The sequence below is a fragment of the Canis lupus genome, chromosome 8 (genome assembly GCF_011100685.1).
Source record: "Canis lupus familiaris isolate Mischka breed German Shepherd chromosome 8, alternate assembly UU_Cfam_GSD_1.0, whole genome shotgun sequence".
Taxonomy (NCBI): Eukaryota; Metazoa; Chordata; class Mammalia; order Carnivora; family Canidae; genus Canis; species Canis lupus.
Window position 1 is genome coordinate 64,995,158 of NC_049229.1, and position 71,677 is coordinate 65,066,834.

Below are 71,677 nucleotides of genomic sequence, written 5' to 3' on the forward strand. Positions count from 1 at the left end.
TCATCACGAAAGACTCATCACTGCCTGCTGCTTTCTGCATGACCACTTACATCTCTCTTCTCCTGTAACTTCTCCGCCACTCACTTCTAAGGTGGCAGCAGTGTGATTGGGGAATGGGGACATCGTAATCCTTTGTACTGACTACACTTCCATCTACCTTTTCCATCCTACCCAAGCCAGCGGCAGGGCTTGCTCTATTCACCTAAGAGCTGCTAGGAACCGCAGTTAGAGTGCTCCTTGAGAGGACCTGAGAAGACCGAAGTGGGTTGGAAGCTAACGGAGAGGTACCCTCTGGACTTATATATTCCATGATCTCTAAAAACGTAATAGATTACAATGATGTTTTAACAAGACTGGTCCTGATACCTAAACCTTAATGGCTTAGAGAAAACAAACAGGAGGTAGAACATTTCTTCCTTTGTTCCAAAGTGTGAGCAGTGACTAGGTGTTTTGAGTGGGTAAAGTCTGAAAATAACGGTAGTTTAAAATAATGACTGTTTAGAAGGCAACAAGGTAAGTCTTTCAGCCATTGCTTGTTACTCTGAAAGGGGAGAAAAGCGGTTCTTGAAAGTTCTGCATTTATGGTCTCTGATGTGATAGGACACGATGCATTTTCTAAGTTATAGCCTCTGGCTGGTCAGATAGAAATATATTTCATGGCTACTCTTAAATTAATGACTTCTAATAGTTTCAAATACTCATCAGCTAAATTTAGATTTTTGGAGATGAAAAAGAGCCTTGGGGTTTTGGGGAATGCTGCTTCTTCATCTGTAAAATGGGGATAATGATAAGGACTTGCACTTTTTCTGTGAATTTTAGGTAGAATAACACACGTGAAAGTGCCTGGTACTGGGTAAGGTCCAATAAATGCTGGCAGGGTTGATGGTGATGACTATAATGAAGGCATTATCACAGAGACATGTATATCCTTATATCCCTATTTAAAGTTTTCTTAACTCAATGAAACATCTTTGGAATGCAACATCCACATTACCTTTTCATAAGCAACCCAAAGCTTCTCCCTCTTTATTCATGTATTCACTTAGAGGAATCAAGTGCAAGGAAACCAGCTTTCTCAATCCGGACTTGATTCTATACAGAGTCTCAGGAGGCACATCAGGCTGTGGCTGATTTGTTGGAACAAATGAAAGTCTTAGCAAGGTCCTTGTTTGGAAAGACAGGGTAGTGAAACTTTTGTCTTCTTTCCAGTCAAAAGCCTCCTTCCTGACACATGATTGAAGTGACATTGTGACAGTCTGTTTAGCATTAGCAGATGACATAGTCAACTGGCTGTGCGTGATGGGGGGCAGGTTCAAGAAACAGTCTCTGATCATAGATTGGTGCCATGGCATGTTATCTCTTAATTACTGTGGCTTCCCTGTCATTGGAGATTATTTGTCAGTTTTGAGAGCAATTGACATCATGGATAGTTGAAACTAAGGCAGAATGATTGACTTCCAAAGCCTCCACCATTTTAGTGATTTTAAGGAAATGTCTATTTTATGGGAAGATCTCCTTGGCAGCACTGAATTACTATCTTAATATTAATCCTTGGAATAAGGTAACATGTACTCGAATGTACACCGAGTGATTAATTTAACAATACTTTCCAAGATTTACCTTGGGAGCTGAAACCAAGCATGCTGACACCAGGTAATTATCACTAAGGTATCTAGGAATCATTTCATTTGTAATGACTGGGGACTGGGCTATTATTCTTTTGCGTGGTGAGTTGTTAAAACACCCCCACCCACCCACCCCCACACAAGAATTAACTCTCATTTAAGAATTCCACACTGTCCAAGCTATGGCTGAGACAGAGTATTTAAAACTATTAGAAGTCATTAATTTAAGAGTAGCCATGAAATATATTTCTATCTGACCAGCCAGAGAAAAAGTAACCCACAGAGAAGGATCAGGTGTTCTGTGGTCTGGAAGAGAGGCTTAAATAGGTGGTGTCATTACAGACATTAGAGGATCTGTATCACACAACACAAATGGGAAGGGAAAACCATGGAGTAACCAGTCACCAGCTTCGGGGATCCCTCTGAGGGCATGCATGGACCATTTAGGACATTTTGCATGATGCTGCTTCATCTCCCTGGCATTCTGTATGGTCTTCTTAAATTCTGCGTAAGCACAGAGCAACACCAAGATTTCCCCCTAGCTGGAGAGCTAGCATAACTTCGGTCAAAATAGGTTTTGAGCAAGATTAAGTGTCTGAGAACGGATGCGTCAGGGTCTGAATAATATCCGAACGCTTCTCAGGAGAAAAGCTCTTAGGGGTGCCTGTCAGCTGGGGAATCCTGCCAACAGCAACCTGCAACCAAATACCTTGATTATCTGTCACCTGGAAACAAAAGCAGCAGCAAGAAAAATAGGAAATGTAAAAATATAAAAAGAGCTTGTCGCTGCTGTCATTATCCTCTGATAGGGAAAAGGAAGACAGACTCAAAGCAATGATGGCTTTAGGGAAAGCAGTGCCTGGAATCACCATGGTGTGAGCTGGGCCAGGCCACTTAGGATCAGGGATGCAGCCCTCTGTGCAGGTAGCAGCAAAGCATTTAATCGATTTGGCCTTGCTGGTGCTGTTCATAACGGGACATTCTCATTTTCTGGCTGGAAAATCTCTGCAAAAACGCTGTAGATTACTGCATGGGAAAATTTCACTTTGTTTCCATCAGGGTGTTTGCAAGACAATCTGGGCTGGGCTGGGGAAACTAAAACTGTTTGCATCCAGCCTGGCTGAGAAAAGAAGATTGGAGAAATGGCCACCGACTTTCATTTTTCTTTGAAGAAACCATTTTCCTTTTCCTTGCAATCCCTCTTGGAAAAAAAGCAAATTTCTGTTAATAGCGTTGAGCTGCAATGTTGCTCTGCTGGATAAATGCACCTGGCTGAGTCTCTCCCTGCCTTTGGGATCTACCAGATTCTCATCACATTCCGGCCAAGCTAGCTGGGGCTTAGGTGACTAGCTCTTCAAGGGCAGGTGCTCTGCCCGGTTCAAGGTCTGGCACTGAGTTTGCTGAATGACATCCCCAGAGACCCCAACAGAAGGCGAATGCAGCTAAGTTAGCTTATATGGTAGCTAACCCCTCCTAAACACGTGGTAATGTGTGAGCCTCGTGGCATATTGGTGGCCTGGAAACGATCCTCACAGTTATTCATCAATGAATTGCCACGTGAGTGCATCTTTCCCAGTGGGAGAAGCTTGGGTGTAAAAAGATCTCCAGCAGGTGTTCCCCCTTGGGATCGCCTGAATTTGCACGTCATCTGTCTCAGATGAAACAGGCAGAGAAAGCTATTGCTCTCTCATCATCAGTCCGGTGATGAAAACCTTACCCTGTGTGGTCCTACTGAGGCTGCCTGATAGATGGATGACTCATCCAAGGTTGCAACTATTGGGATTGGCAGGTAACAAATAAGTCTGAATAATTAATTGAGTCATTTGAGTCATTAACTGCTGGACTCTTACCATCACAAAGGGACTTTAAAGGTCACTTGGGCACATCACTCTTAATAGGACTTCAGCTTTTGCTTGAAGGCTACAAGAGATGGGGAGCTCACCACCTAATGAGGCAGCCCATTGGGTATTGTAGTTGCTCTCACATAGGGGTTGGCAAATTGTTCTGCACTAAACCCGTTTGGCTTACTTAGTAGGCCATATAGTCTCTGTAGTAAATACTCGACTCGGTTCTTCTAGCACGAGAGCACCATAGACAACACATGAGGGAACGGGCAGGAAATGTTCTGGCAAAACTTTGTTCACAGAAGTAGTGAGAGAGGCTGGATTTCACCCATCATTGCCCTGCTGTCATTCTCCTTCATCCCGAAAAAAAGCCACCTGTCTCCAAGGTGGTCTAGATCGACCCTCTGGAGCCTAAAACTGACTTTCATGAGGGATGCCCTCAGCTTCTGGAAGTTGACGATGCCCTCTTTCCAAGTTGTCTGTTTCCTTGTCTCCAGATGTTTCCTCTATTCTCAACTATCCTGGTCAAGTCTCTCACACTCTCTTGAGCTTGGTTGCTTAGATGATCTCAGTTTGATAACCACTTTAGTATGGGTGTCGCAAAGGGAGATTTCAGACCCCAAAACCTCCTTTCCTGCACAAAAACGGTGCTGGATCCTCCTCTGGTTCTTCTTACTTGTTCTTTCTGCCCCCTCCCAGGACCCTGTCCCTCACCCAGACCATCCTGTGAGCAGAATGCAGAGGGTTCACCCTACTGCTCAGCCCAGGGTCCACAGCCTCACTGCATGAGCCCTGCAAGCCGCCCTTTAGGCCCCTTCCTGACCAGGAAGGCTGGAGATGCTAACACCGTCAGGTGACATGGACTGTGGGAGGCAGGTGTGTTGGATGAACCCTAGGAAGTCAGAATTATTAGGGGTTATCAGGACCGGACCACACAGGGAGGAAGCCCCAGGTTCAAGTCGTGGGGTCAGCCAGGTATCAGTGCTGAGGCTGAGGGACCATCTTGACACAATTCCCTTGTACATGATGAGGGCCAGTGAAACAGGGGATGTGGAAGGTTCTGGAAAACCACAAAGCACTGTAAATAACCAAGATGTCATTAACAAGCAGAGGTATCCATTTTTATTTTTATTTATTTTATTTTATTTTTAAAGATATTTATTTCTTTGGGAGAGAGAGAGCATGGGCAGCAGGGACCATCAGAGTGAGAAGAAGCAGACTCCTCGCTGAGCAGGGACCCCACCCCACCCCCACGCCGCAACGTGGGTCTAGATCCCAGGACCCTGAGATCATGACCTGAGCTGAAGGAAGACGCCTAATCCCCTGAGCTCCCCAGACGCCCTGATACTCATTTTAAAAGAGGAGTTATGCTTCGGACTTTTCCTGAACCTTTTTTTTTTTTTTTTTTTTCCTGAACCATTTCTAAGGAATTCCTTCCTTCTTCCCTCCCAGACCCTGGTTCCCGCGCTCCCACATCGAATGTTCATCTGGCTGGACTACACATGGTTGCTCTCTACGAGTTACGGCTAGATTTGACATTTCTCAGCAGGCCTTAGTTTTTAGTATTTGGAGTGCCCCACAATTGCCCTGCAGGTCCCTGCCAGGTTCCCATCCCTGTGCATGGAACATTCCCTGCTTTCTCAGTTCTCTCTCCCCTACCCACTCCGTTTCACTCAGCTGACTCCCTCCCATCTTAGAAAATTCTCCACCAGGAAGTCCTCCCCAACCCCCGAAATCCAGGGAAGGGCGCCTCTTACAACCACGCAGTCTGAAGGCCCCACAGCACTGACCCTAGGTCCTGCCACACATCCTGCTGATGGGTCTCTGTCAGGTCTAACAGGAGGGCAGGGGCCTCAGTGTGTTCCTGGCTGAAGCCTGGAGGCTGCAGAGGGCGGGCCACATAGTAAGTGCTCAATATGCGTTTATCAAATGAATGAATGCACAAAGGAATGAATGAGTGGTAGGAAAAAACCTGAGTATGGGTGAACCAATCAGGCCTCCCACGTGTGCCATGTACCCAGTACAGGGGGCCAAGCACTGTCTCACACACAGTGACCCTCGTGGTAGACTCTGGCCCTACAATGGCCCTGCAAAGTGCTGAGGCTGGCAGGGATCACGACCCAATTGTCCCTAGGAGTGAGAGGACACCAAGCATAGCTGGTTGTCTGGCGGCCTGCAGGCTGGGATCTGTCCTCTGGCTCCTTGTCTGCTGTGTCTCCCCACTTGCCACCCCAGAGATCCAGCCCAGTGGGTGGCCTTGCCTGCAGCTCCCCGGCACTCACAGAGGCCATGGCCTCCTCTAGTTCCTGTCCAACCTCTTGTGTTCCTGTCCTGGGTCTCTCTCAGCCCCAGCCCAAGTGGGCTGCTGTTTACAACGCTGTGCTTCTCCCACCTACAAGCCTCCTGATCCTGCTCTCTCCTCTACCCAACACCTACTCATGCCTAGAGACCTCCCCCACCCCATTCAGAGGCCACCAGCTTGTGTGTAGCCAGCTGAGTCCCTGCAGATAGATATAGTCACTTTTGTCTATGCCTCCAAATGTAGCACTCTGTCATACTCATGTGACCACGCTTCTCAGGGCGCCTGGGTGCTTCAGGCAGTTAAGCATCTGCCTTCAGCTCAGTTCAGGATCTCAGGGTCCTGGGATCGAGCCCCCCGCCCCACATTGTGGCCCCTGCTCCCCAGGGAGTCTGCTTCTCCCTCTGCCCCACCTCCACTCGTGTTTTTTCTCACTATCTCTTTCTATCTCAAATAAATAAAATCTTTTTTTTAAAAAAAAAAGATGGAGCTTATCACTTCAAAGCAGAATTGAGGGTCTAATGACAACGACAGTTATCTTTTGTTGAGAGCTTAGTCTGTTCTAGGAACTACCCTGGGGGCTTGACACACACATCTCATTTGTAATCCTAAATGTCAGGTAGCCACTTTCTATATTTTTATTGTCCCCATTTTCCTTTAGCCTGGCAGATAAAATAAGGTAATGGCTAGGGATGTTGGCTTTGGGGTCAGGGAGACCAAGCTGCAACTCCCAAGTCCATTGTTTGCCATCCGTGTAACTCTAGGGAATCTATGTAAGCCTTTAAAGCTTCCCTCAAAGAAGGGAGAATGGACCTACCTGATATGCTTCAGTGAGGTTAAAATGAGCTTTTGTCAATAAAGCCGTTGGTGCCTGGAGCATCTGTATGGGTTCAGCCCTCCATAAATGCCCCGGGGAGGACCCAGGGGACAGAGGGCTCATTTGGCTCATCTTAGCATCCCTAGTGCCTAGCACTGTGGCACTGTGCTGACTTCAGTGGATGCTGCTTACAAATCTGGGGAGATGTTCCTCCACTGCATTGCTGATGGACATCTCGGAAAGATGTGGCCCTAGGGATTTGTGGGCCTCCTTAAAATCAGCCTCTATGGAGAAAAGCATGCACCACAACGAAGCAATGTTGCCCCTCCCCCACACCCCATACACAGACCACAGAGAACCGAACATGTTCACTTTGGCTACACCATCAGCTGGCGTTTCTCAAATCTTTGTGTCCTGTGCATGAGATGCTCATGCCATCAAATCCCATTCCCCACAGGCTGTCTGCTTTCCGGAATAGTGGAGGCCCAGATACTGGTTGCACGTGGAATACAAGCTCTGAGGTCTCATTTGGCATTGGAAGCACTAGGTTCTGTGACCCATTAGGTATCAGTTACACTGGCACGTTGGGAAGTGTGTGTGAGGAAGGAACCTGGTGCCACCATGGCACTGGGACACCGTCCTTCTAGAGTCCAGTGGGCCAGCTATCTGGCTGTCGTCAACCATAATAAAAATCTAATCGGGGATTTAGAGGTGTTGCTTCCAACTTCACTAGAAAATGTTGACACTCACTCCTAACTCTGGGAAATGAACAAGGGGTGGTGGAAAGGGAGGTGGGTGACTGGGTGACGGGCACTGAGGGGGGCACTTGATGGGATGAGCACTGGGTGTTATGCTATATGTTGGCAAATTGAACTACAATAAAACATTAAAAAAAAGAAGAAGAAAAAAAAAGAAAATGTTGAATCTCAACCATTGTACACGGCTCAGCTGCAAAGTGGTTTTCCCAGGAGAGCGTTGCCTTTGACCCTGGTTTCTTAAGATACAGGTTTCTGTTTGGATGGGGTTGCAGGGTTTTTCAACATGAGTTACGGCATCTCAATGATGATGATCATGATGATGATGATGATGATGATCGGAGGAAGTATCCTGTCACTGGGCCATCAAAACCCACTCAGGCCTGATATTACCCGAAACCCCTAAGGGAGGGATCTGCCCTGTGGAGATTCACAGCTGGGGTATGGGTTGTTCTTGGGTAGGTAGGATCCCCCTCATCCTCTGTAGGGTCCATCTTCTGCTCCTTTACCCCCACATCCATATCAGACAGGAAGAAAGGATAGCAGGGTGGGGAATGGGCATGAGCTTGGTCCTGTGGATGAGGTGGCAAGTGGTTCCTATTCTGTAGCAGGAATAGGAGGAATTCTGAGGAGCAGAGAAGTGAGTCTCCCTGCACCCAACTGTTGAAGAGGGGGCAGTGGTAGGGTATGAGAGTCTGGAAACCAGGAGGCCTACGTTTGGGCCCAGCTCTACTTGGAAGCATCCAGTGGACTTGGGCAAGTTACCTTGTAAAAGCAGCAGTCCCCGCCTGCTACGTCACAGCACCATATCCTGGGTGCTGGGGTGTGCTTTCATGAGGTCCCAGAAGACCAAGAGATGGGCTGTACGTGCCTTACAGCAGACACATGTTCACATTCTTGGAGCACCTTAGATGCTAATACTTAGGTAGGAGTTTTGGAGACAAGCACTCCCAGTTTATTTATTTATTTTTGGTTTTTAAATTTTTATTTAAATTCAGTATTTTTATTTTAATTCAGTATTAATGGTTTCAGAAATAATTCAAGGATTCATCAATTGTATATAACACCCTTTGCTCATTCCGTCACGTGTCCTCCTTAATGTGCATCACTCAGTTACCCCCTCCCTGCACTCCCTCCCCCTCCAGCAACCCTCAGTTTGTTTCCTATGATTAAGGGTCTCTTATGCTTTGTCTCCCTCTCTGATTTTGTCTTGTTTAATTTTCCCTCCCTTCCCCTATGCTCCTCTGTTTTGTTTCTTAAATTCCACCTATGAGTGAGATCATATGATGGTTGTCTTTCTCTGATTAACTTAATACGCTTAGCATAATACCCTCTAGTTTCCTCCATGTCGTTGCAGATGGCAAGATTTCATGTTTTGATGACTAATATTCCACTGTGTGTGTATATATATATATATATATATATATATATATATATATATACCACATCTTCTTTATCCATTTATCTGTTGACGGGCACCTGGACTCTTCCCATAGTTTGGCTCTTGTGGACATTGCTATAATAAATATTGGGGTGCAGGTGCTCCTTCAAATTGCATTTGTATCTTTGGGGTATGTAATGCAATTGCTAGGTCTAGGGTGGCTCTATTTTTAACTTTTTGAGGAAACCCCATACTGTTTTCCAGAGTGACTGCACCAGCTTGCATCCCCACCAACAGTGTAAGAGGAGGGTTCCCGTTTCTCGGCATCCTCTCCAATGTCAGTCCTTTCCTGACTTGTCAATTTTAGGCATTCTGAGGCGGGGTGTGAGGCAGTATCTCAGTGCAGTTTTGTAGCTCACTGACAAGCACTCCAGGTGAGTGAAGATGTTAAATAACTTAAGGAGCATCCTACACACTGCAGACAATTCAAAGAGCCCATATGCAAACCCCAGTCTGGAAGGCCCCAAATGCAGACCCGGAAAGGTACCGCAAAGCAGGTTACAGGGTCTCCAAGGCGGACAAGGGCACACGGGAGGTGGGGTGGGGAAGCATCACCAAGGGCCCGGGAGGGGAGGTGGTGGTGGCGGTTTGATCGCCATGCAGATGCCCAACCTCCTGTTCTCGGAAGGTAGGAGGAGCTCAGGGCAGGGAGCTGAGCGACCTGTGCTTCCATGATAAAGGGACAGTCATCCGAGGAGCAAATGTCCAGGAAGGAGGGAGGGAGACCAAGGAAGAAGGAGGCTCCTCCTTCACTCGCGTCCTCAGCTCCCCATGCACGCCACGTGGGTGGGAGCGTGTCACACACACCCACGCGCCCACAGCCACGCTCGCCGCTCTCCCGCCCCGGCCGGGCCCATCTCCGCGCGCCTCGGGGCGCTGGGCCTCAGCCGGCCACGCCGCCACCTGCTGCTGCTGCGTCCCCAGGGAAGGCGAAGGAGCATCTCCGCGCCTCCCGGGTGCGCGCCTGCCCCCTCCGCCCTGCGGCCCGGCTGAGGCCGCGTCTTCCCGGGGGCCCCCTCCCCAGCGCCGGTGGGGAGGCGGAGGGAGGAGCTCCGGCCGCAGCCGCCCGCCCTCCTCTCCCCCTCCCCTCCCCTCCCCTCCCCTCCCCTCCCCTCGGCTGCCGCAGCCCGGCTCGTCGCGCGCGTCAGCGTGGGCTCCCCGGAGCGAGTCGCTAGGTAACGGGGCTGGCTCCGCAGACCCGCGGCCGGGGAAGCCCGCGCGCCGTCAGCAGCCGCGCCGCGGGGCGCGGGAGGGGCGCACGGACCGCCTCCCCGCGGGGCTGCAGACCCCGACCCGCGCGCCGGCCCTCCAGGGGCGCCCCCCCCAGCCGCGCGGGGCGCCGCCGCCCAGGTGTCCCTCCCAGGCGGGGACCCCGCCGCCGCCGGCGCCCCGCTCCTCCCCAGCCGGGGCGCACCGGGTGGGCGCCCCCCCGCCGCGGTCCCCGGGCGCCGTGGCCGCCGGTAAGCCGGGCTGGGGGCCGCGGCGGGGAGGGAGGGGGGCGCGCGCGGAGCCGGGCACCTGCAGGCCATGTGCTAAAGTTTCTGGGGCTCGGCGCCCCGCCGGCGCGCAGCGGGGCGGTGGGTGGGGCGCGCGGTCCTGCGGGGCGCCCGCCGCCCCCGGCCCCCGGGTGCAGCCCTGCGCGCTCTCACGCTCTCTTTCTCTCTTCCCCTCGGCGCTGCCCCCCCAGGTCCTCGCGCCGAGCCCCTGCGCGGGGCATGAGGAGCCCCGGGGCGCCGCCCGGAGACGGAGAGGACCCGGCTGCGCGCACACCTCGCCAGCGGCGGACGGGGACATGAGCGGCGCGCGCGGGCTCCGGGGCCCGGCGGCCAGCCCCAGCCCGCGGCGGCCAGCGGGTCGGCGCTGCCCGGGAGAATGAGGCAGGAGCCCGCGGCAGCCTCCTCCTCCTCCTCCTCCTCCTCCTCCTCCTCCTCCTGCTGCTGCTCTTCGCCTTCCTCCGGCTCCGGCGCCCCGGGCCCCGGCCGGGCTGTGGCTCTGCTGCGTGCCCCGCGCGCCCCCCGCCCGCCTCCGGATGCGCTGCTCGGTAAGCCAGGCCCTCCGCCTCGGGAACAAAGCCCCTCAGCCCGCCCGGAGGCCTCCCCTGAGCCCCCTGTCCGGCCCCCACCGAGAGCCTGGGAGCCTGCGGGGCTTCCCCTTGAACCCCCTCCATTTCTTCTATCCCCAAAACCCTGCCTGGGAGGCTGAACCTCCAGGGCGCCCTCGGACCCCGGGCTCTCCTGTGCCATCGGGGAGGCCGATGCGGGCTTGACACGCAGGCAGGAGACCTGTTTGGTCCAGAGAAGGATATATGCATCTTGGTTCAGACTCCTCTGGGGGGCGGGGTGGGGTGGGGGGGACACCTCATTTGTGGGGGAGACGACTCGTGTATAGTGACTACGTAATGGGTGTCCGAGTTGTGCTGGGTAGCGTGCCTCCGAAACACCCAGGGAAGTCGGCTCCCCTTGTTCCGTGGCTCAGATTTGGAAACTGAGGCCCGGAGAGGTTGAATGACTCAATCAAGGTCACAAGGCCAGGATGCGAGAGGCCAGGATTGAAAATGAGGGAACTCTTTCTGCCAGCCTGACCCCTTTGTAGCAAGCACACTTGTCCCAGTTCTACTAACTGCCTCCTTCTGGAGTCGTTGCATGTGTGTGGAAGCACTTGTGCCCGTCAGTATCTGCTTGGGGGGAAATAAACTGCCCATAGCATATATTTTTTTTGTCCATTGCTCGGTGGCGTGGCTAACCCTTCGTGTGAACTATAAGCATAAGATTACTTATCTTAGTTAAGGGGGGGTGGATAACATGTTCCCTGGGTGCTCTCTTTCCTGTGATCCTGTTTCTCTCCGGCCTCTTCAAGGAGGCCAAGGGCAGGCTTTGGTTCCTCTCCCGAGCCCCTTCTAGGCTGTGCCTGCCGGCACATGCTCAGCCTCAGAAGCATGTCCTAAACCTTTCTGTGGGGTGAGGGCTAATCAAGGCTGCCTGCCCCTGATTGTGTAAGTCTTAGAGATGGTTACTTAACAAGCACTGGGGCTAATCCCAGATGGCCACCGTTCCAGAGCCGACCCCAGCCGAAATTCTCTCTCGGCTCACACTTGCCAACCCTCTGTGGCAGCAGAACTTCACACTGGCCAGCCCAGAAGAAACGGGGAGGGGACTTGATGTAGACATGGGGCTTTCTGCCTGTACCCAGTTCTCCAGCTTGGAGCTTTTCAGATTGCTTAAGTGCCTTTGGGCCGACACTGAAGGGGGAAAACCACCCAGAATTGTTTGGTCCAGGTCCGAACGACTTGTTTAATTGATCACATGTCCAAGTGTTAGGCTTGGTGGTGGTGGTCTCCACGACAGGTACAGTGTTGGTATCAGTGCAGGGAAAGCCTGTAGCAGACCGGGGGCTCAGTTTCCCCATTCTCCAGAGTCGGACTGGATGACCTCTCAGTTCTTTTCCAACTAAACAGTCCTGCAAGCCGAGAGTGGGTTACTGGCCTGAACTGAGATGTGTGAGCTCATGAGACATATACATTTGGATGCATAGCTCTGCACTGAATAAGCTGTTGATTTCCAAGAAGAGGACATGGTCAAAGGGGGGAGCTGCAAGATTCAGGTTCCACTCGGAGGGAAGGAAGGCTGAGCGGTGCTCTGGTGGATTATTAGTCTAAAGCATGGTGGCTATAAAATGTCCCAAGGTGCCAGATTAGGGTTATGGGATAGGTTAGGCTTTTCATTGGGAGTAATGACATTGGCCTCTAGGAACTGATAAAATACAATAAAATCAATTAGAAGTCCAGCTGGCTAGAAAGTGGCAAGCTGGTGAGCCTGCCTGTCCCTTCCAGCAAGAATCCATCTTAGTTAAATAGGTAAGGCCTTCTCAGCCTAAACAATTAGCCACGTAAATGAATTGATTTTTAGAATCCCCCCACTCCATTGATTGCTGGTTATATTAGTGACAGGTGCAGCCCACCTCAGCAGGGACACAGTGGGACTGTGACAGAAAAGGTGGCCATAAGGATGTTTAGACTCTGCCTTGCTCTGTGCCTGTTGCAGCTACATCCATCAACTTGACCTATGGGCCCTTGATAGGGTTGTCATAGGTCTTTTAAAGATGTGGATTAATGAGCCTTTTAAAGTGTTACTGAATCCCAAGTGAAATGGGCATGTCTCACCTTTTTCTCAGAAACTAAGCTCCCAGTGGGTTTTGTGACTGCTTCAGATTCACAAAACCAGAGCAAAGCTTTTATTTTGACAAGCTCATAGGGTCTGCAAACAGCAAGTAATGCATCTCATATTGGGCTTAATCTCCCAGCATGGTGGGTGTTGTGTGTTTCAGCTCAGAGTAGCTAGCTGGGCAGGTTTGTATAAACACGAATGCAGAGAAACAATCTTTGTTGAGTTACTTTTAGAAATGATTGTGTCATTATGAAAGAACAATTTTTATGTCGTAATTCACACTACTGACACCCAAAGCCAGGTTACACAGTAAAACGTTACTCCTGTTCCTGATAATTTTATTTTTAATTCATCACTTCTTTCCCATTTTTTTCCCATTTTTTTTTCCCCAGCATGAAAATGTACCATCAAGAATAAATTCTCCCTTTTCAATTTTGGGTTTGCCTTAAACCCATCTCTTTTTTGGAAGATCTTTAAGGCTGAGCTCGTGCACAGCATACATACAGAGGCTTCATGTGCAAATATATTTTGGGTGCCTCAGTTTCTTTTGGGATGACAGGATGGGTTTGTATCACAAAGGCATAACAATGAGGCATTCTCTTGTTGGCATCCCATCCCTGAATCGGGAGTCTAGGCCATGACGTCTTGCTCAGAGCTGACATACCCAGCATCCTGAGAACCCAGAGGGTGCTGGGGGTTTGTGCAACGTTAAGGATGTATGAAGGTACCTATGGGACGTGCAGGTGAAAGGAACATCGCCAGAGGCCGGGGAACGTGGGATTTGTTCCTGGCTCTGTGACTTTGAACAAATGTTTCAGGTTCTCAGGACATCGTTTTACATACCTGCAGTGAGCGTGTACGTTTGCATGTGTCCATGTGCAAGTGTCTGTGTGTGTGTGTGTGTGCACGTTAGTAAAAGGTGATCTCTCCAACTCTGAGCTTGAACAATCCTCGGATTGGGATGCAGCTGGTTATTAATAGCTCCAGAATGCTCCGTACTTTAAGGTTATGTAACGATTCCAATTAGACTTCCATACACACAGTAAGGAGAACTAGTCATGATAAAACATGCTCTTTATTACCCTAAGTGGGGACTCTACCTTGAATGTGTGATGATGGGGCTTTCATCCTCAAGGCAATTATGCCAGTGTCCCCAGCACCGTGGAGTCTGACACCCATCCGAGAGGGCTCAAGTGAGCTGTGACCCTCTCTAGGGTCCATGTGGCCGGAGCCGCAGGAGCCTGTATGTAATTTGGGTCATTGGGGTAGGAGGAACATGACGTTCTGTGTGTGTAACTTGAGGTCCTGGAGACTCTGAGACTCTGCCTCCATCTCAGGCTGTTCCTGGAAGGTAAGGAGGGGAAGTATGTAATTACTGTTTGCAGTTGTTTTGAAAATGGAAAGTACTTTAATTAGAGCCTTGAAGTCAGCCGAAGCTGAAAGATGGTGAGAAGTTCATAGATTTGGCAGGGGTGTTTTTGCCGGGTTCTCTGTGCGGGCTTCCTGGTAACACTTGAAGTAGTCTGGTGTCTGAGGTCGGGCTCCTTAGCAGAGCCGCAGTCACCAGCAGGTACAGAGGGTAGGGAAGGAGATGACGGGGAAGGGAACCAGCAGTCCTCAAACACCCCATCTTCTCTGCAGAGGAGACGTCACCAACCTCCCGTTCTAGATGAGGAGCCCGGGGCTCGAGAGATGGTCCCCTGGAGTGTGTCGCTCAGACCCTGCACAGTTAGTGAATTCCAGAACCACACAGGATTTCAAATTAAGCCACCCGCACCACCCCTTGTTTGCCACCATCACTGCAATGTGCCTGGCAACCACATTGTGTCCTTTCATCCCAAATTTCTAAACAACACCATGGCACTGAGAAAGCATGCAAGAATTTGACGCGGGTGACCTCTGGGGGTGATTTGACTATTCAGAGAATTTTGAATTTGCTGGGATTTTTGTTTGGATTTTTGCTGGGATTTTAACTCCGTGCCAGATGTGTTAGATTGCGGAGGTGTTTAGAGATAAGCCAAGTGTTACCCAAAAAAGGGTTAGCGTTGGTAGTTCTTTGGGGGAAGCTAAAATAACTCCCCTAGGTCTTGTGTCACCCTGGGGTTCTGTGGGAAGTGATCACACGCTGGCACGTAGGACATTTCGGAAGGCGTTGCTAGCCTGCACCTCTTAAAAGGGCCCCAGAATCAAAGTTATGTAAGAGAAGCTTTTCAAAGGAGTGTGACTGCTCCTCCAAGATGCCACACAGGTTAATCCTCCCTAAACAATGAGCCAGAAGGAAATAGGAGGAACATATACCAGAATTTCAAGGTTCGGCTGCAGCTTTTAAGAATTTCCAGGACTTGGAGGAAATGCAGGTTTTGAAGAACTTTTCAAGCCAGCAAATAGAGATGCCTTTGTCACAGGCTTTTCCAGCGGCCAGAAGTCCACACAGGTTTGTAGGGCTGCTGCTGGCCTTTGCCGATCGGCCTGCAGATCTGGATGAGTGGCATCTATACCCAAACAGGAGGCACCAGACACAGGATTTCCAGGTCGTAAGGGAGTCACCGAAGTCACCTGTCCCTACATTCTAGTAACGATACTCAGGCTGGTTCTCTTTGTCCTCAGCTTAAAATCCTGCCAGCCCTGACGCAGGCCTTGCCCACGTCATGTGAGTGACGTCTTGACAAACAAGACCCTCCCTCTGTCTCTCCTGGATTACGGAACTGCTTATCTGCCAAGAGCTTCCAAGTTTCCTGATAGTTGATTAACGAGATAAAGCAGACAGAATGTGTTGGAAGACTCCATTGTGATTCATCTGTCGTCTGTAAGATACCAAAGCATCTTTGTGGCCAGCACAATTTTTTGATTCGATGAATTAGAAATAACATTGCATGGCCCCCAGGAGACCCATAGAGTCTGTACCTTTTGCCCCCAAACCTTGAGAGAACAGATGCCCAGGATTTTCAGCTCCGGGCCAGACTTCTAGTACATATATATGGCCGCTAAGTGGCAAAAAATGCCAAAGTAGCCATACAGAGGCATCAGGGTAGGGCGAGAGAGAGGCCACCAAAGTCTGTGAGTCGCGATCTGTGGTTACAATGAACAGTATTTAGGACGTGGTCATAGGAATGATTTAACGTCCATTTGCAGCTCCAAGAATCCAAGAATAAAATCACTAAAGAGTTTTAGATTTTTCTATGCCGTCTGTGCTGGTGGCTTATGATGAGCGCCAGTGACCAGGGCACTTTCCGTGGGGTTAAAGCCTACACTTTCACAGGCCCCTCCTGGTAGGCGCAGAGCAGCGTGGCTCAGAATTTGCGAGGCTACCTGCTACTGCGATCGAGCATTATTGAAGCCTGAACCGTGGGGTCCGTGGTGGTGTTTGGGGGTGGTCAGTGCTTTCCCACTTGGTTCAGGCTCTTGATAATCTGTGATGAGTTAAGTATGTGCCTCCCTTAGCATCCTGAAGCAGAAAAGCAAACAGGGCACATCCAGGGCCTTGGTCACCCCAATTTCTCAGCCTGTGTCTGCTAATGTGGTCTGAGATCCTGGCCAACACCCTGGCTTCATTCTGCCACAGGTCGACTCTTCTAGCTCATTATGGCCTCGATGTGACACCCCCCCCCCACCCCCGAAGGAGGCTCGATTTCCTTTTAATTCAGAAAGTAGATGATAACAGCCATCGGCATCTTCTTAACGATCAATATTGACAAGTCTTATATTTCTAAGTAAAATGAATGGGGCTTCAGAGCACAGTGCCCAAGCTGAAGATGATTTATGAGTGTGCACAGCTCCGTTCACTTGCTGAGAGGGCGTTATCGAGTACTTCTAAAAATGTAAGCCTGGCTTTGAGATGTGAAGCCTAAGGGTAGGCATGGAAGTCTGCGCCCCGTATTCTCCACCCAGAAAGCTGGAGTGGCACCGTCCCCTCAGCTTCTAAAACAGAATGCTGAGGCCGTCCTCAGCCAGTTTTACTGACAGTGTTGACATTGCCTCGGTCCTGAAATTCCCTGGAGATGCCTGTGCTGCTTCTGCATCAGGGCTGCGTGTCCACGGGCCTGCCCCAGGACATCCCTGTGGACTCAGAAAGCTGCTCTGTCCATCTGCCCAGGCCTGGCACCGTCTCCTCTGGTCCAGTGTGCCTGCCTCTGCTTCTGCCTCAGCCCTGGGACCAGCCCCGACATTCTGCCGCCTGACAGGTGTTGTCAACAGTTGATCACAAGTGTACTAAGTGCCAGCTCTAGGCCCTGCGGGGATGGGGGCTGCCGTGGGAGACAAGACAGCCGCAGTGTGTCCGTATGTCCGTACACGGCTCCTATTCTCTGAGGCCTGGGATGCCACCGCCTGCCCTTCAGAAGTTTGCTCAAAATCTGGAATTCCTGGCTAGTGGGCTGGTGGGAAGAGCCTGGGGGGTAGTCAGGCGCCTATGGGTCAGGCCTGCCTTCTCTCTGTCCCACCTGGGTTCCTAACGACAAGCCTCTGCCGCACTCTGTTCGTGCCCTGGCTTCCCGGGCTGTCAGGTGCAAGGACTGGGCCTTGCAGGGTTTTTCCCAAGTGTGGTTTGCAGGACCAGTTCCATGAACACACCCAGGAGCTTAACTAAAGCACAGACGCCTGAGCCCTGTTGCAGACCCGTTAAATCAGACCCAGAGTCTGTATTTTTAACACCTTCCATGTAATTCTTATCTCAGGCACAATGAAATTCCAGATCCGCTGGTTCTCACGGCTGGTTGATCACTAATGGCCCCTCCTGCTGTAAAATCTTCAGAATGTGACACTCCTCCCGTGCTGGCCACTCTCATCAGGTCCACCCAGAACACCCTCCCCTCTCTAGCCACTCTTCCTGCTTCCCTCCTGCCCTCTATAGTTTGTTTTCCAGTGGGTCCCCAGCTCACAACCCTCCTCTGTTCAGAGCTCCCCAATGTTGCTGTCTCCCCGAGAGTGGTGGCTGAGGACTTTGGGAAGGCCCCATGCACTGCCCGAGGTGGTCTTGAGTCTGCCTGTTTCTCCCACCTCCAGCCCCTTGCTTCTGCCCTTCTAGCCACACTGGCTTCTGTGCCGTCCCTGAAACCACACAGCTGGCAGGCACTCACTCTGCGAGAGCCCGTGAGAACTGGGAACTGATGAGGCTGGGTGCTCAGAGGGCAGGGAACACCCCTGAGGAGCAACTACTTTCTGACCCACCATTACTGTGAAAACCCATGCAGATGGATACGCTTAAGTGCACTGGGGCAGATCTCAAGTTTCCAGGCCTTCTACCAGAGTACAAGTTGTTTTAGGAGCAGCCCTTTAACTGGGCTCCATATTTTGGGGGTACCTCTTTACTGGATGGGATTATCAAAATGGATATAGAAATCTCTTTCAGAAGAAGTTTCTAGAAATAGGCTGGATCTCTCCCTACCTTGGGCTGGACAGTTCCTTTAGCTGCCATTAATCTTAGTAGTCCTTCCATCCTGCCCCCCTTAACTCTGCAAATGCTCAGGGAGCACCACCTCTGTTCAGGCACTGTTCTAGGCTCCATGATGCTCCAGAGAAATGGCAGCTCTAGAGGAGCAGAATGCTTGGTTTTCTACTCTGACTCCTGCTTTGGCTTTCCTACAGATGGGAGCAGTGAGGCCTAGACATTATTCCTTGGGCCCTTATCTTCTCCCACTAGGGAGGAGGAGCTCCGGGCTATTCATCAGGAGTGGCTGTCCTGGGTTAAGCACAGCAAACCGCACTCAGAAATATTGATCGCATGGTGAGTGGGAGTGAGAGATGGACCATTTTGGAAGATTTGCCTCCAAGGCAAGCTGAGGGAATAACTGGGTAGAGATATAAAAGATATAAGGAGTCTTGTAGATGGGATATGTGGTCACTACAGGGCACTGGTTTGGGTCCCCTTGAAACCAGCCCACCCAGGAGTATAGCAACACAGAAAAGGCTGTGAAAACTTCAGATCCTTCTTTCTGGGCCCTGCCCGGTGCAGATGCTTCTCCTTGAATCTTACAGAAGGAGACACTTTCACTCTGAGCTTTGGTACTTTTTCAAATTCCTGCTGTGTTAGCATTGACCAAGCCTCCACTGAGAGTCCATCAGGCAGGGTAGTGTCGGGGATGACGGTGGACAAAGTGTTCCTTGTCTTTAACTGACTCTCGAGATAGCCGGGAGATGTGTTATGTAACTACCTGTAGCTCATTACAGTGGTTGGTATGAGCTAACAGGCAGAGGTGGGAAAGGTGTGTTTGGATGCGGGACGTTGGGGCCATCTGACAATCAGCCTTGAGAGACGAGTAGCAACTTGTCCAGCGGAGATGAGGGGGAAGGGCATTCCAGAAGGGAAGGTATGAGCACATGTGCAGAGGCTGGGCTGCCAGGGATGGATGAGCAAGGAGGTGGCGTGGGGCTATAGTGTCAGGCTATGGCAGCAAGTGCATCAGACTTGGCCTGTTGGGAGTGGGTCTTGAATGCTAGGAGGAGGAGTGTTCCATGTCCTCTAAGTGATGAGGAGCCATGGGAGGTGTTTGAGTGAGGATGTGGGTTTTGAAAAGCTAGCTGGTGATCCTGTTTCATGCTCCCTCTGTAACTTCTGTATTATAGTGAACGTGTATGAAATGTTCAGGGAGACACACTGTGTGGATGTAAGCATGATTGTCGGTGGGGGGGGGGTGGGGGGAGGACCTCCAGGCCATTTAATTGTGCTCCACTTGTCTCTAGTTATTGAGCGATCCTCTGGGCTTTGCTGCCCAGACCCCAGCTCCACCGGCCCTGCTGGGGTTGGGAGGCAAGGTGAGGGAGCCGCTGGCTCAGGCACTTGCTGCCCAGCCGTGGTGGACTCTGGCCAACAGGAAATGGAGTGGGCAGTGTCCCAGCCTGATGCACCGAGCTGTGGGTCTCCCTGCGCCTCTGTGAACACATTCAGGCTGCTCCTGGCCTCCAAACAATGCTCCCAGGCCTACATCCACGGCTGAGAGATTCCAGGGAATGCATTTGCCGGCCAGCGTCCCTGAGCTTCCCCCTGCAGTGGGCTGAATGGGTGGGAAACAGAGTCAGTGTCAGGAGCCAAAGTGTGTGCCACTCAGCGCCCGTTTGCTTTGAGATCATCATGCTCAGCAGGGTGTTGACTTCTGCACACCTGGCGGGGCAGATGACACACAAAGAAGGTTCCAGGGGTCACTGGTGTTTATCTCACCTCGGTCCTCCACCTCCACCTTCTCATTGTTAAGGGGGGAGGAGAGAGAGAAGAAAAAGAAGCATGTTCCACAGGCCAGTGGGTAAATTCTTAGCCGATTCTGGGGAGTTGGCCCTGGCAAAGAGCCTTTCCTTGGGACAGGCCGACTGCCAAATCATGCCAAGGGCAAAGCATTCTGGGGCAGTGTGAAGAGCTGCCGTGGGCCTGAGAGTGCACTGCCCCAGAATGTGGGCCCAGGAAGGGAAGGCAGCTCCACCCTGTCATTGGCCCCATTTATAGGTCAGCAGACGAGGCCCAGAGAGGTGAGGCTGCTGGCCCAAGGTTGCACAGTGGGCTTGTAGCCGAGCAGGGCACCAAATCATTCCGGAGTCAGTCATGATCTTTGAGGCTGGCCAATGCCCAGCGTTGGCAGGTGTCCACGTGGCAGCGGACAGTTTGTACTCACACTGCCTTGCCACCAACCAGGCAGGGAGGACGTGGCTTTCTCCTTGTTCCTCTGCCTTTCCTCTTGGAAGCCAGGGCCAGAGCCAGGGTCCTGGATGACCTGTGTTGGAGGGGACTGGGCATGACACCTACATCTCTGGTCCCTTCTTCACGCCTTTGGATTCTGAAGCCTGTGTGGATATTTAATGCAAGAAAAGAGCAATAAGGGAGGAAATTAGGACGGTTCTCAGGGTCTGGGCAGGGAAAGAAATGAGGCTGAGGTCTCTGGAGCTCTGGGTATCATGAAAAGCCCTGTCAAATGTCCCAGGAAAGCCTGTGACACTGGCTCTCAAAGCTCCTTGGACGTTGCCAGATGTGGCACAAACTGCCCTGTGGCATCACCATCCGTGCCTCTTGTCTCCTTACAATCGTGTGTCCCCTGGATCCCCAGCATCAGGGACAGAGCTGGCCCAGTCCTGGCTGCTCCAGGCACCTTAGTGGCTAGTGAGGGGTGCTGTGTGGGGAGGGGCTTGTTCGACCCTGACCCAGCCGAGCATCGGGAGCACCCTGGCTCTCCTGTGCCTGGGGTTGGAATCTTCTGGCCTTATCAGGCTGGTTCTCCCGGTGGTGATGGCAGTCCTGCAGGCTGCCTCCAACACAGTAAAACTTTCAAGGCTTTATTAGGTAGATCTGTAAGCGTAGTTCCCTTTCATAAACTGTCACAGCCCAGCCTGCCGAATGTGGAGGCATAGTTTGCAAACCTCCCCAGGTTTATCACCCCCAGACTTAGTAAACACGTGCATTAGGTGAATAATCTCTGGAGCTCCACACGGTGCTGCAACTTGGGACAAAGGTAACCTGCCCGCTGGCACGTGTTGTAGGTGTCACCACTTTAATGACTTTTGATAAAAGGGGGGAGCAGAGCCATACATGGTGGCAGGTGTGTGGCCGCCTCGCGGGTAGGCAGGGGCTGCCACTGCTGAGGACACTCTGAGTACCTGACCTCAGTGTCTCCTGTTTTTCTGGTCAAGGACCTGGCGCCTCCCAGGCTGGAGTGACTGTTCTTCAGTGACATTGTGATTACGGTCACAGCCACTTCCAGGAGCATGCACTTTTTATTTGAAGCTGTTCTCAGGGTCAGACCGTGGAGCATCTAAGTCACCGTGTGATTCTTGGGCGGTTTGCAATTGTCCATTTCCGCTGGTCTTTCTGAGCCCCGTTCTCTCCTAACGGACGATGGCCATGATGATGAGTGAGTGATAGTCGGAGCTTTAATGTACCAGTGCTTCCTCTGGGTGGAGACTCTGTGCGAAATGAGGGCTTTCCCGGGACAGCTTCATGTGATCTGAGCAACAGCTGGATAAAGCAGGTGCTTTTATTGTTTCCATTTTACAGACAAGCAAACTGAGGTTTAGGGAGTATTTTTTGCTGCCTATAAAATATTCCAGAGAGTGGCCTCAAACACTAGTCATTCATCATTTATTATGCTTGTTACTAGGCTTATTATTAAGTCCAGGGGCTGCCTGGGCTTGGGTAGGGAGTTCTTGTGGAAGTCGTCACGTGACATTGCATTCAGACTGTGCCTGGGGTTGGAATCTTCTGGAAGGCTTCCTCGCTCACATATCTGCCTCACCCCCATCCCAGACTGGGGGCATGGGGAGGCTCCTCCAACCCTGTGTGGCCTCTCTGTGGGGTTTTTCCAGCACAGCTGGCCAGGCCAGCCTGACTTCCAGTACACCTGCTCCAGGAAAGAGCGAGCTGGGCGTCTGTCTGTACCTCCTTCTCCAGCCCTGCCTCAGGAACCACACACCATCCCTTCTGGCATATGCTGCTCCTTAGAAGCAAGTTCTGGAGGCCCTCACTTTGGGGGGATGGGTAGTTGGACTCCTTCTTTTGATGGGGGAGGGCCGGGGTATTTGCAGCACATGCTCAGCCCGCACAGAGCGCGTTGGTGGCTTGCACAGCATAGGCGACAGCTGTAGAGTGGGCTGTGGCTCTGGCGGTCGGTGCACATCCTGTCACCTTCAGACATTTATAAACAGCTTGAGCACCTTGCTCCCCCCCCACACACACACCTTTCCTGTTCACCTGCCAGGCATCCCCCCCGAAGAAGCGAGTAAAGCCGTGTAAGAGCACAGGCTCTGCTCCTTTGGCTCAAAGAGGCACTGGTGGTACAGACCCCTTGTAGCCAGCTCCCCACCTCCCCCCTTCTCTCCCCCCCTTTTCTCCCCTCCCCTCCCCTCCCCTCCGCTTCCTTTTCCTTCACCAGGGCCATGACCTCACTTTCTGGGGCCTTAGGCACTCTCGTCTCCATGGGCCCCTTCTTCCTTAAGAAAGTATTAAAAATCATGTGACGATTAAGCTGATATAAAGATGAATATTTTAATGGTATATGTTAAAGTATTTCCTTATAACTAAAATTACTTTTCTTTTTCTGATTTTAAAAGAAATGGAAGCATCTTCTTCATGGGCCCTGGGTGCTGTGCTTATGACCCCTCGCGGATATGGCGGGGCTGCTCCCACCTCCTCTCCCTACCCCCTCTCTCTCCCCTGCCCCCACCCCCCTCGCCCTCCTTCCTCCTCCTGCCCTGTGTCCTCCCCTCCTCTCCTTGCCTGCCCTCCCCACCTTGCACTACAATCTTTATTTTGGTCCCCATGTCACAGGCCACCCCCCTCTCCTGGACTGTGAACCCCAGACTCTTTTCTGTGTCCCTTGGGCTGATCTCCAGACTGGGCACAGGGTGTCCCCACTGCCCCTGGGCCTCTTCTTGCCTGGCCCTGCCCTGGGGGTGGGGGGGTGGACCCTCTTTATGGGAAGGGACTTCAGCAGAGGCCTCCCTGCTGTAAGCCCATGAGCGGTCACCACTGTCTGGTTTCTGGCTTGTCTCTGAAAGCTGAGCCTGGGGAGCTCCTCACTCTTTTCCCTGCAAGCTCAAGAGAGAAGGCTTCCCCCCTGGGGCTGCTGCCGGCACGTGGAGGGGGGGCAAGAATCAGAACGCCGCTGTCCAGCTTGCACATCATCCTCTCATCCATCTAGAAGCTTCGTTGAGCACCTATGCTAGCAAGACTTACCAGGTCTCTGTCCTCGTGGAACTAGAGGTGTACGAAGACAGAACAATCAACACATGAATTTTATAAGCAATGGGAGATTTTTGAGCAGTGAAGTCTGGCTTGGCCAAGGAGAGATGGTCACAGGAGCATCTGCAGCAGCTGCCAGGACACCTTCCTTCTCATCCACCTGCAGGGTCCCATCTCACCACCTGGCCCTGGCCACGCTACCTTCACCCTCAATGCTGGCCATCTCTTCCTGCACTTCTGAGCATATAGCCAACTAACGCTCACCCCAAAACAGCAGCCTCAGCCCTACTGCGGACTGACCTCCCAACACACGTCCTCTGCTGGGGGCCTAGGTTCCCAGGAGGGATGCTGAGCGGAGTGGGGCTAGAGTGGGGGGCCCCTCCAGTCTAAACAGCTGTGGCCGGGTGGGTGGGGTCATGTGGTGGGTGAGCTGCCTGTCCTCAGAGGCCGTGGGGGGTTGCTCAGGGATGGGGTCCTGGGGTGTAGAGAAAGAAGCAGAGCCTTCACTGCACCGCGCCTCCAAACTGGCTCACCTTAGGGTTACAGTGGCCAGCCTTTTGACGTGCAGAGGTGAGGAAATTTATTTAATCTAAGAATTGCATGAAATTGTGAAACTTTAATTTGTCCTGTGTTACCCCCATGGTACGGTAAATAATAAGAAAAATGAGGGGTTGGGGAGGGAGGTGCCCAGCAGGCTCCAGCCATAGAGCATGTGACTCTTGATTTTGAGCTTGTGCGTTGGAGGCTTGCGTTGGGTGTGGAGACTACTTAAAAATAAAATCCTGTAAGAGCAAAAAAGGAAGACCTTAACGTCAGAATTTTCAAAATAAGCTTTTCAGAAAGGCTTTTACTTATTTGAGAAGATTTTATTTATATATTTGAGAGAGAGAGAGAGAGACCAAGCAAGGGGAAGAGACAGAGGGAGAACCAGACTCCCCACTGAGCAGAGAGCCCGACGTGGGTCTCCATTCCTTGACCCTGAGATCATGACTTGAGCCTAAGTCAGCCTCTTACCTGCCTGAGCCGCCCAGGCATCACCACCCCCCCAAATTAGTTGTTTTTAATTAATTCATTTAATTAAGTTTAATTAATTAAACAATCAATGTGTGTTGTTCGTAGCTTTTTCATTTTGCCAAATGCAATTAAGACTTTGGTGGTAGACCTGATTCAGTCTAGGGATGCACACTGGGGGCCCATGGGCATTAAGGAGTCCGCAGAGGTGACCTAGTGGCAGCACCATGCACATTGAGCAGCAGGAAGGGCTGACACGTGCCAGCAGCGGGCTCCCAGCCTGGCGTGTGCCATGCAGTCCTGAGCCTCCTACGGGCCACTCTTCCTGCTTATACCTTTGCAAGCTGGAGATGATGTGGCTCAGGGAGGCCACCTGCCTTGTCCAAGCGCATAGCCAGCGAGAGCAGGAATGAGATGTGATTCCAGGTTGTTGACTGCTCTAAAGTGTCTTCTCAGATGAAGGAAGTGAGTGGGGTCCCATCATCTACAGTAGAGGCAAGCTGTAATGTGGGGGTGCTCACAGCAAAAGTTACCAGTTGTTTGGAGTCTATGAGGAGCAGGGGGTCCCAGGAAATTTCCCCGAAGAGGTGTGGGCTTGGGCAGGCCTGGAATAGGACAGAGACATCCAGGCCAGGGCTGGACATAGAAGCATGGATGCAGGTCTGAATGAGTGTGGAGAGCCCAGGCCAAACTTTCCTATTGGGGCCAAGCAAAGTTGGGGTAGATGGAAGCGTCATGATCCCATCGGGATTTAGAAAGACAGCCCTATTGCAATATGGAGGTTGAACCAACATTTGCAGATGAGAAATCTGTGCTGGCAAACACTTAAAAGAGCAAAAGTTTGGCATATGCAGATATTGTCAGATTGATTGATTTCTGAAAACACATTCCCATTTGGAAGTGACACCAAGGTCTCACTTTCTCTGGCTCTCTGTTGAGCTTGGGTGGAGCCCGGCTGTGGCCACCTTCCCAGCCTCTAAAGACGCGGCAGGGGTGGCCATGACAATGCCCCAGACTTTGGAATGTAGATTCCTTTTTCAGAGAAAATACTGGCCTTTAATTTTTTTTAAGATTTTATTTATTTATTAGAGTGAGGATGAAAGAACAGGCAGAGGGAAAGGTTGATGCAGACTCCCTGATGAGCAGGGAGCCTGACACGGGCTTGATCCTAGGACCCCGAGACCATGACCTGAGTCAAAAGCAGACACTTGGCCGACTGAGCCACCCAGCTGCCCCAAACGCTGGCTTTTATAGTTAACTTCCACCCTCTTCCATGGGGTCCATGGGGTCCCCTAACTCAAATAACCAGCTTTATGTATGAAGCCCTATCATGGGCACAATCGAGTTTGTGATGCTGGGCAGTGTGGGGCAGGGCTTGATGGGCTGAAATGACAGATGAGAAAAAAAGCTCAGGCCACCTTTGGGGGGAGCCCAGGGTCACACAGGTGGAGCAGGAAAGCGGACCAGCAGACCAGCATCTCTCTGCTGCCAAGTGTTAATCCCCCAAGACTTCATACCCTATTATCATGCAGGACATGTGTGTGTGGGAGGATTTTTCCAATCTTGGCTCCCTGTTGTCATGTGTCCTTGCTGAGTGCTTACTTCCGTAGGCTGCATAACCGTGCTGCAAGCTGGGTGGCTTAAAACAACTGAAAAGTCTTCTCCTGCTGTTCGTGAGGCCAGAAATCTGAAATCAAGGTGCTGGCAGGGCCGTGCCCTTCCTGAAGGTTCTAGGGTGCTCCCGGTCCATGCCGCTTCCTGGTTTGGGGATGCCACCAGCAATTCCTTGGTGCCCCTGGCCTGTGGCTGTGTCTCTGCAATGTACACGTTCCATTCTCCCCCCGTGTCTGTGTACAAACCTCCCTCTCCTTTCTCTTGTAAAAGACCCCACTCGTTGGATTTAGGGCGCATCCTAATCCAGTACGATCTCATTTTCACTTGATTACATCTGCAAAGGCTGGATCTCCATATAAGGTCACAGGTAGCAGCAGTTAGGACTTGAACTCATCTCTTGAGGAGACACAGTTGAGCCCCCGACACTGAGAGGCTTCCAGGGGCAGGTCCCTGGTGGACCACATTCTCCACCGGAAGGTTCCATGAGTATTCGGTGCTGCCGGCCCATAGGGATCTCGCCTGTCTCCTGCTCAGGTTAGCTTGGCACATGCTCCCAGTGGGCTCTTGTGTCCTCTGGCTCCTCTGCCAGGATGGGCGTGAAGTCAGCTGCTGCAGGAGCTCAGGGGGACAGGTTGTGCTGCTTTGGCGTCTGTTTGGGATGCTGCCAATGCCTGGATGCAGCGAGTAGGTGATGGCTCGGGCACATGGTGTGTTCCAAGGAGCAAGGCCACCCCCGGCTGGTGTGGCATCCTTCGTCCAGGCTCCTGACAGCACCTGGCACACCGGCCCATCAGGTACCGTTCCGACCTCCGGGCGCCCAGGGACAGCTGTGTCTGGGAAGGTGGCTCCCAGCTTAGACATTTGAGCCAGTCTGGTTCTCCCCCACTCCCCCAAGAGCACAGACCTCTCTAGGGCAAGGACGTCTGGCCATCTCTGCCTTCGCTCTAGCCCAGTTCGGCACGCGTGTGAGCTACCCCGTGTTTTCAGAATCAGGCTCCATGTGGCTGTACTTGGAGACTGAGATTCCCCTGGGCGAGCCTCAGTGCACATGGCAGGGCTGCTGTGTGACTCGATGAGACCGTGTATATCCATTAAAACCATGCACTTGAGAGATGCCAGCTCTGGTTACAATGGTATGATGGTCGAAGGAAGAAGCGTCAGGGCATGATGGAGGAAAAGAGCAGAGCCAAAGACTGTATCTGGCGGCTTGGCTGCAGGGATGGGCCATAGGGTGGCCCGGGGGCGTCAGCTCACATAGCAGCGGGCGCTGGGTTTGGACAGGGAAGGTGGTCCCCCGTGGAAACCTGTTGGCCATTGCAAGGGAGTGCATGACCTGCCAAGTCTGCAGTGGGAAAAATGTTCTCACCGCAGGAGCCCAGAGAGCCAGACAGGGCCCGCTCGAGAGTCGTGTTAGGATGCCTTCTGCCAAGGGCTGGAGGAGACCAAGGCCAGTGCAGGGGGTGGAGGCTGCGTGGGAGCTTGGGCAGGGACAGTCTGTCCTGTGGGCAGCACCAAAGCCGCCCTGGGAAGTTTGGATTTGGGGGCATGGGGATTTGGGGTCACAGGAGACAGGAGTCTAGAGCACCCTGGATGGGCATAGGGTCAGCAGACCTGAAGATTCCATCTGCCTGCCCCCCCCTACTTTTTATTTTATTTTATTTTTTAATTTTTTTTAAAGATTTATTTATTTATTCGTGAGAGACACACAGAGGCAGAGACACAGGCAGAGGAGAAGCAGGCTCCCTGTGGGGAGCCCGATGCAGGACTCGATCCCAGGACCCTGGGATCATACCCTCAGCTGAAGGCAGACGCTCAACCACTAAGCCACCCAGGCTCCCCTCTCTAGTCCTTTAAGGAGATTTTTGCTGCCAAGAAGAATTGGAAGTTCCTTAGGGCCTTCAGGGAGGGGGCCATCCCCCAGGAACTCCCTATAGCTCTCAGGGTGCAGGTCTTCTCTCATCCCACATGGGGCCTTCATTTCTCAAGCTCTGAGGGCAGAAATTGGTTTGGAAAGGCCACGATACTCACCACACATATGCCACCCCCACCCCCCCCGGCTGCCAGCAGAGTGTCTGGTGCATAGTAGGTGTGTAGTTAAGATTAGAAGACCCTCTTCTTGCCTGAGGCATCATGCTCAAGTGCTGGGATTCTGGGAGCATCTGAAAAATGCAAATTCTCCTCAACACCACACTGCACATTATGGTTCAGCTGGTGTCAGCTGGGACCTGGGCACCAGTACTTCTAAAAGCTCCACAATGACACCACACCCAGGGTAAGGACTGCTACCAGGGCTGGCCTTGTCGGCTTCACCACTGGGTGCATGTCCCGCCTTGCTGGGCCTGGCTCATTATCCAAAAAAAAAATGGCTCAAGGAGCAGTCTTGTGGGCCTGATGCCATGTGGTGGGTCGAGCACAGTGCCTGGCACACAGATGCCCTGTGTGCCAGGCTCATTTTGACCTATGTTGAGGGTGTTTGAGGGCAGTGGGTCTCCTTTTGGTAAAACCAGTGCCATCTTTGTCATTGTGTCCTCTGCTTGGGAATAAGGTTCCTGTTAAGAAGCCCCATCTGAACAAGGGGTCGGGGCCCCTAAGTGAATGAGACGCATTAGACCAAGTCCTGCCCTGCTGGGCCCAGGGCAGCAGAAGGGCAGCACCCCAGCACCATGAGGCATGGGTGCGAGGCAGAGAGGACAGGGCCTGTGGGCCACTGGCAGCAGTCGTGCTCATCGAAACATTCTTTTTTTTTTTGGCGTAAACGGTTCCCAGTCGACCGAGAGAGGAGATTTGGAATCAAGCCAGTGACCTTCTGCAGGTGCTGAGCTGTGGATCTCTAGACTATTCGTTTTTTACATTAAAGAAAAAAAAAATCCCTAAGGCCGTGCCTGAAAGAACAAGCCTCTCACAACTGACCTGCTTCTCTTTGCACCATTGCAGAGCTTCGAGACATCCTCAGAGACGAGCTTCCAGCCCCCTCAGCGAGCCTCAGCTGGCATTGGCATTGCGGCCAGGTATAGATGTAGTTAGGGCATAGGGCGGCCAGAGGACCCAGACTCCGAGGTATCCTTTCCTTCAGAAGGGGTGCTCTCGGAGTGGGGTGCAGGTGGCATCCCCATTAGGTGGGCTGTTCAACCATGCACAGCTCTGCCGAGGGCCTCCTCTCTGCTGGCACTGGTTGGAGCTGAGGCCCAGAGATGGATCAGTCAGGCTGTCCCGCTCTTGGGAGTCAGGTCAGACAGCAGCGTCTCTAAAGATTTGTGGCAAATGCTGGCAACCAGGTAAGTGCAAGGAGCGCAGAAAGCAGGCGATGGTCAGACAAGGCCTCCTGGGGAGGGGACCTTGGAGCTGGGTCTTGAGGCGTAGCAATCAGCCACTTGAAAGAGTGTGGTCCAGGCATGAAGAACAGCTGTGTCTTTTTTTTTTTTTAAGATTTTATTTATTCATGAGAGACACAGAGAGACAGAGGCAGAGACACAGGCAGAGGGAGAAGCAGGCTCCATGCAGGGACTCCAGTGCGGGACTCGATCCTAGGACTCCAGGATCACACCCTGGGCTGAAGGCATGCGCTCAACCGCTTGAGCCACCCAGGGATCCCCACAGCTGTGTCTTTTTAAAAAATTTTATTTAAATTTAGTTAATTAGCATATAATGTTTTACTGGTTTCAGAGGTAGAAGCCAGTGATTTATCCGTAGTATATAACAACACCCAGTGCTCATCATCTCACGTTTCCTCCTTAATGCCCATGACCCAGTTACCCCATCCCTCCACCCCCTCCCCTCCAGCGACCCTCTGTTTCCTATGATTTTGTTTCCTATGATTAAGGGTCTCTTTATCTCCTTCTGGTTCATCTCCTTGTCTGAGTTCATCTTGTTTTATATTCCCCTCCTTTCCCCTATGATCCTCTTTTGTCTCTAAATTTCACGCAGGAGTGAAATATAATTGTCTTTTCTCTGCTTGACTTAATTCCCTTAGCATCATATCCTCTAGTTCCATCCATGTCATTGCAAATGGCAAAATTTCTATTGTTGTTGTTGTTGTTGTTGTTGTTGTTTTTTTTTGATGGCTGAGTAGTAGTCCCTTGTATATATACATGCCACACCTTTATCCACAAAAGCCCTGTGTCTTAACTGGGAAGGGCATGCCAGGGAAGACACGCTGAGATTTAGCACCGGCCTGCAGGAGGCGGGACACTAAGCCTGGGGCTAGAGAGACAGAGTCACTTGCAGCTTTGCTTTGGTGGGAGGAGTACTGGGACCGCCAGTCTCGCTCCATGTCCAGAGAGTTTAGTTCCAGCAAAGTGCACACGTGTGCCCATGTGTGTGCATGCGTACATGTAGGGATTAGGGTGGGGAGCTGTCGTAGGATGACGCCAGCCAGGATCCAGGCAGTTGGATGGTCAAGTCACCAAGACAGTGTGCTTCATGGGGTGGTTCGACATGTATCACAATACTAGGTCCCAAGTCTCAGGTCCCGGCCCCAGGGTCATGGTTCCCTAAACCTCACATTTCTTCAAAGTGAGGGCATTGGTAAATTTCTGCATTTACCAATGATTGAGAATCCTTACGAGGGACTGTCAGGGCTTTGTACACCTAGCAGGTACCTGTTCCCAGATAGGTGCTTCGTAAAGTATTTGCTAAGTAAATTAATGAATCCTTGAGAAGGCCAGAGCTCCGTGAGGTTAAGAAATGTTCCTAAGGTCACACAGCCAGTAAGTGGCAGAGACGGTATTCAGCTGTCATTTCTCTGGCTCCACACCCATGCGGATCCTGCTGCACACCCAGCTGCTTCCCTTGCCAACCTGAACAGTGCTGTGGCCAGCAGTGGGAGAAAGGGCGCTCCGAGAGGCTGGTGTCCTGGAGAGAGGGCACTGGATGAGCCAGGCACAGTGTCAGGGCCTCTGTCAGGGCCTCTTCATGGGGAAACTAAGCCCAGAAATAGACATCAGGCTGCTCCAGCTAATTGGGAAAGCATCAGGCCTTACTCTGGGCCTGCCCCAGATAGGATCTTAGGCAGCAGGATTCATTGTAGCCCCACCTTCTGGCACAAGGTGCCCCCTACCCTCTTTGGCTCAGAATAAAGTTGGGACTTTAGGGAATGGTCTGGGGTGGGCCAGAGTCAAGCCAGGAGCTTCATCACATCTTCTGGCCTCCATTCTGAGCCTCCATTGTTTCTCTTTCCATGGAAGCAGAGAGAAAGCCTCTGCATGCATCGTTTGCTTTCCTGGGCATTATAATGTGGGCGGTGGAGTAGCAGTTTGAACTTGCTTGCAAGTCGTTTTTAAAAGGTACCCGGGCTCCCCAAAAGGTAGAGACTTGTTTTCTATTTGTAAATAATAATAATGATAATATTCTGTTGTGTGGATATAATGCAGCAGTAGAGGGATCTACAGTTTGCAAAGATTGGGAGCATGCGAAGAGCAGAGTGTCCTCCCAGGCTCTCCGTGGGAAGCCTTCCTCACTGAAGTCCCCCCCGCCAAAGACACACACCTGCTCATTTTTTGGGCCACTTGTTAACCCAGTGCAAATTGCCTTGCTCAGTTTAGCTGTCCCTAAAATAGTTGTCATACTTTACGTCCAGATTCGGGTTCACTTTTGCATAGGTTTCTTCAAAGTGCTCTGTGTGGCAGATCTTTTTACTGAACACTTAAAGTTCTTTTTTAGTCAGTATTTGCATATTGTGAGGCAGGGGTAGGCACAATAAAATATCTGCTGTATTTCGAGTCCTGCGGATATTACTCTTCTAAATTCATGTAATCCACAATGTGTTCCTTTTTCAGTTTTCGCATGAGCCACGACTCCCACCCAGGTAGTGAATTTGTCACCTTCAGGTAGCTGTGGCTGATCTAAAGTGAAAAAGGAAGACATGACTCCTCCTCTGCCTGTTTTTATTTTTATTAAAGTACTTTTAGCAGTTACTTTTTTCTTAAAGATTTTTGTATTTATTATTTTAGAGAGTGCGCACACACCTGGTGGGAAGAAGCAGAGGGAGAGGGAGAGTCTCAAGCAGACTCCCCACGGAGCACAGAGCCAGATGTTGGGCTCAATTCCACAACCCTGAGATCATGACCTGAGCAGAAATCAAGTCAGATGCTTAACTGACTGAGTTACCCTGGTGTCTCTACTTTTTAATCTTTAAATAAATGTTCTTCTCCATCACCTTTTCATGGTGCTTCTGTCTCCTCATTTTCTAGGAAGAGGTGATTAGTGCCCATTTTTCCTGCCTTTCCTCTTGCCTTTGGTATCACACACCTTCAGCATTAGAGTTGATGTTACATTGGAGCTGCTTATATTTACATCTTGTCATGTACTTTCTACCATATGCTTTGTCCAGAGCTTGATTCTAGGAATCAAAACTGGTAGGTGACATTGATCTAATTACTGCTGTATCAGAAGTGTCTAATGCTGCATGAAACAGTATGCTGGGGATTACACTTCCTTCTCTAGGCATCAGCTTCTCAGCTCCTGAATTGCTCAAGGCAGAATGTCCCGGAACAGAGTCAAATGCATTCTATTTGCTTGCATGCCATCTATTGCTTAAAATCATGCCATTGATTAATTTTGTTTCTGTTTGGATCATGAGTTGATTAAGAGGGATTGTGTGTGTGTGTGTGTGTGTGTGTGTTTCCTGGAATTTTTAATTGCCTTTGTTTTTTTCTTCTTGCTTTATCTATCTTTACCATATTCTCCTTTTTTTTTATACTACCTGTTCTCTTGAGCTCCTCCTTGGGGTGTGCGTGTGTGTGTGTGTGTGTGTGTGTGTGTGGTTTTGGTTTTGATTTGTTGTCCTCTCAAGACTGTCGTTGTTCCTGTACCAAGTTGTACACCTCTTCTACACACCTATTCTGCAGAGGCCATCCTGGGCTCATCCTTTATTGTTTCCCTGGGTTGGAGCTTCGTAAGAAAAGATACATGGATAATAAGCTGTCAGAAAATGTGTGTGTGTATTCTTATCCTTACAGTGAAGGTAGATTTCCAGGTTCAAAATCTAATCTACTTTTCCTTCAAAATTTTGAAGACTTTGGAACTTTCTGTGTTGCTGAGTAGTCCGATTCTAGGTCCATTGTAGATGTTCTGTTTCCTGTTTTCCTTTTCTGGCAGATTTTAGGAATTCTTCTTCATCTTTGGCCGCCTTCTATTACATGAAGATACCCTTTAGGGGAGTCTTCATCCACTCTTCTGGATACTTAGTGTAATTAATCTGAAGATGAGTCCTCATGAAAATCTGCATTTTTTCCTATTGTGCATTTCTGAACCTCTTATTTGTTGGGTCTTCTGCCTTCCAGAGTGGGCCTATTTACTTCTGCATTTTTCTCCTATCTTCTCATTTCACCGCTGTTTTGCTGTTTATTCTAGATTTTGTCGACTGTCTTCCAGTCCACCTTTTTTGTTTACCTTCAAAAAACATTTTGGCACTAGTATTTTTAATATTTTATTTATTCATTCATGAGAGAGACAGAGAGAGACAGACACATAGGCAGAGGGAGAAGCAGGCTCCCTTTGGGGAGCCTGATGTGGGTCTCGATCCCAGGAGTCACACCCTGCGCCGAAGGCAGACGCTTAACCACCAAGCCACCCAGGCGCCTCGGCACTAGTATTTTTCATTTCTAAGAGGTTTTTCTTATTCTCTGGTTGCTCCTTTTCCTAGAATCTCATTTGGTTTTATAGCTGTTAACGTACCAAGTAGTGAAATAGTGGTGTTTTTGTTTGCTTGCTTTTCAGCCATGAATTATTTCCCTCTTCTCTAAGGTCAGTTTTGTGTTTGTTTATTTCGATCTTTCCCTTTGTTACTTGCTTCCTTGTGTGCCTGCTCATCCAGAGTGAAGAGAGGCTCTTGAGTTTCTTCATTGGCCAATAAATAGTCAGACTCCGAAGGACTGAATCATTGACCTAGGTTACACAGTAGAAATGGTGTCATCTGGTCAACCCCAATCTGGGTTTCTGACCTGCTTCTTTTTTCCTGACAGTTCTGCTTCTCAGTAGCCCTAGGATACTTTCTTCTCAAACATGGCTAACACTTCCCACCAATACACTGAGTGCCCCTGGGGGCAGGCCTGCATCTTTCATGCCGAAGTGCCCTTCTCTGGCATCCATTCATCCTGGAGGTTTCTGGGACACTCTTTGTCAATTTTTCTATTCTGCTACCTCTGACCTGTGCTTCACAGACCATATAGCCTGATTTTGAGGTTTAGAAAAACAGCAAATTTAGGGCATCCATCCCCATGCTTTATACCTAGTAGGCCCTCGGTGTCTGTGTTCTGCCTGAAAGACTTAACTGGTTTTAGGTAGACTATAGGCCCAGATTCATCTGCTTTACTGACTATATGAAGACTGGAATGTTCTTTTAAAAAAAATATTTTCTTTATTATATTCATGAGACACACATACAGAGAAGCAGAGACATAGGCACAGGGAGAAGCAGGCTTGATGTGGAACTTGATTTCAGGACCCCAGGATCACACCCTGAACCAAAGGCAAATGCTCAACTGCTGAGTCACCCAGGTGTCCCAAGACTGGAACGTTCGGCAAATAGTAGGCTGTGGGATAAGTGTGACACCGGCGTGTCAGTACGAGGACAAGCAATCTGATCCACAAAGCCCCAGAAACAACAATTTCAAGTGAAAAATGGCAACTATGTTAAGTTTTTTAACCACCCTCCTCTTACCAAATACAGGTTTTCTTTTTAATTTTTTAAAGGGTCAAAATAATATATTCATTAGAGCAAGCAAAGTGACTATCAGAAACAACCCCAAGAGATACTGATTCTGACACAATAGAAGTTTATTTCTGATGCATAAATAGTCTTGGTGGGTGTCCCTGGTTGGTGGACAACTTCCTCCATGCACAGAGGTGCAGGGACCTGGCTTCCCACCTTTGGCTTCATCGTGTTGTGGACCCTCTGGCAAGAGAGAGACTTGGCCACTTGCCCACCCAAAGCATTTTGCTCACATTCTTCTCTCAAGACTAGTCATGCAGCCACATCTAACTGTAGGACTAATGGGAAATATAGCCTGGCTGTGTACCAGGGAAAGCTGGGGTGTGGATTTGGTGGGACAGGTAGCAGTCTCTACCCGAGAGTGTGTTTTAAGCCATCCTGGTAGGTCTATCGCAGTCCCAGCCAGCCAGCCAGCCAGCCAGCATGTATGGTGTACCTGTGGCATGCCAGCCTCTGTGCCATGTGCTGGGATGCAGAAAGGAGTAAGACCCAGGTCTCTTTCTCCAGCGTGCAACAGGAGAGGTGGAGGGTGGTCAGAGAGTGTTGCCAAGATGCGGTGTGCTCTGTGCAGTACCAGGTGAGACCCACTGGCTCAGAGTCTCTGCAAAGGAGGAAGAGATATTTCTGTTGGCAGATCCCGGTGGCTCCAATAGATGCCTGGCTTTCTGATCCCCTAGTACTCTCACGTAGATTTCCCAACGTAGGCCATTGAATGATGGGATGTAGGAGTAGGGAGCAACCCCAGAGATTGTCATTCTGTCCACTCCAGTCCAATTTAAAGATGGGGACGAGACAATGAGCCCCACAAAGGGGGAGGGATCTGCCCGAAGTCACACAGCTGGACAGTGAGCAGACCAGGTGCTCTTTCCCTGCCCCATGTAGGCACAGATCCTTGGTTCCCACCTTTTCTCTAATTTCCTCTTGGCCTAGTTTCAGAATCCTCATCCACTTGTCTCCACTGCCCCCGTGGGAGGTATGCTGGAGTCCCATCTGAGTTCATGGTTGTCAGGGGGTGTGCAGCCCCATCCTGAGATGGTTGCTTCTCCCCTGCCCAGTGTCCTTTCCAAGGGCTCGCCCCAGGAAAGACGTGGGCTCGTCCCATGCAGAACAGGAGAGCCTCCAGGTGGGGGATGTTATGTGGGGAGCCCAGTGTGCTCACTGGCTGCCTGTGGGACAACTTCCCCACAAAAGAGTCCTGGATCCTGGAGCGGGGTGGGGTGGGGGGGCGCTTCCACCTTGGATACAGAATTTGAGCAGGTTTCTGACTCCAGACAGATGCAAAACAGAAAAACATGGAATAAACATTAACGTAGGTACTCTAGCTCATTTACCTTCGTCTTCTGCCCCTGAGAACTTCCTCCTTTGAACATTCCGGCTTGCAAGGAGGACATCGTAAAATCACTTAAAGGTGTTAACAGCAGTCCTCCAGCTTCGGGAAGCTCCTCAGATCCCACAGGATCTGAGACTGAGACATTCGCTGGGAGCTGTTATTTGTCCTTGGTTTTTCTCATTCGCTCAGCTAACGTATCGGAAATCTTCCTGCAAGCACAGGACTGCTCAGGGCCAGGGGTGTGGAGGACGCAGAAGCACTTAAGACCTAGTTTCTGCTCTCAGCTGAGTCTTAGCCTCTGCGAGCAGCAGGCGTTGTGTTTGTGGGTGGCACCTGGGAGGAGGCAGGGCATGGACCTGGGTGGGAGGGGGGGTAGGCTGGGAAGCAGGGGACTTGCCACTATAAGGCAAATGGGTTTCTTGTCTGGTGCAGGGCACAGTCCCTGCTTTAGGCACAGGGCTGTTTCAGGGAGTAAATGAGCCAGCCAGGACAGGTGGTGAGGGGCATAGTGCCAAGGACGCAGTATGCACTTAATCCATGGGGGCTGTTACCATGTAGGACAAGGTGGCTAAGGATCCAGGCGCAGTGAGTAGTTTGGAGGGAGAGTGGTCCTGGCCTGCAGTGTTGGCATGGATAGTAGCAAAAGGGAAAGACGGTGCTTGCCCTTAGAGTGAGTCCACCTGGCCCAAATTCCCATTTTATGGACGGGCAAACAGAGGCTCATGGAGGGAAAGTACGGCCCGATTAGACAGGAATGAGGACATGTGCTAAAAAAGTGCCTTGTGATTCTTTCTGGCCTTCTTTACCTGTCTTTGAAGAGCGAATTTTTCCCTTTTTCTTTATGTCAGTGATCACTTAGTGATTCTCTCTTCTGTTCTCTGCCATAATGTTTGGGATGGTAAGAGGTGGTTCAATAAATTGCTCCAAAAAGCGAGTGTTTAGCACACAAATAAGCAAGCGCTCTTTGGCTGGGCTGAGAACTTGCCGGGTGCTGGCGCTGACCAGAGAGCCTGCTTTGCAGGAGGCAGGGATCAGAGCAGCCTCCGGGGTGCCCCAGGGGCAGAAATCTGGGCAGCCAGGCGGCAGGACTGTCACAGGGCTGGGCTGGGCACCAGGCTCCAAGCAGATGGTAGTGGAGACCTCAGAAGAGCCAATGTGCTTGGATGAAGTCAGAAAAAGTAAATGTCACAAATGTAGAATGTAGGGGTTAATCCAATCGATTTGGGTCCGTGACAACCCGAGGGTTGATACCTCTGGCTCCTGGCTGTGCCATCGTGAACAAATCACTTGCCCTCAGGGATCCACAGCTTCCTCTTCTGGAAAATGGGCACTTAGGCATTCCCTCAAAAACAACTTACTGCCTCTGTAGTGTGCTTGGCGTGGAGACTCCCACGGAAGACAGGATTGCTGTCATGGGCTTATCTTCAAAGTGGGAAGGGGTGGTGAAAAAAAATAATATACCTTTGAGTTGTGATCAGCACCTTGATGAAAATAAAGTAGGGCATGTGGATGAAGAGTGAGAAGAGGGGGACCTTTATCCATAGGGTGGCCAGCAAGGCTTTTCTGATGATACGACACTATTGGAGCAAAGCCTGAATGCTACGAGAGAGCAAGTCAGCACAAAAGTTGGAGCAACGCGCATTCTGATAGAGGGGGCAGCAAGTGCAAAGGCCCTGGGGTGATATCTTCAAAAAAGATGAGGGTGCTGGTATAGTTGGTAGGAGAGTAACTGAGAAAGGAGGTAGGAACGTGGGTAGGTAGGCAGAAGCTGTATCCTGTATATTTTTTCAGTGATGACACCTTCCAGCAAAATCCATTTAAAACGATTTTTCCCTGTTAGTTTTGGACAAACATTGGATCGAAATTGTAACCCTGACTTTTCCCTGTACATCAGTAGCAGTTTTCTTCAAAAATGCTATCGTTCAGACGGATGGGGTTTCCAGCCTGGACACAAGCAGACTTGGAGAGATCCATATGCAGAGATGAAGCTTTTGGATATCAGGAGAAAGGGGAAACCCACCCAGCTGTCTGGTTGTATGGGGGAAAAAAAATCACATTAAAATGCAAATGCTCCTGAGCAAGTGAAATGTTTTTTTTTTTTTTTTTTTTGCAAGTGAAATGTTGATGGGTACAGGCCTCCAAAGAAAAATATTCATGAAATACAGACTGTTGATCTACAGCTAGCCAGCTGAGCCATTTGCTCAGCAAGACATGAGCGCTAAGAAATCTCAATTACAGGAGCTGTTCTGAAACCCTGGGATCTCCCTAGGGGTGTTTGGAAATGGGGACGCACAAGTACCGGGGAATCATGGGATGGGCTTCTTGGAAGGACTTTCTGGCTACCTCCCTTCCCTATTCGAGATGGACCTCTCACCGTGGAGCTTAGGGGGAGGAATAAAAATAAAAACTGATGAATCCATACTGCTAAGGGGGAAGGTCCACCATCCTTCATACTTGTTCACTTCTGTTTGTGATCTGATCAAGATCTCCAAGTTGGATTCCCTTAAAAAGGATGATCCTTCCCTTGTGGGACTTTGGAAGAAAAGAAAAAAAAAGGAACATACATTTTTCTTTCGTAAGTATGTTTTGTTTTGTTTTTTGCCACTTTGAGCCTTAAAGAGTGAAGATGGAGAGAGAGGGAGAAACGTGCCCAGGCACCACGAATGTCTTAATTGGTCCATACTGCAGCTACCAAGTGGGTGTTATCACATCCTGCAGACAAGGAAACAGGCTCAGGGATGAAGAAGGGAAGTTTGTGGCCACTTGCCGGCAAGCCATATACTGGGGCGCCTGGGAGCGTGAGCCCAATTCAGATGTGTGGGTTCGAACCCCAGTTCTCTGGGATCTGCCAGGGAAGGTCCCTCCGCCTTGCCGACCCCACTTTGCCCATTTATGGATGTGATGGTAGCACCATCCGCCCTTCATTCGTTGTGAGGGTTAAAATCCTCAGTGCTCAGAACACCATCTGACCCCATGAAGTGTCCAGGGACCCAGGGGCTCCTCGGACTGCCTTCACCATGTCCCAGATCACTGGGCGAGCAGGAAGAGAAGGATGGTGGCACAGCCAAGCAGGATTGTCCATGTGATGGATGACCAGACCCAAAATCCAGAGACCTTGACTGATTTTCGGGATCTGTGAATACTCGGAACTGGGGTGCAGTGACCACCCGCCCAGCACCCATACATACACACACAGTGACACATGGGGACAGAAGCACAGGGACAGCCAGCTCGATCCGTTGTCTGCCTCACACGGGGCTCATCTGACTCCTCAGGGAACCACGATCCCCATTGTACAAATGAGAATGTTCATAATCTTCGCTCTTCCCCTAATAGGCTCTGTTTGCCTGTTTATCTATCAGATTCTTCTGCAAGAGGTTCTGCTTGAAGAAGAAAAAGCCTTTCCTTCAGGAGGATCTCCAGCAAAAGCCTCCTGCAGCCAGGGTCGTGTTTACCTATTGCTATTCTAACAAACCAGCCTTAAACTTAGTGGTTTGAGGCAAAAGTTGTCATTACCTCTCTCTGGTTCTGTGGCTGGGTGGGCTTAGCTGGACGGCCCTGACCTGGGGCCATCCTGCCCGGGAGGCGGCTGCTGGCCGGGACTGGAGCTCTGAGGGCTCCCTGCTGGGACATCTGGTGCCCATGCTGGCTGGACTCTGTCCCCCTTCCTCTCCAGGAGGCCAGCTCGGGCTTCTTCATAGCAGGTGGTCCCAGGGTAGTTGGACTTCTTACGTGGCACCTGGCACCCCATCTCGGGGTAGAGAGCTCCAAGAGACAGGAAGCGAAAGTTGCCAGTCTCCTAGGGCTGGACCCAGCAACCACCCAGGGCCACTGCCACTGTGTGCTGTCACCCAGAGGGAGGGGACGCAGATGCCTGCTCTTGATGGGAGCAAGTGTCAGAAGATGTGTTGTCCTCGGTGATCACAGCTAGAGAGGAGGGTTGGGCAGGCTCTGTGGGATCTGAAAGCGTTTGGCAGCGTATTCCTGTGTAACCTAGGTTCTGCTCCATCCCTTAGAGGCTCTCAGGTCTGGAGCCTTACCTGACGTACCTGGAGACAGGCCGCATTGGCTTAGACTGGGACCTACCTCTTTTGGAAGCCGGGACAATGTCTGGCACACAGACGGAGGCCAGACAAGCAGTTGATTCTTAGGATCCACAGGGCACCGGGCAGTGGGGGACATGCCAAAAGATAGACTGAGCTAAGGTGCAGGTTTCTGGGGTAGGAACTCACAGCCTGCACAGCCGGAAGCCTGGTCCTAGGAAGAAAGCCACATATGTCTGCTGACAAAGCCTGGGTATTAGCCCTGAAACACAGAATCTGAGGTGACTGGAACCCAGGACCCTTGAGACTCCACTCCTGAGAGACGGTGGCCTCAGATCTTAATTGTTTCTGAGAACCAGTGTGGGCAAGGTCTGCATAGGGGTCCAGGAATTGGAGAGAACCCCACAGGGTCTAACTACCGACCCCTCCCCCTCAGGACTCCAGTCTTGGCTCACGACATTGGACAGAATGTTCCAGAAGTTCCCTTCAGTTCCAGAGATCTCTGTAGCCAAGCATTGACCTGAAGCCTGTGACCAAACACCCCTGGAGGCTCTGGTTCAAATCTAAGACCCTTGAGCATCTGTCCCCCTTCCAGCCCTACAAAGGATTCACACTGAAGTAGATCCTAAGTAGGGCCTGGCAAGGGCCTGGGGTGTTGGCGTGTTTATGAAACACACCTTACATCTTTTTTTCCCTGAACAAACACACCAATTTAGACTTGAAAGTTGCAGAAATAGTTCAGAAGGTTCCCCTCACCCAGCTTGTCTGCACGTCCTCAGCTTGGACGACCAAACTGTGGTCAGCAAACCCAGAAAGGGAGCCCCGTCTGGCATGACAGACTCAACCACATGCCTTGTTCATCCAGGTTTCCACTCGTGTCCCTTTCCTCCCCAGGACCCCATCGGGCCCCACAATGCGTCACCCAGGTCTCCTGGCTCCCTTCTGCCTGAAAGGGCTGCTTGTTCTTTCCTGGCCTCTCATGCCCCCGGTGCTGCTGGAAAGTGCTCATCCATTATTTCATATCGACTGTCCCTCAGTTTGGGTTTGTCTGAGGTTTCGCCAGGAGTAGCCCGAGGGTATGCATTTTCAGCAAGAACCCCACAGAGGTGACGTGTCCCGCTCACGCCTCCTGTTGGGGAGTCCTGGTGTCCATGTCCTGTTGCTGGTGATGTTGACCCTTCCCTGGCCACCATTGCATCTGCCAGGCTCCTCCACCATGAAGTTCCCATCTTTCCTCAGTGGTTACAAATTCCTGGGGGAAGAAGTTACTTTTGTAAATCCTGTTTCTCCTTAAACCTCCACCCATTCGTTTTAGCATCTGTTGGTGGGTCTTGCTTCCAACTGTTGTTGCTGTGACGTTTGCCTGATGGTGATTTTTGTATTTCCTGCTTTCCTTCCACACTTACTGCTTAGAATTCTGCTGGAAGAAAGAACTAGCCCTTCTCCCCCATATATGTGTTTATGATTACTTATGCGGATCAGGATAGACTCCTGGGTATTTACTTTTTTCTATGAATTACAATCTGATACAATGGTTATTTATGTTCTGGATCAGATTATTCCAGGCTTGGCCTAATATTAGATTCTCTTTCAGTTTAGTGCTTGTGAATGTGGCCAGCCCATGTCTCCTTGTCTTTTCGGAGGATACTTCCTTGCTTTCTCAAATCACAAGCTGTCCAAGGCTCATCTGTATTTTCCCTTCCCCCAGACCCCAGTCAGCCACCCCTCTAGGGAGCCCTGGGTCCTGTCACTGGAGCGTGGTGCATAGAAACCAAGGTCTGGGAACCGGTGTGCTCATTGCTCCTGGGGCATCACTGCTCTCAGGCCCCTTCAGGGGACAGAGCTGTGATGACATGGGTGTGTACTAACACATCATGTGTGTCTCTATGTCTTCCTACCTGAACATACATTGAAAACCACGAGTCTGGGCTGAGATCTCAAATTCCAGTCCAACAGCAGGAGCTCCAGGTTTGCCTTCCCCCCTTTCTGTATTTACAACTTCCTTCTCCAACAGGGAGAGACCAGCGCTCAGTAGCTGAAGTATATTCACTTAATTCAAATACGCGTGAGTTCCCCCACACATTGCTGGCCTACACCACTGTGACAAACGCTTTCCCTGCTGGTGAGAGCATCTCTGTTCAGTGTTTTGTCTTTGGCCTTCCACTGTTGGGTCAGGGTTCTACTTCCAAAGTCTCTTAGTTGAGTGTTTTTCTTTCCCACGCCTTTCTGTGTGGATACACCATGTATTTGTAATGGTTTGGTCCATTTGTTGGTGTTTATACTTCACTTGGGGTTTCCCCTCACCTTTGATTGGTTATCGTCATTTTGCATGTGGGGGTATATGAAGATCAGATGAACATTCTATTGCTTTTTTTAAAAAAAAGATTTTTATTTATTCATGAGAGACACACTGAGAGAGGCAGAGACATAGGCAGAGGGAGAAGCAGGTTTTCCATGGGGAGCCTGATGCTGGACGGGATCCCAGGATCCCGGGGTCATGACCTGAGTCAAAGGCAGACACTCAACAAGGTACCTGAACATTATATTGCTTCTAGTCAGATCTGTACTGAAAACTATACTCTGAGAAGCAGCACTCCCTCTGTCCCTTCCATCCTAATCCTGTCCCCTCCTCTGTCCAAGTCTTTATCACTCACCTCCTCTAGGGAGCCAGTCCATCCCATAACTAATTGACTCTTGCTGTACAAAGAGCAGGTTATAGATTTTTGTCTCCCTTTCTTACGTGGATGGAAGCATACTGTAAATATTCTTCACTCTTTGCTTTTCTGATGGGGTAAATAGTATGTCATGGAACTTTCTTCAAGTCTGTTCACATCATGCCTGCCTTCTTTACAGCTGCAGAGTGCTCCATTGTGTGCAAGCACCAGAGTTTATTAGGGCACCCCCCCCCAATGTCTAGGCATTTAGCTTGCTTGCCATTTTCTTGTGTTTACAGATGATGCTTCAGTGAATAAACTTGCGAGTATGTTGTTGTAGAGCTGGGGGTTATCTTCGTGGCAGAGTCCGGGGGGAGTTGGGGTTGCTATGTAGGTGAGCCAAGGCATATGTAATTTTATTAGGTATTGCCCAATCGCCTTGCAGTAAACTTTTTGCTCAACTGTTGGAAAAATATTTGTTTCTTGTTGAAAGTCAACAATTTGTGTCCATCTTGAGGCAATTACAGATGTGGACTGATGGTGGGTGGGGATCATGGGTTTCAGTGACACCTCTCACGGGGGGCCAAATAGGAACCCAAATCTAGCTTTTCAGAGCCCCAGGCTCCTTCTGTTTTTCCTGCTTGTCCTGGGAGTTGGGGGTGGAGTCTACTGGCAAGTGGGGTGCATGGCCTCGTGGGTGCGTAGCAGGTGGGTGTGACATTACCGGTGGGCCTGGAGGACCAGACCACAGGCCCGAGTCTCGTTTTCATTGCTTGGTTTAAGCAGTCTTGCCACAGAGCTACCTCATGACTCGTGCTCCTTGGGGAAATCTAGGCTAATAAAATTAAGTTTTCCAAGAACTAAAAAAATGTGTTCACATCTGAGCAAGGGAAATACTGATTAATTTACCCTTAAGTGTTAGTATAGGGTGCTGTTTATTCTCTTTGTATCAATGTTTAAACTTTTTTTATTCCACACCCAGTGAACTGGGCTTCCTTTCCACCAGACTTCAAGTCTCCCAAGGCCCTTGTACCTTACCATCTGGGTCCCTGCTCTCACTGGTCACATGGAAAAATGAGTCTAGAGAGATTTACCCAGGCTCTTTTGCAGGTAGGAGCAGAGCAGGAAGGTGGGCCCCCCCTCTGTCCAGGGCTCTGAGTGTGACATTTGCGTGCAGGAGAAGGAAGAGGCTGGTAGCTGCTGGGGCAGGAGCGGTGCCTCTGAACTGACCTCACGGCCGATGACCCCTTGCTTCCCCCACCTTGCCTCCCCACCCACCCCTACCCATTCACTAGCCCAATCTGCACATCCTGGCTGACCCCTGCTTGGAGAGTCAGGAAAGAGGGCATACACATTCAATGAAGGTTCCCCTCACTACTTGTCTTTCTAGTGGGGTCCTTCCAGGTGGGCTGGACTGTTCCTACCATGCACTTCACTGCCTCCCATGACCTGCCCTCCCCTGACCTGGAAACTGGGCTCCATCCCCAGGCTCACTTGTGGCCTGACTTTTCATTCTTTCACTTACCCAGTACACCAAGCACCATTGGTACTCCATGCACAGGGGCAGGGGGACATGGAGATGACTCCAACCCAGGCCTGTCCCTCCTTGAGGAGCTCAGTGTGGAAGGCTCCAGATAAAGGGATAGTTACAGAATCAGGCAGGAGATGCTCAGATGCAGCCTGCAGGCAGCTTCCTGACATCAAAAGGGGGGGTCCCTGGAGATGCTGTCAACTGAGCTGAGCCTGGAAGGATGAGCAGCGGTTGTCCCAGCCAAGAAGGGAGCGTGAGCAAAGGCACTGCGGCAGAAGCTCAGTGGGGGCGGGGGGTGGGAAGGTGGTTGGATGGGGTGTGGGGGACCCTCGAGGGCAGGCAGCCATGAGTGTTAGGGCCACACGTAGCTGGAGAAGCAGCTATGTTCCTCCACACGACAGAGGCCTCGCCTGCCCAGGCAGATCCAGCATCATCTCAGCAATTCACGACAGATTGCACTCAACTTGTCGATAAGAAGAATCATGAACTTCTGTTGAGCAAATTAAGTGCTTTACCAATGTCCTTTCTCTTCAGTGATGCTTTGAGACTCGTGGGAGTAAAACCTGGTCCCCAGGGCTATCCTGGCTGCCACCCCCTTGAGTAGCCAGCCCGTGGCACCCAGGCCATTCTGTGACCACCCAGGCTGGGCACGGGCACATGCAGAGGAATTTGTCCTCTGGAGACCAGCCCAGTGCCAGCAGAGGACCTCACCCCGGTGCAGGGTACCTGTCCCTTGCAGGGAGGCTCCCAGCGGATTTCTGGGGGCCCCAGAAGGCATTCCCTTTCTGTGGAATGGGGGCAGAGCTGGAGACCACCCAAGCCAAATGTCCCTTTTGGGAGAGCAGGTCACTAATGTTTACCTAGTGTGGCCTGATTTCAGGAGTTAAATGGGCTCTTTACATTTAGGACGAGGTATCTGAGGCATCCAGAAGAGTACACACGTGTACCTGTACCACTGAGGAGAGAAACACGAAATGAGCTTCGTGGACGTGTGTCGCGCCTACTGGATAAATTCTAAGTCTTTTTTTGTTTTTAAAGATTTTATTTACTTATTCTTGAGAGACACAGAGAGAGAGGCAGAGACACAGGCAGAGGGAGAAGCAGGCTCCCTGCAGGGAGCCCGAGCGGGACTTGATCCCAGGACCCCGGAATCACGATCCCACAACCCTGAGATCACGACTTGAGCCAAAAATCAAAAGCCAGACGCTTAACCCAACTGCGCCACCCAGAAGCCCCCAGGCTGGCATTATATTGAAAAATAAGTTTCTACTAGAATTTGGTGAAACCAACGCTGACTCCTTTCTTCCTGGAGGACAGGCAGTTACGGATGGGCCGTTGGAACCTTCTCACCGTGGCAGCGCCCCTTTGCCAGCTCGCATTCCCACTTCTCGAGCAGTGAGAGGTGACACACACATGTCCCCTAGCATGCTGGCAGTGGACGCTTTGTTCTCGTCCCTGAGGTGGTGAGGTTTTCCAAGGATTGTAGGGGAGAGGAAGTACATAAAACTAGGAAGATTTCCTATGTTCTGCTTTGAACATATAGGATAATACCATTAACTGCTTTCTAGAAGATTTCTGGATTTTCACCCCCAGGCATTTTCTCCTGTACAAGTGAGGCTTTAACAACATTATTTCGAACCCTAAGTGAACCCAAACGTTAGCCTGTGTTTTTTTTCCCCTTCTCAGAGTGTGGGCATCCTCCTCTGTGCCACTCGGGCTTCATCACCATCACGTTTAACTGCTGTGCTGTGTTCAGTAGGTGAAAATCTCATGATTTTTTCGCCTTCTGTTTCCTATTGACCATTGAGTTGTTGAAGACCAATGAGCTTGTTGAAGGAAGCTCTTTGGCTCTTACTAAGTATGGTTTTGGGAAGTTGGTGTGGAGAAGTAGCAAGGAGGGGACCCCACAGGCCAGTAGAGGATGGAGATGGTGCCAGGACCCTGCATGGATTCCTGAAACAGGACATCCCTTGGCCATGTCCATCCCTGCCCAGGGGACCTAGAAGGCCTAGCTGGACTTCACAGCATCTCATCGAGAAGATAGAGGCATGGGGGCAGGAGGAGAAGACAGACAACAGAGTGATGGCATCAGGAGCTTGCTAACTAACAAGTTAGTGTAAAGTGGACACCTGATCAGAAATCCGGAGGGAGTCCTCTAGATGCCAGAGGAAGGCCATGCACAGCCAGTTTGTAGATTATCTGAAGGGAAGGGACTGTGGGAAGGCAGGTTCATCTAAAGCCAAGATGATCTCCAGGGTTGAGGGGGCTCTGGAGGGTTCAGTCGGTTCAGTATCTGCCTTCGGCTCGGGTCACAATCCTGGGATCTCATGATCCCTGGGTCCTGGCATCAAGCCCCACGTTGGGCTCCCTGCTCAGCGGGGAGTCTGCTTCTCCCTCTGCCACTCCCTCTGCTTGTGCTCTCTCTTGTTCTCTCAAGTAGATAAATAAAATCTTAAAAAAAAAAAAAACTGTGGCACAGTGGGCAGAAGTCAGCCAGCAGAAGTGCAACACATTCCAGATAGCCTTGTTTTGGGGTTTGAAACACATTCACTTCCCTCCGACAGGAAGCGTCATGAATCCACAGCACCACGTGGCGGCCCCAAAGCTGATGTGGCTCTTGGCAGGATCAATGGGCCCAAAGCTGATGTGGCTCTTGGTAGGATCAATGGGCATGCTGCTTCAGAATGAGGGAGGGGGTGGCCCGTCCCCTTCGGGATGGGGAAGCCTTTCGTGGAGTAGTATTTTCTTTACACATGCTGGGATTTTTAGGAGAGGCCTTTCCAGGATGGGGATCATGATTGGGAGGGGCCCCAGGGACAGGGGCCTAACGGAGTGCTTGGCTGGCAAAAAGCAGCTGGGTAGTTTACAGCCATTTTCTCTAACCCTGCAAGCTAATGATTCCTTCCACTTTATAGATGAGGAGACCGGGTCTCAGGCTTGCCTGGTCCCACAGCTGGGGAGCCCCGGAGCCCGGATTGGATCCCTGATGTATTTGATGCCAGAGTCGTCATTTGTCTCACTGCATGTGTTTTTCAAAACCTGAGTGTTGCTCAGCAGAAGACAATGAGGGTGTGTTTTTGTTGAGCACCCAGGTAGACCCGGGGCTCAGTGGGTGCAGGCTGCAGCGTTTTAAACCAGAGCTGTCGGTGGGTAGAATGAGCCATCCTGACAGCGCTAAGTCCCGGAGCAGCAGGAGGGATTCAGGAAGCATTTAGTGGAGCTCGTCTTGGGGGGGGGGGGGGATGCAAAGGTCAAATGAGGAAGCAAGCAAGATACATCCTGATGTGTCTTCTGTGCCAGTAAAAAAAGAAAAAAAAAAAGTTCCTTGGTTGTAAGTGGCAGATACTGATGCGAAACAGGTTCTGACTGCTTTCAGAGAAACCACGCTGTTTTTCAGGGTAGTTGTAGAAGGTTCTTCGTGGAATCAAAGGGATGGCGAACAGCATCTGAAAAAGGACGGAAATCAGGTTGGCTCCAGGCACCCAGGTGGCAGCAGCCCACGGAGGCTCATTCTGGAGCCGTGGCACGATGACCTGACATTTACAGCCACTCCGCCCTTAGCTCCCTACCCCAGGTTGGGCTCCACGGGCGTCTGATGGGCGCAGCCTGGATGGAGACATTATCAAAAGAAGGGCATGGGAGCAGCTGGGTGGCTCAGTCGTTGAGCATCTGCCTTTGGCTCAGGTTGTGATCCTGGGGTCCTGGGATTGAGTCCCACATAGGGCTCCCTACTACCGGGAGCCTCCTTATCCCTCTGTCTGTGTCTCTGCCTCTGTGTCTCTCATGATTAAATAAAGTCTTAAAAAAGAAAGAAAAGAAAAGAAAAGAAAAGAAAAAGAAAAGAAAGGAAAGAAAGAAAGAAAGAAAGAAAGAAAGAAGAAATAAAGAAAGAAAAGAAAGAAAGAAGAAAGAAAAGAAAAGAAAAGAAAAAAAGAAAGAAAAAAGAAAGAAACCTCCCCAAAACGAAGAAGACCTCTTCACGCAACCTCCGCACCCCTCCCTCCGAAAGACCACACCCAGAACTCAACGACCGACATCCCCCATAATCAAACTAACAGAAAAATAATGAAAGAAAGAAAAAAGAAAAGAAAATGCATGGACACAGGGCTGCAGTGCCTGCTGGCCCTGACCTACCGTGACTCCAGGGGCCACACTGAGCCCTTGACTTCTGTCCAGGCTCCCCCCGCCCCGCCCCAGGCCGCACCCAGCACTGTGTATTTTGTGGCTTTTTTTCCCCAAGGCCCTGTGTCCCAATTAGGCAAACTTCGACAACCCCTCAGGTGTGTTATTCAGAAGCAGCCCAGCAGAGGACCCGCGTGCTGGAAACCGTGCTCAAAAAGCTGTCTGTCACCTCTGCAGTGAGGACGGCCCCCTTCCTGGTTACAGAAAGCAGAGCTGCTTCTGGTCCTTAGCACGGCATTCAGTGCCCCCAGTCTTTAGACTCCTGTAGTTGTGATTAATTTTTTGTTTTTATCACTATTGTTTTATTATCAATCATTCTGCTGTAATACTTAATTTGTTAAGTGATTTATTAATTGTTAGTTAACAGAAGCATCTTTATAAAATGTAATGTATAAAGAACAAACATACATGTGTCCACTATCCAGCTTAAGAACTGTTACCAGTAGTCCTGGGGTTCCCTGAGCACCCCTCCCTGGCCTCATCGGTTGTCACCCTCCACTCAGTAGTGCTGGCTGCCCTGCCTTTGTGTTTATGATTCTCTTGCCTTTCCTTGTAATTTTATCACATTTATATCTCTGGACACCATATTGTTGGATTTTCCATGTTTCTGAACTTCCTATAAAGGGAAACACCCTTCGTGTGGACTTTGGCGGCGTGCCTTCTTGTGCAGTGCTGCCTTAACGATCCATGCGTGCATCTTCTGGCTTGTTTGCTGCTGTATGTTACTCCCATGAATGAAATAGAACAGTAGGTCCAGACCACTGGGGATGGACATTTGTGTCGTCTCCAGCATGTTGCTCACTCTGTGCATGAATGTTCTGGACTGCATAACCTGGTACGTGGCTGCAGGTGTATTCAGGGTGAGTACCCAGAGGTGGGATGGCGGGTCACCGGGGTCTGCGTATATTCAGCTTTGCAAGGTGATGTCATCCTGTTTTCCAGAGTTACAGCAACCAGCCTGTTCTCCTGCTTCAGAGTCTCAAGTTGGCAGCGTTGGGTGGTTTGTTAGATCTTTTAGATCTTGCCAATCTTTAGGCTATGGTATCTTACACTTCATGAAGATGGTATATCTCTCCCCACACACCTTTTTTAAATATTCTATTTTTAAGTAATCTCTACATTCAGCATGGGGCTCAAAATCACAACCCCAGGATCAAGAGTTTCATGCTCCACCAACTGAGCAAGCCGGGCACCCCATCTCCCTTTTTATGTTGGTCTGATTTTATGTCTGTTAGTAAAGTTTTCTGATATTCTTTATAAAGATTTTACACATTTTTGTTAGATTTATTTCTAGATATTTTGTCTTTCAGATACTATTGCAAAAATACTGACATTTTAAAATAGACTTTTCTGGGGTGCCTGGTTGGCTCAGTCAGTTGGGCATCTAACTCTTTATTTCAGCTCAGGTTGTGATCTCAGGGTCATAAGATCAAGCCCCACCTCAGGCTCTGTGCTCAGCGGGAAGTTTGCTTGAGATTCTCTCCCTCTGCCTCTGCCTCTCCTGCTTACGTGCACCTGTATGTGTGTGAGTGCTCTCTCTCTCTCTCTCTCTCTCTCTAATACATAAATAAATCTTTAGAAGAATAAAAATAGGCTTTTGAGATATCTTTACATTTTCAGTAAATTATCTTAAATAAATCATTAAGATATAGTCTGCAAACCACAAAATTCACCTGTTTAAAGTACGTGATTTAGTGGTTTAAGTATCTACACAGAGTTGTGCAACCATCACCAAAATCTGTTTTAGAACATTTGTATCACCCCCTCAAAGAAGTGCCTTTCCCATCAGCAGTCACTTCCCATTCCCCTTCCACCCAGTCCCTGGCAGGAGGGAGGAAGTGATGGAGGGAGGGAGCGAGTGACAGAGGGAGGGAGGGAGTGACAGAGGGAGGGAGTGAGTGAAGGTATCCTGAGCAGCAAGCTTCATGTCACTCACTGCTCAGAACCAGCCTTTACTTTCTTTCTTTGATTTTGTTTCCCCTCCTACATCTATTGCTGCTGTGGCTTCCAAGCTCACGTCCTGCTCTCTATCCTCACACTCCGGCCAGACAACTTTTTCCAAAGAAAAGAATGTTCCAGACACTTGGGAATGCAGCTATGCTGCTAGCATGGTTCCTTCAGGGAGCTTCAGGCTGATGAATCAAGCACTGTAGAGACAGGCCTTGGGGTATAGGTTCCGTGGGGCAGAGAAGGCCTCTCTCCTGGGTCCTTGGTCTGCTGCAGAGGCCTCAGAAAGTAAACACAGCCGACCTGATTATTCCCCTCCACTTCCTCCTGAGTCAGAGCTATCTCGGGTTAACTCAGGGAAGAGGCTAAATTAAGCCTTGAAACCAAGCTGCCTCAGTGACAGGCACTTTGTTTTGCTTGAGTGACTGTGATGATGGGCCTTTGCTTTTAAGGGCAGTGCTAATTGCGTCTCTTTAGACCAACCGTGGCGATCCATTCCCTGCCCTGCAGAGACGGGGAGATGCCAGGTCCCTCCGCAGTACCCACTCGTTCATTCCCCACACTTCTCCCAGTGCCTGCCCTGTCCGTGCCAGGCATCGTGCTTGGAGGTGGACACTCAGCAGCTTGCCCTCTTGGGGCTCGAAGTCTAGCCAAAGAGACAACAAGGAACAAGACCCCCCACAAAGAGACAACTGGTACTTGGATAAGATGTCTGTCCAGAGCAGAGAAAGCAGTGGATTTCATTTTTTATTTTTTTATTTTTGTAGAATTTAGTGTTTAATAAAGGACAAACTCCAATACAAGGATGCTGCTTATGCGATCAGCCTGCACTTCAGCAGAATTGTGAAAAATAAATTTCATACGATATTACCGAATGATGGGATTGCAGATTATGATGTTTAACAAAAATATTGCGAGCTCAGAAGTGCAATGCTAGAAAAGCTTGAGTCCACGTAAGGCGTTTATTACATCTCCAAAGGCCAGAAAGTTCAGCTGAACCCATCACTTGATTTAGAGGTGAGACAACGAGGCCAGCAGGTGACATAACTTGTCCGGAGTCACAGACAGTGTGGGGAACCAAGTCTTCAGAGCTTCTCTTCTGGGACAACAGGGCTGTCCCCCAAAGTACTTGTACTTTCTCATGGCTTCATGCAGGGGCTGGGCTATGGAGTCAGCAGGGGAAAAGAGGCGATCTCTCTGGCACTCACAAACAAGCAAGCAGACATGGCCCCTCTGAGAAACTATTTAACACTAATAAACAGGTTCACGTGTGCACCCCATACGCCCCAGCAGTTCCTCCTCTGGGGGTAGGTAGCCAATGCAAAATCACACACATAGAAGCTTTATGTCTAAAGCAAAAAATTACAAACAAACATTGAACTCTAGAAAAAAAATTGCAAACAAACATTGGTGTATGCATGCTGCAGTATTTAAGGGGAAGTGTAATAATACTTGCAATTTACTTTGAAAGACACCCAAAAAGGGAGATGGATAGATATTTGATGAAGAAGCATAGTAACGTGTTAACAGTGGAATTTAGAAGGTGTGTGTGCGTACCGGTGCTCACTGTACATTTTTTTTTTGCTGTATGTTGAAAAATTTTATATAAAACATGGGGGAAAGTGCAAAGCAGACATGGACAAGAATGTTCAGAGCAGCATAATGGCTTCAAACTGGAAGCAACCCAAATGTCCATCGCCTGTACGTAGAGATCTACATTGTGGGTCTTGTTTGTGTAATGGGATGCTGTTCTTAATAAGAATAAATGAGCCGCAGCTACACAACAACACAGGCGAATTTCATCAATGTTACCACTGAGGGGGGAAAACCAGACAGACTCAAAAGAGGACGTGTATGATTGTATTTGTATTCCATTTGTAAAATCTACAAACATGTGGAACTCACCTCAGGTGTAGAAGCCAGGATAATGGTTTGGGGGTTGGGGTGTGGGAGGAAGGATAGTAAGTGAAGGAGGGCCTCCTGGGGCTCTGGAAGGTTCTGTTTCTTGATCTTGATGCTGGCTAAGCATGCGAACATTTATCAAGCTGTACATTTAAGGTCTGTGCACTTTTCTGTATATGTATCATGCATAGTTTAAAACTGTACTAGGAAAAAGAAAGCCAAATAGATCCACCTGGAAGCTTTGCCTAGCCGAGCTACAGGGTAAGATCCCGCTTGGAGCCTGTGTAGTATATCAAAGCTGTGAATGAAATGAAATTTTGCTTTATGACATTCATTCATTCCTTTGTGCATGGATTCATGCTGCATTAATTCCCCTAGTTTCCAGTGATCGTCTCTGTTTTCTTTGCACACACGTCTGCTTGCATATGCTGTGTTGCAAATTTAGACTTGATCGCACGACCTGACCCAGCCCTTTCAGGGGTTTATGCGCCCAGAGGAATGGGCATACAGACATTTCACTTTGCAGCCACCCCTCCCACCTTCCTGGATTCCTGTTTGGGAGCCTTTCTGGATATCGGCCCCAATCATTTCTCCAGAGAAAAAGAAACAGTAAGAAAGATGATAGATTGATGATAGACGGGTATAGATAAAAAGAGATTTATTCTAAGGAATTGGGTTATGTGATTATGGAGGCTGGCAAGTCTTAAGATCTGCAGGGTGAGTCAGCAACCAGGAGACTCAGGAGAGCCCATGGGTTAAGTTTCAGTACAAAGGCAAGCAAGCTCAAGACCCAGGAAGAACCAGTGTTACGGTTTGAATTCAAAGGCCCGGGGAGGCTGATGTCCCAGCTCAAAGACAATCAAGCAGGAGAAGTTCCTCCTACTGGGTCCTTTTGTTCTATTTAGGTCTTCAACTGATTAGATGAGGCCCACCCACTTTAAGAAGAGCCGGTTACTTTACACATTCTCTACCAATTCAAATGTTAATCTCATCCAGGAACATTTCAAGAGACACCAGAATACTGTTTGACAAATGTCAGGGCACCCCGTGACCCAGTCAAGTTGACGCACAAAATTAACCATCACAACCTCAGAGCATGAAACACTTTCTGGCTCTAAAGGAGGAAGTGCAGAAGGCTCCAGCTGTCCACCAGGTCACCTGGATGACCATGTTTATTATCTTAAAGAATAAAAGGAAATGATTTTAGTTACTGCAAAATTCACCATGCAAAAAAGAAATCTGAAACCTATGAACACAGTGTAGAGGATAATGATGAAAAATGAGCACCCGCATGTTCCCCACCCAGCTTAACCAATGGGAAATGGCCAGTGTATTAAAGGCTTTTGGTGCTCCCTCCAAATGGCTTCCCACTTTGTCCTTCCCTATGAGACACCTGTTTTCTGATTTTAACCATTAATCATTCCCTTGCTTCTCATAAAATCTAAATATTATGTCTCTAAACAGTATATTGCTTGGTTTTGTTTGTCTTAAGTCATTGTGAATGGACTTCTGCTGTCCAAAGCCCTCTGCATTTTTTCTTTCACTCTGCATTATGTGTTGGGGCTTCATCATGTTGTCCCATGTACCCTCAGTCCGTTCATTTCACTGCTGTATAAGAGCCCATCACGTCGAGCCGTGTCTAGCGCTCGTGCCCATCTGTTCTACACTTGGTGCACCTTTGGGTGGCTTCTAGTTCTCTGCTGCCACAAAGCTTGTAGGCATATCCCATCCACGTCCCCAGGATGCACAGATGCAGAGATTTCTCTACGGTAGACACCTGGGAGAACAGGTGCCCCTCCCAGTTGTACAATATGTGTCTCTTTGCTTTCCTAGGTAATGCCAAGGAACTTTCCAGAATATACCCAGTTATGCTCCTGCTAGAGGCTAGGCGGGTTTCTTATGGTAGCCCTTTCATCCCCTTGCTGCCCTCTCTGGTCCCAGTAAATCACCTTCCCCAGGTCCCGGCCACCCCGCCCACCCTGCAACCAGTACTTCTGTAGTGTGTAGTGTCTAGTGTACCATTTTTGTACATATGCAGGCCAGCACATTTCTTGGGTGTGATCTAGTACATGATGTGTGTAAAACACCCACTGCCTATATTTTAGTTCGACTGCTAGGCAGGGCTCTCTGTTTCTACTTCAAGGAAATGAGGATGGAACAAGCTCAGAAGAGTAAATGCCCCCCTCCCCTTCCCACTGGATCCCTGGGCTGACCTCTTCCTGCCAGTGTCAGGACAGTTGTCCTTGAAAATGATAAGCCACACTCTCTGCTCTTTCTCCGCGGCCCCGAGCGGTGTGTCCCCAATATTGGCCCCTTGGATGATTTTTTGCTCCCACACATGCTCTAGTGCCCAGGCATGAAATCGCCTCCCACACCGGGTCTGCCCTGCTATGGAGAGGATGCTAGTAAATGATAATCTCTTGTGCTGCCTCTTTTCTATTACAGGTTAGCCTGGGGCGGAAGATAAAGACATTTGCCACCAAGATGGTAATCACGAGTGGAAATGAGGAGGACAGAGAGGGCCAGGAGAGAGAGAGTAAGGAAGAGAGTGTCTTGGCGATGCTGGGGATTATCGGGACCATTCTGAACCTGATTGTTATCATATTTGTATACATATACACCACTCTGTGAATGGCCCAGAGGGTGCTTGGAGGCCTCGGGGTGGCCGCAAGATGGGAGTCCTGTGTGTTGACAGATCCGTGATCGGACGCTGCGCAAACAAGCAGGCTTGACCTACACACGCTGCTCAAGCAAATGCACCTTCGAACTTTATAAAAGGTCACAAATACAAACCAATCCTGCTGCAAGGAGCAGACACTAAAGCACAATGAATCCAACAAAACTCATTCACACGACAAGGAACTCAGCGTCTTTGGCCCGGAGCCCGAGAGAACACTTGGAAGACCAGCCTTTGACGCCATCAGTGAGCAGATGGGTGCAGAAACTCATGATCGCAGATCTCTGATGGATGTCACGCCTTGGGAGAGAGGAGCAGGGCGGCGCGGCTCGTGGGTGCGTCTCCCAGGACATGTGCTTCACCGTCACTCAACGAGCCGTTCAGGATGCGAAACCACAGGGGCAGCCCTTTGACAGACATCCCATCCATCAAAAGTGTCTAACTATTTGATACTGGGGAGATAACTTATTTTTCTTTTTTCATTGGCTTGACGTGTGTACCTGTTCATATCAAGGTTTATAAATCTATATTTTTAATAAATGTGCTCTATTTTTTAGCATGAACCAAATATTTGGAGAGGCACTCCTGGAGTCCTAGAGCTTTCCTTGGTTTTATCTGCTTCGTCCCGTAGACTGCAGGTGTTCTGTGGTATAACCATCCTAGTCCTGCTTCCAACATCTTGAGTCTTTTACCTTCTCTCTCTCTCCTCTCTTTCTCCTTCTCTCTCTCTCTCGGGCCTGGAGGACATTTTCCCATAATACCAGCCATGGTCCTGGTCGATGCATGTTTCCAGATTGTCCGTTGAGCGGCTTTTTGTTGTTTATATGGGAGATCTAAACCGATCGTGGGCATGTGGACCTTAGTTGCACCCATATCCTTATTGAGAATTTTGCATGAACAAGGGCTGAGTGATAGATCAGCTTCTCAGAAATGTAAAAAGGACAATCGGAAGGAGAGAGGGCAGCTGTATTGACAGGTCAACTCTGGGATGGAATAGTCAGCTTATACTTGTTGGCAGCATTATAATTTCGTTCTTGTGACCATTCGTTGACCAAATTCTTATTTTAATGGCCACATACCATGCAAGATGGGGGGGAACGGGTAAAGGCCAGTACGAGTGCATAATTCCCCCCTTAGCGCACTGCCTGGGACCTTTTACCATGTAGGTGGGGTGTAAGTGGCACGTGGGCTCCCCGCCATGAGAGCTCACGTGGGTGTTTCAGGCTGCAAGGACCCCCTTGTGACAGGTGACTTTTTAAGGACACAAGAGGGGGACAGAACGATCGCCCCCAAAAGATTGCTGTGCTTATTTTAAAATCTTCTGGTTTACACCCACATGGAGCTACGTCCTCCCTGGTAGGGATGGGTGAATATAGACAAATCTGCCCTGTTCTCGCAGCTCCCTGAGACGGGCCTTTGCCTGGCTGTGGCAGCGTGTCCTGACGAAGAGGGTTGCAGTTCCTTTTGCCAGTGCCAGACTTTTCCGTGGATGAAAAAAGCATCAGCTTGCCTCGTTGGGTTCAAATGATGCCCAGGAGGTCTCTACCGCCAGATCTCTCCCTCCCCTTGTTGTGGCATCTGAAATTCCACCATTAGAGAGTCATTTCTTGTGCTCTTCTAAGGGACCAGGTTCTTTTATAAAGCAAATGCCCCTGAGCACGTGGCTCTGACATTATTCGTCAGGTGTCTTCTCTTCCCTACCAGAAGGAAGCAGACCTGCATTTAGGGCACGCTGTGTGCCGGACGCTGTGCCAAACACTTTGTATTCCTTAGGTCATTGAATTCCCCCTGTGACCCTATGAGGTGTGGGGTGGGTCTTTTCCCAGGATTGTAGAAGAAAGGGGGGCTCAGATCATGTGCCTGAAACCCCCGATCTGACTGATTCCTTAGCCCAGAGGGGAAATACACAGGAGGGGAAGGCGCAGAAAAGGGCCCTCGGGGTCAGGTCACAAATCGGATGGCTTTGCTAAGGGCCAGCTCTGTACACCTCCCTCCCTCTCCTCCATAAAAATAAATAACCCTTGGGAACGCCTTGGACAGAATATCATACAAATAAGGACGAGGGACAAGAGGCTGGTTAGAAATAAAATGGGATGTCGGGGGAGGGAGCTATCTACCGGGTTCTTTGTGATTCTAGAAAGACTGTATGAAAATTCTGAACAGTGAACAATAAAGGTGCAATGGATTAAAAAAAAAAAAAACCTCTCCATGTCTTTTTTTTAAAACTTCACTGTCATTCCTTTGTCTGTTCTTACCTTTTATTTAAAGAACACACACACACACACACACACACACACACACAAAACCAAATGCAACTCTTTTCAACAGAGACAGTTTTGTTTGGGCCTCAGAAGCCCCAGTGATTTTTCAAGTATGCTAATTCAAAACGTATTGAGGGGAAAAACTTTCCAACCCTCTGAGCCGCCTCCCTCCCATTGGTTCTTCTAGATTATTTTAATCCACAGCCTGCAAATAAAGCGGCCAGGCCTGTTGGGTGTGTGCCGGGCGCGAGGGGCCGCACTTTCCTGCGTCTCTGGCACGCCCGGTCTCAGTCCTCCTCTCACTTGGCAGGACCCAAGCACACACGCTGCTTACACTCGCAGCTTCCCTGAGGATCTGGAGGCGTCTTCAGGGAATCAGGAAGAGACTGCCAATGGCCCTGGGTCTTCAGTCCTAAGTGCTCTGAGCCCAGCTTTGGGATGCGAAGCGCTAAGCACAACCACACCAGGGGTTTGTGCTCTCCCCAGCACTTTGCCCCCAACCTGCAGGAACACCTCACAGCGATCCCCATGAGATGTGTGGGCTTATCCCCGTTTTACGAGGTGAAGGAAAAGGCTCTCCAGAAGGCTGATTTGTCCAAGTTTGCACAGTTAGGAAGCAGCAGAATCAGGCCTTCGGCTCTGCATCCACTTGCCGTGAGCACCTCTCATGGCCTGGGCTGCGGGGCTGGGCGCCGCTGGAGTCTGGCTGGTCCGGGCTCAGAGCACACTGATCCCCAATCCCCCATCTCCTGCAGCTGGTGGTCCCCCAGGCAGCGTGGCAGAATCGATGCATCTCATTTCTACCCCCAGGAAAAAAACTCAGAAGGCCCAGTCCTGGCAGCAGAGGAGGTCTGGAGCTGCAGAGTGCTTGCCTGGGGCCCGAATCCCACTTTAGGCTCTTAGGAGTGGGCAGTCCACGCCAGCTCTGCTGGCCCTGGTGTTCCTCACAGGGGCGATAATGGTCCCCAGAGTCCGTCAGGTGGATATGTTTACATCATTTAACTGATGCAGGAAGTGTGATGGGCAAGGTGAGTCTACTGGGCAGAGGCCCAGGGACTGACTGTGAGCTCGCACAGCAAGGTGCTGGACCTAAGTTCTAGGGATGGCTGCCCGAGAATGGCATTGAGACCCCAAAGAAAGAGCCCCGGGGAGCCTGAGGCTCAGTGGAGGGGACAGGATGCCTCAAACACCTTCAAATTCACTGTGAGGGACGCAGACTCTGTGAAGGCAGAGGGAGGGGCTTGGGGTCCCTCGGATTCTATGGGATGGGGGGGTGCAGGACAAAGAGACCATTTCCCTAGGATTTTTTTTCTTTTTCTTTTTTTTAACCCATAAGCCACTGAAACCCAGACAAGATCAAGTCCCTTAGTCACATAACTCGAGAGTCCAGAGATGTCAAGGGAAGTCTGGTGAAAGAGAAATCTCCATAAAGAGATTTTTTTTTTTCTTTTAAAAAGAGCTTCCTGGATATTGGCTGGGCCCCAAGGCTTTTTCCCAGTACATGTTCTGTGATTTCTATGCAAAGCGAGTGGCTTCTCAGGGAATCCTGAGCTCCGTGCCCACCTTGTCCTCCGGAATGTACCATCCCAACCCCCCAGAAAGCACAGCTCTTGGGTGCTCTCCTGCAGGGAGGGCTGAGCCTCTTTATGCTCTAACATAAAGGACCTTTCATTATTACTTGTCTTCTCATGAGTCACAAATGCATGGTCACAGTTGAAAAGAATTGATACTTAAAAAAAAATTCTGGGGGATCTCTGGGTGGCTCAGCAGTTTGGCGCCTGCCTTTGGCCCAGGGCGCGATCCTGGAGTCCCGGGATCGAGTCCTGTGTAGGGTTCCTGGCATGGAGCCTGCTTCTCCCTCTTCCTGTGTCTCTGCCTCTCTCTCTCTCTCTCTCTCTCTGTATCTCTCATGAAAAAAAAATTTTGCATTTTTCTAAATTAAAATAATCTCCAGATATTGCCACCCAGAATCAAGTTGAGTTTTACTGCATACATATAGACCAGGTGGCTCGCACAGCTGTTTGGTGAGACCATTTTCCTTGCAATATTAAAATGCTGTTGCCTTTCGGCAAGGCACACTGTTTAGGACATCATCCCGACACTCCCTGTTATAAAGGACAGCTTCCCTTGTTTCTCTTACTTGCTGGGTCCAAAGGCATTCTAGATGCCCATCCTCAGCAGCCATCCAGACTCTTCCTCATGAGTAGGTTGGATGTTGTAATTAACACAAATGGAGCCACGCTGTGAACACAGCTCCCAGATACTTTGTCATTAAGGATCAAGACTGTCCTCGCATATGAGTGAATCTTGGGATTCTGTTGAGAGGTGCCCTCACCTGAGGTCCCTGTTTTCTTGCTGTTGGATTTTTAGGTTGTTGACAGTATTCACTATGAACCACTCAGCCTTCTCTTTAAAGCATCCCAAGCGTTCTGGGAAGACCCCTTCGAGAGGCGTCGGTGGCTTCCTTCACGACAGCTTCAAGGACACTGTCTGAAGGAGTCATTCTCCCAAACTAAAGTGGCAATGGGGATCCTCCGGATGCTCAGGCAACATGCACCCACTCTGGTCCCAGCTCCAGAGTGGACCCTCACCGAGTCTTTAGAGACTTCCAGGTGGTCAGGCATGTTTGCAAGTGGTTTGCAATTGGAACCCCCGGTGATGAGCTTGGCCAGGACCCCGGGACGCAGGTGGTTGTGCTGGTCTTAGATGGACCTCACCATCTCTTCAGCTGGGTTTCCTCATCTGTCAAAAGCTGACAGTGACACCCAGATCCCAAGTCATTGGAAAGTCAAATGAGACAATGCAGAGAGAGCTCCCAGCAGAATGCCTGGGAGAGCAGATGTGCTGTCTTGACGCCACTGTATACATTGAGGGATAGCAAGTCATAGGAAGTCTTTCAATTAAAATGTCAATCTCTCACTGTTTCCCTCCCCCTCCTGCCTCCCTCTCTCCCTATTTCTCTTTCTCCCTCTTTTGCTCCCTCTCTCCCACCCTTCCTCTCCTCTTAGCACCTGGGCCTCAGTCCGCTTTCCTGTGAACATTGCCATCGGCCATGCATGACCTTGGGGCTCTCTCTTCCCATCAGCTGCCTGCAGAGGATCAGAAAGCCCACTGGTGGCCTTGTTTCCTTGTTCTCTGCAGAAACAACCCCATCCACGTGTAAGCACCTTCCTGAGAGCTACTTAGGGCGCCCAGACTGGCTTCCATAATATCACACACTGGGAAGAGAAAGTTCCAGAGGCCTAATTCCTGATTCCCTCTCTGAGAGTGCTCTCTAGAAGACCCCATTGCTTCCACCTCCCTAAAGGCAGAATTTCTGTGATGAGACTCCCCAGAAAGACCCCCTTGTGAGTTGGGGCATCGTCTGACTTCACTACATAATGATTCTTCCTTTTCATGGGAAGCAGATGGAAGGAACAGACCACTGATATTTTCCATTGTTCGTAAACACGTTACACAAAATTGTACACACTTCTGGAAGAAAAAGGGCTACATATTGCTGTGAGAAGCAAGATCACAAAATTTATCTGTAAATTTTTCCCTGCAAGAGTCTTTGTTAAGGGGCATGTTTGCTAGACAATAATGGGGGAATTCAGCAGAATAAGAGTCAGATTCAGTGCTTCCACAGCAGAGTAATCAAGGGTCAGCGCACCTCCCCTGCCTGGGATAACAGCCTGCCAGGTACATAGGCTTGGCCTTAAAGCCTGGACCTTCAACTCTGTTGCCTGTCCTGGTCACTGAGAGGACAGCACAACTCAATGTCCTGTTGAGACAGTAGAGGCATCCCACCTCCCAGCCAAGGGCAGGAAGCAGTAGGATAACAGCTGAACAGTCTTAAGCATTACAATTAGTAAAAAAAGAACAAAAAAAAAACCAAAAAAACAAAAACAGAAAACGTCTCTAACTAGTCTCTGTCTTATTGGGACTAAAGGAATCAAAGTTAGAACAGAGAGATGGGTCAGCCTTAATTCTGATAAGATCCAAAGACCACTCCCCAAATCCTCCCTACCTGTAAGCCACCATCTTCCTTTTCATCAGGAAGGGGTCACTCCTGTCATGAAAGGCCAAAGGCACAGAACGACGGTGATCCATTGGTGTGGACAGCTACAAATTCAAGCTTCTGAGGTGCTTGTACATCACTTAATTTGTGGGACCTCCAGCCCAGGAAAGGTCAACTTCAGGCACTTCCTCACAAACCTGCGTATTCTAGAAGAAACTTGTAGGTTCCACTGGAGTCCATACATGGTTAGCTTACCTAACCCCTCGGTCAGCTCCCAAAGAGACTCATGTCTCTCCCTTAGAGAGAGACTCATGTCTCCCTTAGAACAGGAGTCAGGAGACACCTCACAGCACTGTTGTCCTTCCTGTGGTTATCGCCCTCCCCCTCTTCTTGCCATCTGAGCCCTCTATTGTCCCAGCCTGTGAAGTCATGATCTGACCTGGCTGGCTATGTTCTCGCTTTGGTCACTTTGTGCTTCGTTCTGAGGAGTCTATGTTAATGTTTTTAGCTCTGAAGACTCTGCTGTAGAACTTTGGATTCTGAAGTTCTAAGACTGCTTCACTATTAAAGAGATGTGTGAACTCGGCTTCAATGGAAGCGCTCTGGGTTGGTGTTGGCTGGGCCACCAGAACTGGGCAACAGTTCTTTTGTATCCCACCTCCCTCTGGAAAACTCAGCGGGTAAGTACATTGACTTGGGTATTTAAGCAATAAATGTGTGCAGAAATCCCATCAACTCACTCCTCACCAATGAGTATCCCCTCGCTTTTTCTGAGAGCCAGGAAGTCATCCAGAAATGAAGCTGGGGTACAGGACCTGACAAATAGGTGTTTCAGTTCCAAATCTGCTACTGATCAATCATAGATCTTAGGCTGGAAACTTGATGTTTTAGAACTTCGATTTTCTAGTCATGAATTTAATAAATCTGCTCCCTCAGTGTAATTGTGTAGATTACATTTCTATGTAATATCATTTGGGGAACTAAAGAATGTAAGCTTCTATGAACTATTAACAACAATTAAAAAGTATGTGTATTTAAAACTTTTTTTCTACTAAGGAATGATGGTAAGGATACAGAAATCAGATTCAGTAATGTTTCAAAATCCTTTATTTATTTTTTTTATTTTTTTAAAGATGTATTTGTTTGTTTATTTATTTATTTATTTATTTATTTACTTATTTATGATAGACATAGAAAGAGAGAGAGGCAGAGACACAGGAGGAGGGAGAAGCAGGCTCCATGCCGGGAGCCCGACGTGGGACTCAATCCCGGGACCCCAGGATCGCACCCTGGGCCAAAGGCAGGCGCTAAACTGCTGAGCCACCCAGGGATCCCCTGAATCCTTTTTTTTTAAATAAAGATTTTATTTATTTATCCATGAGAGAGAGAGAGAGGCAGAGATATAGGCAGAGGGAGAAGCAGGCTCCATGCAGGGAGCCCGACATGGGACTCGATCCCAGGTTTCCAGGATCACACCTTGGGCTGAAGGCAGTGCTAAACCGCTGAGCCACCTGGGCTGCCCTCAAAATCCTTTTATGGACAAAATTAACTATGTAGCTTCACCTGGGATGATGGCAAAGTTCTATTTAATTGAAGAAATTAAGTATTAGGGATTTGGAAGTAGCTACATATTGAAGTGTGAGCACAATGAACTCTTCATAAGGAATCTGAGATTTTAGCTCTGTCTTCTACTCACACACACAAAAAAATGAGCACAGGAAAAATCTTAGGATGACAAAGGTATGGGTGTTGCAAATAACATGGCAGGATGGGAAAGTGTTTACATTTCCTGTATAGACCGAACTTGTCATATACTTTAATCCCTGTATTCCAAGCGATCCTCAGAAGAATCCTTGTGGAGTGAATGGGGCAGGAGACCAACTGTCACTCAATCGAGAATTAGCCACATCCTTCTTGAATCCCTAGACCAGTGTTTCTGTCCCCTATGCTAGGAGAAGACAGAGCCACAGTCATGGCTGCTAAAAGGGGTCACCACAGGGCTCTTGGTCAGCTATAGTAGATGGCACTTAGATTCCTGAGGTATATCATTTCTCTGAGCTTCAGCTCATCTGTAAATTGGATGATACTTTGCAAAGATCTGGTAAGGATTTCTAGATCATGTTTGCCCAATGCCTATCAGGTACTTGGCACATAGAAGGTACTTACTGAATGGGAGTTACTACCATTATTTCCCTAACACATAGGAATAAAGAACTTGATTCAGCTCCTTTGTGATCGGCTTCAGTAACCACTTCTTCCAACACAGCATTCTAGATCCTTTTTCCTAAGTGATCTCACATTGGAAAATGTAAGGAGTTGAAAGCTTCTACTACCTACTAGCTGTATGACCTTGAGACAAATGACTTGTCTGAGCATTTTTTTTTAGAGGGGGTATTGCTACCTGAATAGAATCTTCAGGAATGGATAGGGACATACCAAGATTTAGTGTTTGTAGCTTACTCTTGTTAGCTAGTTCCCATGCCATATCGGTGAGTAGATATTTTATTTTATTTTTTTGAGTAGATATTTTAGATGATCACTTTGCCTCCATCTGTTACCTTATCTTCAGGCTTCCCACAAAGGACCAGTACACTCCTCCACCTCTAGCACTATATCCCCAGCTTCTGTCAGCCCCCACTGCCTGCTTCTTTCCAGGTAGAAGAATCATTGAGAAAAATCTCCTGCAAAAGTTCTTATGATTGATCCAGCACTGATCCCTATTACAGGATATGCCATTCACGATGCCCAACTTCTCTTTCTAGCTGAGGCAGTCTCACCAATTGTACTCTACACAAAGCGATACCAGACTCTTCTTGGCTCAGGGATAGCCATCAAAAGTCCAAGGATGGACACTTGACCCATAGGTAGCCTTTCCACTGACAGGACACTTGCTTCATGTAGCCCGACTCAGAAAGTTGGACTGGGCCAATGTAATTCCCAAGAGATATAAATAGGAGTTTCTGATGAATGGATAAAGAAGCTGTGGTCTATGTATACAATGGAATATTCCTCAGCCATTAAAAACGACAAATACCCACCATTTGCTTCAACGTGGATGGAACTGGAGGGTATTATGCTGAGTGAAATAAGTCAATCGGAGAAGGACAAACATTATATGGTCTCATTCATTTGGGGAATATAAAAAAATAGTGAAAGGGAATAAAAGGGAAAGGAGAAAAATGAGTGGGAAATATCAGAAAGGGAGACAGAACATGAAAGACTCCTAACTCTGGGAAACAAACTAGGGGTGGTGGAAGGGTAGGTGGGTGGGGGGTGGGGGTGACTGGGTGACAGGCACTGAGGTGGACACTTGACTGGATGAGCACTGGGTGTTATTCTGTATGTTGATAAATTGAACACCAATAAAAAACAAATTTATAAAAAAAATAAATAAATAGGAGTTTCCAAGAAAGACCCAGTCAAAAAGAGAAATATATTGAGAGCTTCCATGACATAGACAAGGCTGGGAAAATCTTAGGAACCGTGTACACAGCCTGAAGGCGTGAGTACGGTGGTCAGAAGAGGCAAATGAAACATACGGACAGTGTGATAGATTGAATTACTGCTTTTGATTTTTTAGTCCTATATGGTAGTGTAATATGCTCTCTTTTCCTCTTCCACCCCCCACAGTTAATGCTTCAGCCTTTACTTTGGGTTTGGCTACATAACTTGCTTTAGCTAAAAGAATGCTAGTGAGCATGATCCAAGTAGAGTTTTAGATTTGCTTTTGCCTTTGGGTTTTCGCTTTAGAGCTTGTGACATAGTCATGAGAGAATATACTCTGGGTATCTGCTGCCACTGCAACCTGAGTCGGAAAATAAGCCACCAGGATCAGAGTTTCCCCAGCCACCCTGCAGCCTGAGCCACCCTTGTGAATCTGAAGACATGCGATGAGAAATAAGTCATTGCTGTTGTATACCACTGAGCTTCTATGGTTGTCTTTAATCAATAGCTGACTAATACAGGCAGAGCAAGGTGGTTATACCATGGCAGAGAGAGAAGCTTTTATTTTTGGCACTTCCATCATGGACTTTCCCCGAACCTGGCAGTGCCCTCATTCTTCCTCTCAGATTTTCACAGAGCTCTCGCTCTCTCTCTCTCTCTCTTTTTTTTTTTTTGTATTTGTGCATTAAATTATTTTTTATGGTTTTATTAACATGGACACAACATGCACATAAGCTGTCTATTCATTTTCTTCACTGTGCAGCCTGGCATTGGGATTAGTGATTTTGATGACCAGCTGCGCTGTTCTTTCCACAGTGGCTTTGTGGTTCTTGGAGGAGACACCGTGACCAATCTCTACACAGTAGATTTGTTGCAGATCAGCAGCACTTCAAGTTCCTTGACATTGTCAACTAGGAGCTTCCAGAAGCCACTGGGTAGCATGGGCTTTGTTTTCTTGTTGCTCCTGTAACCAGTATTGGGTGTCAAGATCTGGCCCTTGAATCTTCTGCTCACCCTATTGTCAGTGCTTCTGGGTTTCTGCCAGTTGCACTTAATTTTGACATATCGGTCTGACTTGTGCCAGATGAACTTCTTGGTCCTCTTTTTTTTTTTTAATTTTTTTCTTGGTTCTCTTTTTAATGATCTTGGGCTTCACCAGAGGTCTGAGGGTGGCCGTGATGCTGACTAGGAGAAGGTTGCGACCTCCACAGGCAGCACCAAGGAAGTGAGTGTAAGCTTTATTTTTATTTAAGAAAATAGTCTTGTGAGAGACAGACTCAGTTTGAGGGTCTACAGTTTCTACAACATGGGGCCCTCCTTGAGAAAAAGACACAGAATTACAAACACAAAACTAGGTGCTGACGTAAACCCTTATTTATAATGATAAATACATGACAACAAATTACTGGATTTTAAAAATCTGAGCAGACTTCTTACTTCTGGCCAGATGGAGTAACTGATACCAGACCAACCCTCTTGCCATAAACAATTAAAAACTAGACAAAATATATGAACTGACTGCTTCCAACATCATCAGGCAACAGGCAACACAGGGCTGATCCCTAAGAGAAGGGAAATACATGAGATGAGCCACTACACACCATTATGTCTCGCTAACATAGATGCAAAATCCTTAGAAAATTCATAGATCACATTCAGCAATATATAAAAAGAATAATAAGTGACCACAAAGCAAATGTAATTGTTCTCAGAAATGTAAAGTTGGTTTTACATCTAAAAACCACTCATTGTCGTTCACCATATTAACAATAAAAGAGGCAAAACATGATCCTCTCATCCCAATAGATGCAGAAAAAGCAGTTGGCAAATTCCACACCCATTCATGATTTTTTGAAAAAAGATGTTTGTAAGTTAGGAACATATGCAAACTTTTTTTTTATTCTTTAAAAATTTATTTATTTGAGAGAGAGTGTGTGGACAGGGAGGGGCACAGAGAGAGAGGGAATCTGAGTGTGGAGCCCACTGAGTGTGGAGCCCGATGTAGGCCTTGATCTCCTGATCCTGAGATCATGACCTGAGCTGAAATCGAGAGTTAGATGCTTAACCAAATGAGCCACCCAGGTACCCCATAAGCAAACTTTCTAAAGGTGTTAAAGGATGTATAATAAAATCCATTGATAAAATTACTAATCAATGGCCAAAAACAATGCTTTCCCCCTAAAATTGGGACAAAATGCCAATGCAAAAAATATTAAGTAATCAAAAGTAAATTAAAAAATATGGGCAACACCTGCTCATCGAAATGACAGGTTTTTGCTAAAAGACATTTCAAAAGATCTAAATAAATGGAGAGATATTCCACATTCATGTATTCAAAGAGTAACATTGGTAAGATTTCAGTTTTCCCTATGTTTGACCTATCATTCCACACAGTCCCTATCAAATTCCAGCAGCCTTTTGGGTAGTAATTGACAAACTGATTCTAAAATGTATATGGATATTCAAAGGACATGTAAAAGCCCAAATAATTTTTTAAAAGAAGAATAATTATGAGGATTTACACCACTCAATTTCAGGACCACTCAAAATTACAATTAACAAAATGTTGTGGTCTTCGTATAAAGTGCAACAAAGGGATCAACAGAACAGAGTAGAAAATCCGGAAGTAAACCTGTAGGTCAACTGATTTTTGGCAAAGGTGCCAATGCACTTTAGTGGAAAAATTTAAATCTTTTCATGTGCTCAATCAATTGAAAATCCGTATCGGGAAAAAACTTGAACCTTGACTTTCTATCTCATACAAATAATACAAAATTCACTTGACATGAGTCAAAGGCCAGTGTAAAGACTAAATCTATAACACTTCTACAAGAAAACCCAAGGGAATATCTTTCCACCTTAGGATAAACAAAGAATTCTTGGAGAGGGCACAGAATGCACTTACTAAAAACAGTAAATTGATAAATCATACTTCATAAAATTTAAATCTTTTATTCATCGAAAGACACCAGTAGAAGATGAATAGTCAAGACACAGACTAAAAGGAAATATTCACAGTACATTTATCTGACAAAGGACTTGTAATCAGACTATATGAAGATCTTATACAAATCAATAATAAGGACAACTCACTTTTTAAAAATGGGCAGAAGGCTTGGACAGACATCACACAAAGGAAGACATACAAATAACCAATCATGAAAACTTCCTTAATCATCAGGGAAATACAAATTTAAAATACCAACCACACACCCACATTTTGTATAAAGCTTTCCCATATTGTTTGTGTCTCCTGAGCCTCCAAAAATATTCACCAGGCTCTCTGAGATGTCATCCACAGTGCAAGGGTTGTACAGTTTCATAAAACATGGATTTTTTCCTTGCTCCAAAAGTCCAAGTTGTCATGTGCACTTAAAACCACCCAACCATGAGACTCTGGAAGCTTGAAAGAATCAGAAATTCTGCAGATAAGCTTCTTTCTTATATATTTCAAACCATATTTCTCCTCCATTATTAACCACATGCATCTGGTGCTGGTGCCATAAATCATGTTCATATTGGGAATCCATCTCTGGCTTTGCGCTTTTCGTCATAATGCCAGTTAAGTCAGTTAAATGAGAAGCAATTTTCCTGGAAGCTCTTCCTGCATTGGGCAAGCTAGTAATAGCTTAACTATATATGGAAGTAACTATGAATGACATACATTTATCTCACAAAACTAAAAATAAATGTGTCCCTAACTCAACATCCTTTTAGCCAGATACCAAAAATGTCCTACAGCCACTCCAATGTCACCTCATACAGAAGGAGATGTGACAGAGGGGAAGTCAGATTGGAAAGAGACAGCAGCACTAATTGTGGTTAAAATATTTTACTTTTATAAAAACATATGGCCTGGTGAACACATTGTTGGCACCTCACCAAGGGCCTTATAAAAAGTCTGTTAGTTCATGGGAAATCTGGATCTTACAGTGGACACCTACTATCTCGTAGGCAACCACCCACATGCCCAGCATTGAGTGGTCTGGGGATAGTCACCTGACCCAACTGGGGGCAATTAGAACTAAAGATCCATCCCTTCAATGGCACAGCTGTGAGATGCCAGCAGAGATCATCATCATCATCATCATCATCATCTTCGACAAAATTTACTGACCACTCCATAGTATTTGTAATACTATTTATATTTTATGCAACAGGCTTCAATATCTGTGTTATACAGATGGGAACACCGAGGCTCGAAGAGGTAAACAGGCCTGCTGATGGAACAGAGCTAGTAAATAGAAAAGCTGCAATTTGAGGGTTCCATGCTTCATTGGTGCTCTACATTGACCCTTTGATTTCTGCTGTGGGAGAAAGCTGACCTGAAAGAGTAGAGCCCACGTGCAATAAAACACAAAGATGAGTAGGAGGCCTTCAGGCTCCTGGGCTGTGGTTCTGGGAACTTAGAAACATTTTGTGTTAATCTCCACCAGCAATCAAACCTCTTCTCACACTCTGTTAGGGTCTATGTGCAATAGGATAGGAGGAAGAAAAGATACGAACCTATCCTGAGATCCTGCTGACCCAAACATTAAACATTACCTTCTCTTCCAGCCATCCTTTATTTAACACATCTGGTTACAAAATGCTGGTTTTGTTTTGCTAGATGCTGTGGACCTTCCTCAGCATCTGAACCCCTCTCTGTCCAGCTTGCAAGGACCCGTGAATTAACAATTACGTACACACAGCTAGGGGACCTTCAGCATCCTCTAGTCCACCCCTTCTGTTTTACAGTTGGGGAGACAGGCACAGGCAGGGGAAGTGACTAGCCCAAAGTCACACTCTGAGTAGGTGGCATAATCAGATGAGAACTACCTACCTGCCTAATGACACCAGGTGAAAGGGCCAGATCTGGTGTGGTTCCTACTTTGCAGGCTGCTCTGGACTACCGGCTGGCTACCTCTGTAGAGGATGCTGTTGCCAGCTGGTGGAAAGAAGACACAACCCATTTGCCTGATGTCACTTGGAAATGTGGCATTCCTTCCTGCCAAGTAATGTGAAATATTTATTTTCTTTGTTAACAGCTGGCCCCTAGTTTTTATGCCCTTGAGTCCCCATCTAAGTGGAGAATATATATTGGCTTCCTAAGTCTGGCATGCAGACTATCAGATGTATAAAGAACCAGATTTGTTCTAAAACCCAGACTTGTGCAAACCCTTCTAAATGCCCATCCATGGACTATAACTCCAAATTTTTGGCACAATCCTCCTCATAGGGCTGTGTAGCTTGTCAAGCTACAATGAAGATGGAATTGAGTGTAGAGAATATGGCAGGGAGGCCTGGGCAATGCCAGCTGACCTCAATTCAAGGGGCAGGAGAATGGAGCTATGACTGATCAGGAGATTGTAGAGGACAGTGATTAAGACCAAGGTCTTAGAGTTCAACCCCTTGGTTTAGATCCCGTCTTTACTATTTACTAACCAGAAAACCTTGGCAAGTTACTCAATCCCTTTGTGCTTTAATGATCTTGCTTGTGAGGTGAGAGTATACACCTGTACAGCCTGTTGCATAGCTGTGTTATGAGAGTTAAATGAGTTTTTGTATGTGTGAATAACCAAGAACAGTGATTTGCTGTTATGATGAAGGACCTGCTATGGCTCTATGCAATTCACAGCCTCCTTGAACCTTAATCACATCCCCATGAAATGCTTCTAAAGTCATAGTAATGAAAACACAAGGACTCAGGAATGAGGTACCCTTCCTTGCCCGCCATCCCGTGGGCAGACCTTCCAGATCTCCATCATTCATTCTGATCCTCTCTAAGGTATCTTAGCTTTCAGGTCAAGCTATCTTAGAGTTGGCTTATTTCCAACTTTCCCCTGTAGCTAGTACACAAAAATTATATAATGGGACATCTAATAGCTTTGACTGAGGCGCCGAGGTACACTGTTGTACATTGGTACGTATTTGATGTCAAAGTGGGTGTTGAGACAGCCCCTTGCTCACACTGGGGTATGAAAGGGCCAAGCATGGAGCTTGGGAAAGAGTCTGCATGGAGCAGGTCTTTGGGAAGGGACGAGGGGTAATGCATCCCGTTTTTCTGGAGGATGAGCAGTGTCTTCCTCTTCACTTAAAAGAGAGTCTTCAAGGATATGACTCAGAGAGTAATGGGAGTATCTGCAGGCTGAAAGTAGGTGACACAGAAGACTAGTATCTTAAGGACAAGGGTTTAACTGGCCATTGGTACACACCAACAGAGTGTGGTTAGGTTGGGACTGGCTGCATTCAGAGTTTGTCAGGACATCAGAAGTGTGGTTCCCATCCGCTACTTAAGTGACATTGGAATGACAGCCGGGAGAGCCCATTTCCAATCCTGCCCAAGAGGACCACCTGGAGGGGCAACGGACTTCTACAAAAGGAGTCTTATGGAGGAGTTTGCCAAATATAGAAGCTGGAGACAGTTAGAGGAAGGTACTTTGGTGGGGGAATGAGAGGTAAGTGGTCTTTCATACTGGAGTGGGATGAAGTCTCTGAAGAATCCACAGAAGTGCCCTCTGGGAGAAAGAATCAGGTTTAGAAATCCTCCAGGCTCAGCAAGCATGAACCAGCTGTTTCAAAGGCCAAAGTCAGTTAAGAGAAACAAAACAGAATGGAGCAGGAGCTCATGACTAGGAACAGTGCAGAGCTGTTACCTCCTTTAGCCTGAAAGCACATGGAAGGGAGAAGTCTCCAGAGCCCAGATGGAGTAGCTGCAGGGGATAGCTGCTTGACAGGAGCTGTGGAGACTCTGACCACCCAGGCAGTATAGCAGGGAGGGAGCTGGTGGTTCT

At 48.9% G+C, this 71,677-nt stretch overlaps 1 non-coding gene across 1 annotated transcript; it reads left to right on the forward strand.

Moving 5' to 3' along the window:
- Positions 1 to 9,601: 9,601 nt before the first annotated feature.
- On the forward strand, positions 9,602 to 55,762 carry LOC111097153. The gene is made up of 3 exons (XR_005363743.1): positions 9,602 to 9,737; positions 10,469 to 10,822; positions 54,968 to 55,762. It is a non-coding gene; the product is annotated as a transforming growth factor-beta receptor type 3-like protein (transcript).
- The last annotated feature ends 15,915 nt before the right edge of the window (positions 55,763 to 71,677 follow it).